The sequence below is a fragment of the Vicia villosa genome, linkage group LG7 (genome assembly GCF_029867415.1).
Source record: "Vicia villosa cultivar HV-30 ecotype Madison, WI linkage group LG7, Vvil1.0, whole genome shotgun sequence".
Lineage (NCBI taxonomy): Eukaryota > Viridiplantae > Streptophyta > Magnoliopsida > Fabales > Fabaceae > Vicia > Vicia villosa.
Window position 1 is genome coordinate 100016970 of NC_081186.1, and position 72089 is coordinate 100089058.

Sequence of the window (72089 nt, forward strand, 5' to 3'; positions counted from 1 at the left end):
CAATTCAAAAATTACTGATGGTTAAAGTAAAAAAACAAAAATAGAATCCTTATTCCACAACACCAAAGCACCTATGCAATAACAAATGTCTGTTACTTTTCTCAAAACTGTTCAAACACCTGAAACGGAAGATGTCCCGGAATAGAGTTACTTTTATATGTATAAAAGTCACATTATGTTTTCGATAAACAGATAATTGAATGATGGAAAAAGCCTTGATTTGAATGGCCTAATTCCCATTTAAAGGCAATATGGACCTCATTCATTAACACCACCAGCTTCCACTAGGAAGGAACAAAAAACTACTACCGGGCAAACCCACATTCGCTAGATATGGTTAGTGTTGCATAAGACCAAAGAAAATAGAAAAAACGTACTGAAGCGCTCAATCTGTACATCAGAAGACACAACATTTGGAGGAAGCAGTCCTCGTAAATCAAGACGATCTCGTTCGGTCATGGAAAAAGCCGTTCCCTAAATTCAAAAAAATCAAAGTAAATATATTACTAAATCAGACTGAAAACTTATAAGATGAAAAATATATCCATGATTTGAAGAATAAGTGACTATAAAGTTGATAGCAAAAGCACGCAATCATCTTCTGCCTGCTACTTAAAAGAAGCTTAGGCAAAATATCAGAACGAAGAAAAGGGATGTGGCACAAAATTTCATGAATACTCATTCTCTAGCATCATCTGAAGTAAGCAGAAGACTATCATAATTTTTTATAGCTGTAGCTTCTAAACAAGAGTTTCTAACTACTAGAAATTGAGAAATATGAAAACATTACTTACAAAGTAACATATCGGCTTAATTATACATCAAAATCTACCATTGACAAGAAAAACGATAAATAAGCTGAAAACATTTCCTAGTCATTGATTTTTTTTAAATGTTAATTCCAATATCTCATGTTTCGAATTCCAATATCTATGGAGAAAATCTTCAAACTGGCATCAAGTTTACTTCCTTTGAAATGAAAGGCTGTGTTGAATAACTATTGTCTTTTTTAGGGCAGGTTATTTCCTTTACTTCTGTTTTAATCTATCAAAACTGATAAATATACAGATTTATTTCCTTAAGCCTTGTTGGCAGATTTACTTCTATAAATAATGTAGTACTATTCTATGCAAGAAGTTGTCATCGTTAATCTATAAAATGTAAATCTCTATATAACAATATAAAAAATATAAAAAACTCAAGTAAAAATATTTGAAATTGTTCTTTTAAGTTTTCTATTAGGGCTTCTATTTCAAGAAACTAATCCACTAACAATCAACCACAGGCTGCTTTGTTGTAGCCATTATAGCAGCTCTTTGTATTACAACTGGTGTCACTACTGCTTAAACCTTCATTGTGCTCAAATCTTCCATAAGCAACCCAGCCAAAAGCTGTGTTGTTGACTATGATTGGCTGATCGCTTCTCTGAACAACAACCCTACTAAAAGGTTCGCCATCCTCAATAATCTCTATAAACCCATGGCTAATGAGCCTCTCATGTGCCCACATGCATGTGTTCCTTTTTTTTACAACAGACCCGGGCAAAATTCTTCTGCCGGTGCATGGCAACATGTCAAGCCTCCATTTAGACTATGGCTTATCCTATTCAATTCATCCTAATCTTCTCTACCTAGATTTGTAAAGGCATTTCTCAGTTAATACCAAACTACCAGTCCTTCCTTACAGAAAGCCCTAGTCTTGCCTAGTGAGCTTGGATGATTGTGACTAACTCAAACTATCCAACACTATGTTAGAGTCAAAAACCACCCATCACTCTACCATTATACAATCCAATGTGCCAAATACCATTCCTCTAACTCCAATTATTCTCCCAGTTTTCCATTTGACATACAATCTTTTTTTTTTGAACTCCTAGAGAGGATGGCCAGCAATTTGAATCGTGGGATGAAGAAGACTCTTATCATGACATGCTTTGGAACTCTATGATAACTTAGATTAGCACGAGTTATGTTTATTTCCTCAGCCCGAAAAACTTGGAACAATCTTCACCAAACTATTCTTTGAAATAAAAGCTTACTAGTACTAACTACTATGAGTTCAACAACAACAACAAAGCCTTATCCCACTAAGTGGGGACCTACTACGAGTTGAAGACAAAAAATCTTCGCTGCCAGATAGTGTTCACATTTGGTTAATTGTAATATAGGATGCTTGATGGCTTATGGGTTGAATTGGAACAGCACCGCAAATCAAATTGGAATTAAATTAACAAAAGCAGTATGCAATACTGCAATAACATATAGTGAAAGTAAGCAACAGCATAAAAGAAAACAACATAGAATCATCAAAGCCTCCTTAACTATATTACAGTAACAGAGTCCCTGAGTGGACATTACAAGCTTATTTGCACAGCATTTGGAATATCCATAACGTTAGATAACCACTTCCGAAGCATTTTACGTTTGTTTGAATTAACTTAAAACAGTTTCTGAAAATCTTAGAACCTAATTCCAATTCAACTTCCATTGAAATAAGCCTTCATTGCAAATTAAAACTATATATATCCAATCATATACAGCTTAATTAAAACTATCCACATAAAAGCATGCATTCAATTCAAGTAACTTCAAATTAGGAACAAGCATGTATTCAAATTCAATTTGAAAATTCGAACAAAATCGAAAACGATGAAATTGTAAGAAACACTGTGAAGTAGAAGGAAAAGGAGTGTATACTTTATTGAACCAAGGATCGTGAAGAATGTCGAGACTTCGTTTATGGACGATAGTTGGACGATGACCTTCCATCGTGGTGAAAGATCGCGAGAGTATACAGTGACCGCCGGTGACGTGGCGTTTGAGGCGTTGAAGTAGCGGAGACGATGACTTTAGATGCTTCCAGAAGATCGCCATTTTCAGCGATCGATGATAGATGCGTCTTTCGATCGGTTATGAGTGTTGATTTTGAAGTTGGGAGTGAGTGGGAATATTCAGTGGCGTTTGTGATGGTGTTGATTTGCGCGGTTTTGAGAGTGGGGTCGTAGTGTTTACTCTGGTTTACGTATGAACTAGTCACAAACCCGTGCATTCGCACGGGTTCTGGTACGGGACGCGCATTTGTTTTAAATTTATATTTTTTAATAGAAAAATGCCTGGTACCCGTAAAAAATAATAATTGAATGTATAGAAAAAAATATGGTATCCGTGAAAAAATAATAATTGAATGTATAAAAAAAAATATGGTACCCGTGAAAAAATAATAATTGAATGTATAGAGAAATGTCTGGTACCCTTAAAAAAATTTAGATCAATAAGATCATTTAATAAAAAAAACTTAGAAATTTAACTAAAATGACATATATTTTTATAAACATGTTTAAATATCTATGAAACATGCATTTTTTTTAATATATGCATCAATTATACGAATTTTAATAATTAATTTATATGTATACTTATAATACAAGTTGGTATCCAACTACATCACTATCATAATTCATCGAGAGTATTGCTTTTTATCCCAGAGAAAATTAGATCAATTTATCTACTCATTTAATAAAAATAATAAATTTATTAGAATAATTGTTTTTATTATGGGGATAAATTTGAAGATAAAGTTTTTTTTCTCCTTTATTGGTATAACATAAAATCTATTTAAGTTAATGATATTTAATATTTTCCCTTGAAGATAAAGTGTTTCTCTCTTAAACAATTTCTCATATATAAAAATATTTTTTTTAATAATATTATAAAACAAATATTATCATTACTGATTATTATCATCAATTATTTACTATTAAAATAAATATGATCATCAACTCAAAACAGTAGAATAAAAAATAATGGAAAAATTTGATTTTAATTAGTTAAAATATTTAAAATTGATCGCATAGAATCAAATAATTAAAACAATTCTTTTGATAGCATATAATTATTATTTTATTAAAATACAATTGTTATTTTCAAAAAATATAATGCAATTTCTCGATGCAAAGTACAACAAAATTAAAATTGGTAATTATTTGATTAATATATATTTTAAGGGATAATTTATTCCATATTAAAAGTGGTAGAATATAGTAGCGACGGTGACATGAAGATTGGTAAATGTGAACAAAATGATATATAATATATTAATGCAAGAAGAAAGCATAGCAACATCATGAGATGTGTGTTGTGTTGTCACGTCACAACAGGAATAAAACCTAGCTATAACCATGTGATCATTACTATTAAAAAATGCATTGATGTCCTCACATCACATTGAAATTTTATTTTTTTTTATCTGTCTTTGATCGATTTCACTTCTTTGTATTATTTCTTTTATTCTCACACCAATTAATTTATTTACACTAAGTAATAAAAATATTATATTTAAAAAATCATCTTGCCTTTTCTTTTTGGTAAACATGAATATACTTATTATTACCATAAATATCAAATATGATATTAAATTAAAATAAATCACACAATAATTATAAAATAATTAAAGTTAAAAATTAATGTTGCATTAAAAATTAACAAACCCGTGCATACGCACGGGTACATTTTTGGGTGGGATATGATTTTGGACGCGCATTTGTTTGCAAACTATCCTAAAAATGTGAAATTGAAAAAAAAATAAAGAATAAAAGTATATTTAATTTGAAATAGTTATACATGTAAAAGATGAAATGTAAACAATAATATCAGAAATAAATTTATTTAAGATAAAAACTATTGTAACTTTTATTAAATAAATCAATCGTTTTAGTTTTTTTTATCAAATAAGATAATTATTATATAAGAGATTATACAATTTTAAAATATATATTGAATCTTTTTTAATAAACTATCTTAATATTTTTCACATATTTGAAAAAGATGATCCATAAATTTCTATGAAAAATATAATAATTTGTATGTTTGCTCAAATTTTGGTGCTGGTACCCGTTTTCTTGACATAACTGATTATTTTAATGGATAATTGCCCGTAGATTATCAAAATTGTTTTACCAAAATTGTTTACAAAATATAATATTAAAAAATATATATTACAATAGAATAGAATTTTTTTGAGTAAATTACATATCATTTATAAAATATACATATAGAGAAAAAAGAATAGATGTGATATAACAATTTATTGAAAAAACTAAACTTTTATGTTAATTTAAGTAATCATAAAAAGATGCAAATAAAAAGTTGCTAAAAATTAAAATGTATAAAAAAACATTTAAAGATCATAACAAATATTTAAGAGAATTAAATATATAAAAAATAAATTAAGTACAACAGAAATATCCAAGATTTGTGCTTTAAGTTAAACCAAAATCATGTTATGACAACTATGAGTCCACATGCTACAACTATGGGTCCACTATTATTTATATTTTATGTATTAAATTGTCATAATTAAAAAATAATAATTTTGTTGAAGATGTAAAATCATGTATTATGTAAAATTATGTATTAATTTATCATAATTAATTTTGTTTGATGTTTATCTTTAATTGGTGTATAATATTCATTACTTTATATTATATAATTAGTGTATTTATTTTTATTAGACCCGTTTGACAAAAATTAAGATAAATATTAAGATGAAATATATTTTTGATACGGCTATTAGTTTAATTAAAATTTTAAATTTATTCTAAAAAATATGATATACGTTGAAATTAAACATGGTTCAAGTAAGTATAATAATTAAAAAATTGAAACATCAAGCAAACTAATTTTATTTAACAAAAGTAAATATATTATATAATAAATATTGAAATATTCAAAAAATATGTTATTTTATATAAAGATCTGTTATTGAAATATATATTTTCTCTATTTCTTTCTAATTATTTTTTTTGATAAATAAAATAACTAAATAAGTATCAATTTTAGAGTTTAGCGTAAGAATATTATTATTTTATAAATATCAGTTTAATTTTTTTTGTTGGAAAGAAAGAAATTAATGTAATTAATTAAATTATAAATAGTGAATGTTATTAAAAAAGATAATTAATGTCATAAAGAATAATAAAAGTTATTAATATTGTAATAACAATTTTATGGTATAAATGGAAGAAAATAATAGTATCGTAAATTTAAATTTTAGTACTATTGATTATAATTTTGTTTATCTTTAATTTATTTTTAATTTGTATTTTCATTTATTATTCAGTTTTTTTAAAATTAATTTTTCATGACCTAATATAAATTGTATATGTATTATATGTATTGTATTTAGGATGTAAGGTGATATGTGTTTTCAAACAAAATAATTATGATGAAAAGTTGAAGAATAGATATTAATTGGTTGGTGTAAAATATTTTTAATCCTTATAATAATATTTTGATGCAAGTTGGAAGGGTTGAACCAACTTTCTATGTCATTCAATTATTGAAAAGTGTATGGCCAAAGGTATGTCAGTGGTCATAATATCACCTAGTATAATTAGATGTGACAGAATTGTGAAATCAGTCATAGTCTTTATACTAAAAGTAACATAAAGAAGTTTGTCAAAAAAAAAAAAAAGTAACATAAAGAATTTTAGTTAAAGTAAAAAATACAAAGGTTGGTGTTGTATAAAGGCTGATTTTAAATACAACTTTCAATATATTAAATTAAATATATTAAAATATTAAAAACATGATATTATAAAGTGAATAATTAACTAATGTTCATTAAAAAAATATAAATATAAATAATATTAAAAAAATTTGTATTCATTTAAATTAAAAATCAAATACACAACTTTTTGGATATCCTATTTGTTTATATGATAGATCAAAATTGATTTTGAATCTATAATTATCAAATTAGATATTAATGTATATTTTCATAAAACATCAAATAAATTTATTAAATTATTAATAATTAAATATAATAGTTTTTTTTTTTGACAAATTAAATATAATAGTTAAATAACTTTTAATTTAAAAATTCAAACATTATACTTCTAAATAAATTATACTTCTAACGAAATTATACTTCTAACTAAGTTAAATCATTTTTAGATTTGTTGTAATGTAGTAAGTGTTTCAATGGTTCAAATGAACCTTGATAATGTCTTTAAAAAAATTAGTTAGATGGGTCTATATGAATAGTAATAGTCATTTGTGACAATACCTTGCTAGTGTGAGCTGCAGTATACTGGGACACGTCTTTGCACTACAACTTGTCTATTTTAATTTTTATATTTTAATTTTAATAATATATTATATTTTATTATATTTTTTATTTATTAAAGAAATAAAAAAAAAGTGAAATCAAAGAAAAATTAATACATTCAATCCAATATATATAGAAAGAAATAACTTTAGAAATGATCAAATAAATGTATTTATATATTTTCACTTTATTTTGGAAATAGAACATCACAAGAAATAACTCAATTCATTGAAAGTAACCAAAAGTCATCCCTCCTAAGATAGTTAACTTTGTTGATTTTGACTACTTGTAGTACCTATTACAGCTATGTTCAAAAGTTGTTAAAAATTTGGTTCAGATGTAAAAAATAACCCCTAATTTACTGTTGTAGGCATTGGAAAACTCTCAAAATATCAACGATGTGACTGATCAATGAGCCTGTCCTTCTCATTCAGAAGGCATAAATTTGTCCTTCCCAAGCCTATATTTTCACATAACCCAATAATAAAAAACCTCTTAAAAAAATTATTCAAAAAATTGTGAGTTTTACTTACTGGTGTACATGAAACAACACCTTAGTTATAATTGTAATACAAAAACTAAAAGTAATGTAAATTACTTAAAGAAGTTAGAAACCATAGATCAAACCTAAAGAACCTGAAAAATAGAGTGAAGTTAAAAACCAAATGGATCTTCTTTGGTATCACATATATGAAAACATCATTGATATTTTTCACATAAAGAATGAAATATTCACAAATTAGTAAACACCATAACTGCAACAATAAAAAAAATCACATCTTTGTCATAGAATTAACACTAAAACATACAACGAAAACCAGAAAAATAATTCAAACCAAAATCCCTTTTGTTGAAGAAAAGTATACTAACCTTATGTTAGTTAACAAAAACATGTCTAAAATTATAGAAAAACATGTAAACAATGTTGTTAACCAAAGAAAAAACATTAAGCCAAACACTGTTTATCATACCATAAAGAAAATATATGTTTAAAAATTAGTTTTAAAATGACTATTCATCTAAACACATAAAATCAAAAAGTATTAACTCAACCCTAAAAATAAAAAGGAAATATTGAAAATGCAAGATTTTAAAACTGAAAGAAGTAAAATACCTTCCAGTGGTTGGGGGGGGCCTTCAACAACAACCGCTTTGGTGTAAAGAACCAAAATCTCAGAGTCATTTATAGATGTTGTTGCTGCACAAAAGAATACAAAAAAAATAGATCTGATGTAGGAGATTATCGCTTGTTTCTATTTGATTTTAAAAAAAAAGAAAACAGGAAGAAAGAGGAAGAAGGAGGAAGAAGTGGAAGGAGGAAGAAGGAAGCAGTGAGTGAAAAAGAAAGAGAGAAAGAAAAGTAAAAGTTTGGAAAAAGTAAAAGCAATAAATATGATTGTTATGTTCAGTGTCAAAAAGCAATGGAAAAATGTGTTGGAAAAATAGAACGCCACGTGGAAGCTTGTGGAACCAGCAGGGCAAATTAGTCTTTTCCAGACCAATTCATTTTCTTATATTGTAGATGAATGGTAGAGTAATTCAGACAGTGTGGCTTTGGAATATTGAGATTTGAACATGTGGAATTGGGCTAACCACTTTTCTTGTAAATCTATAGGTCAAAGGAAATGAAATACCACTGAAAAGGGGTAAATTGTTTATAACTCGAGTGTGATTGATTTTCGACTAGTCAAAATTTATACAAAAATTTAAATTTATCTTAAAATAAAAATAAGAAAAACAAAATTATTCTTATCGACTTTATTATTTTTAAAATAAAAATAAAAATAAAATAGTCTTACCAATTACATCACTGATATATATTTCAATTTTTCATATATAATTTTAAAATAAAGAAATTTATAACATAAATAATTTAAAAAATAATTTATTTTTTCGTGTTTGAATTTATACATTATTTTAATTTTTTTTAATTGTACAAAAAATATAATAATCTGTGTGTTCGCACATATTTTAGTATGATTAGTCGTGCGCTCACGCGATACTTGTGTGTTATTTGTGGGTTCGCACGGGTGCTGATGTGATACGCACGCTTTTGTTTTCAAAATGTAATAAAAATATAAATAAGAAAAACTAAATTGTTTTATCAAAATACTTTATTATTTTTAAAAGAAAGACACAATTTTAAAATAAAAACAAAATTGATTTACCTAAATTGTTTGACATCAATAATATATTAAAATATAATGTAATTTTCATTAAAATAAATTTTTTTTCTTAAAATAAATAATAAAGACAATCAAATAGTTGGTAAAGAACAAGCACGTTATAGAATAACAATCAATAATATATTAATATACAATGTAACTTTCATAAATGAATATGATTTTTTAAGATATTATAAAATATAAAAATAGTAAAAAGTAATATGAAAGAAAATTATTCAAAAAGTTTTAGTTATAGTTCATTTAACTTAATTTTATTAAATTTAATGTTATTAAATTGTAAGAGAGCAATAACAAAAGAAAAGATTGGAGTGGAGTGAGAAGAAAAAAGTGTGGCGGAATGGGAAGATAGAGGCAGAAGTGACAGGTGCTTTTCCAGTCCAGAATGCAGCGGTCTGCATTGCGAATGTAACCAAGTTCAGTTGCGGTTCAATCGAAACTATAATATTCAAAAGGAAGTCCAAATAGTGAACAATAAAGTACAATTTGGCAGAAGTACTTGTTCTAATTAGGGGTGGCAAAGCGGGCGGCCCGCCCCGTTTAGGTCCGCCCCATTTAAGCCCGTCCAAAAACGGGGTGGAGCGGGCCTATTTAAGTGTCCGAGCTCAAAAGTCATGTCCGCCCCGCTTACTAACGAGTTGGCGGGTTGGCAGGCCGACCCACCAATTTTTTTTTATTTTTTTATTTTACCATTTGATTTACCACATAATTTACAAAAGAATTTAACTATTACCAAATAGGTCGATAAAATATTTTTTTAACAACACACAATAGAACTTCAACATGTCTTAAGTTCAAACAGTTCAAAAAATAAAACAAATAAAAATCAATTATAACAAAAAAATAACGAAATAAACTCAACCACAATAAAAAAACGTATCAAAATAAATAATAAAGAATACATATCACTCTAATCCTATTTAAAAACTAACTACTAAAAAACCCAATTAAAAATTTACATAAGACATACAGTGATAACAATTACACCGCATAATACATCACGGTGCATAAAATAGTAGTTCATAAAATATCAACACCTAACTTTCTCACTAATTACTTCATATAAACTTTTATATTAACTGATTCCTTAATAGTTAAATCCAAAATTTGTCACACTTATAGACTCATCAAATCTCTCCTTTTCTTAAAATCAACATCTATTTCTAAAGAAAACATGTGAGCTAATGTATTAACAACTTAATAATTATGCATGTTATACAATTGTTCTTTTATTTCAAACTTTTCCAATCAACGCATGTATCAGAAAGTTATAGAAATGACGTTATAATTATAATTCAATTTGTATGTATAATAATTTAGAATACAATTCAATCAACATAATTCTAAGAGAAGAGTGTTGTTTTTATAGTTAAAGTTGTTTTAATTCTAAATAAAAAATAAATTTTTTTAACGAAAAGTCCGCGGGCGAAACCCGCGCCGCCCCGCTTTTTTAAGCGGGTTAGGCGGGGCGGGCCAACTTAAGGTACCGAGCTGCAAACCTCAGCCCAGCCCGCCCAAAATGGCGGATCAAACGGGCCGACCCGACGGGCTTGGCCCGTTTTGCCACCCCTAGTTCTAATAGGACAAAGTCAAAATTTGGTTACAAAAAGCAAAAGTTAGACTTAAACTAACCCTCAAATTAATAGGTGGATGACTATGAGCAAAGGGCAAATTGGAGATTTCCATGTACATTTGTTTTCTTATATTATAGATATTTAGTGTCGATAAAAAATAATAGTTCACTGATAAACTAGCGGATAGCTTATAGTTTATGGTTGATGGTGGATGACATATAGTTTATAACTTATAGTTGATGGTTGAGACTAATAACAGATAAGTTAATTGAAGTGTTTAATAATAAGAGTAACTTATAAATGTAAAATAACATAAAAGATATTTGATACATAATTATTTTATTTTAAATAAAAATAAATAATAAAGAGTAAAAGTGGGTTTTTGTTAAAAACGTTAAATAATAATGATAGAAAAGAAAGACAGGGGATAAGTTATAAGCTAAAATGCTATTTGAAATAATATTTAGAAAATAACTTATAAACTAGCAAAATAAGCTATAAACTCGTGTTGAGAAGATTGTTATCAAACATGTCTAAATTCTCATATAAGCTTATAAGCTATAAACTAAAAAATATGTCTTACCAAACAGAGTCTTAGCCTTTGTTTGGTAAAAAAAAAATTGTTGATTGATAAGATAGGTTATAGCTTATAGCTTAAGATTGATGGCTGGTGAGTGATATCTTATAGCTTATAGCTGATGGCTGATGACTTAAAACGGATAAGTTAATTGAAGTGTTTAGTAAAATTAGCGGTTCAATTAATTGATTAATTAAATTGATATAAAAGACATTTAACATATAATTATTTTATTTTAAATTAAATTAAATTATAAAGGATATTAGTGGATTTTATTTAAAATAATAAGGGCAAAAAAGAAAAAAATGTCAAGCTATAGGCTATAAACTAAAATGTTAATTGAAATAGCATGTGGAAAATAGGTTATAAGCTCGTGATAAAAACACTGTTACCAAATGGGTCTTTTATTGTCATATGGGCTTATAAGTTATAAGCTAAAAAAAAGTATTGCCAAACAGTCTTAATATGTGTGTATTGGTATATTTACAAAAGACATACAAAGAGGCGACATGGGAGACAGATGATGCAACGTCTCGTCTAGAACGTCTTTATCATAGTAAGTATTTTGGACCGATCACTCATCTACTAGATCTGATGTTCTTTCCATGTCACTTACTTCCCGACTCACTAAAAATAAAGCTTGAGAAGTGCCTCTAGGTCAATTCTAATTTTTTTCATCTCCCAGTATAACATGCCCATCCACCTTAGGTGGCCTGACATCAATTTGACATTAATCCTTTCATCTTACATGTGGCCTAGAGAAAAAGGAAACAATTGTCATAAAAACTCAAAGGTATTAAGGACGATGTTTGAAGGCTCCTTCAACCAAACATTACTTTGGAATAGACGTACACTTAATGACTATCTAATGTGGTCCTTGTTAGAAAGGCATCAGACAAATGAAAAATTTGTATTGGCTATACAAACCTCAACAAGGAATACCCAAAAGACTTGTATATGTTTTCCAACATAGATAAACTAGTAGACAACTTTTCCAGATACAAATTAATATAATTCATATATGTATATCATGAATACAATCTAATTTTCCATACACAAAGGTGATATATACAAGGATGTCTTCATGGTAGAACACGCCAATTATTGATACATTGTGATGAGCTTTGGACCAAAAAAGGCATGTGTGGTATACCAAAGGATAATGGAAAAGATCTTTTAATAAAAAATCAGCAAGATGTTAGAGGTATATACGAATGACATGATTGTCAAATCCAGTGAAGAGCAGCTACACGAAAGCCAACTCACTAGTGTGTTCAATCGTGTCCAACAATATAACATAAGACTTAATTCAAAGAAGTGCACCGTCGGTGTCAAAGTTGGTAAATTCTTGAGATTTTAATTGACTAAGAGAGACATCAAAGCCAAATTTGATAATAGTGACGTGGTTATTATGATGGAGATTCCAAACATAAAATATAGGATAATAAAGTTGAACAAGATGCTCAGCGATCTCAATGGGTTCATTTCGATGTGTGCCCAACACTTGTCTCCAAAGGAGATAAAGTTTGAATGGACTTCAAAATGCGAGCAATTTAGAATGAGATAAAGCATTTACCCTGCTGAAGACCAGCCTCTCCAAACCTATGATTTTGTCCACATCCATGATCAGAGAAACCTTGCTCATCTATGTTATTGTATTTGTCGAGACAGTAAGCACAATCCTTGTCAAATAGGTGGAAAACAATTAGAACCCTATATGTTTCATATCAAAATTACTAGTAGGCTCGAAAACACACTTCTATAAAAGTGATAAATTGCTTTGGTCTTATTAACAACATCGAGGAACCTACAATAGTACTTTTTAGCTCATGCGATAGTGGTCCGAATAAACCAGCTATTGAAGTGGGTCCTTTGGTACTTCTGGTGTCAAGTTTGTTGTTATTGACATCAGTGACACAATTTGGCAATAACAAACAGTTGCAATGTGAAAAGCTCTATCTCAATTTAATTTCAGATTTAAATATTATTTTGTACTTACGTTGTAGTGTTTAAGTATCTTTCATGTAGGTATTATCTATATAGAATCAGCATTGCGGATTAAATGTATGTCTGGTGTTCAATATTTGTCCATCTATGTGAGTTTATTTGCTGACAATTTGGAATTGAAAGGAATGTGAAGAGTAGAGTTAGAAAGATTGTTGTTTTTGAACCAGATAACATGATTTCAGTGGTGTTATGTGGTGATTCTATCTTCACGTTATTTTTTAATAACCAGAATTATATTTAAGCATATTATTAGATTAATTATTTTCCTTTCCCAGATGTGTAGTTTTCTACCAGCTAATGCTACAACTATTGGGTTGATAGAAAGGTATGATTTTCTTGTATTTTGTGTATTTTATGAGATATGAGTTCACCTTTAATGCTCAATTGGTTTTGCATACACAATATTGTTGGTATTTTCTTTTCTTTTGCAGGATATATTTTTGACACATCAACTACCATAATAATGTTAACAAGACTCTACAAATATCTTTGTAGCATCATATCTATATTATGTAGCTTGAGCGTTTAAAAAAAGTTTTGTATGTTATTCTTAGAGACATAAATATCTAACTGTCTCAAACCAACTAAAAATTGAAAATTAAGATATATGATCATAATACTTAGATAATTTGATCTTTATTAGGCTTATGTATATACTGTAGTTTTGGATAGTAATATGCAAACATCATTTGTCATTTAAGTCACCATGTCTCATAAACATTTTAAGGAAATTAAGATAGAACTTAAAGTTGGTATTGCACCAATAGTGCTACCATAAGAAATTAATAGAAAACCTTGTAGGTTGTAATGGTGTGAGAAGCTCCCTGATATAACTTTCCTCTGATCTAGGTAGTTTTATTAATTATGATATAGAAGCAGGAGTGAAAACTATAACATTAACTAATAAGTATTCTTTTTTGCACTAGAGTGTGTCGTATGCACTAGAACCACCGACAATATAGCTGCATTTCTTGAAGCTCGTGCTACTCAAGTTGGAAAAGTTGCAATTCCTTGATGAGATAAGTTTTAGAGTTTATATAGGTTTATTGTTCCTATAGGCCACTCCCTAAAATTATTGGTGCTTATTAACTACATGTAGTTGCATGTTAACTAATTGTGATTTTAATGTATATTAGAGGCTTGGTCAAGAGATGTAATATGTTATTCCCCGAGACTACCCTTTTTTACTCCACTTCCTTTATCCTCCATCCACCCATGCTACCAAGCCAACCGTATATCCCCATTGATGAGGAAAAAGATATTGCAAAACATGTTATTTATCTTAGTGATCTTTTATGAAGATTTACTCAATACAAACTTACATGTTATTTATCATAGTGATCTTTTATGTAGATTCATGGACTGGTCTATCTTTAGTGTTTTGTATCATGTTAATACCAATTTCTCATTTTTGCATTCTTTTGTTTATAGTGTCCCCAAATATGAAGTATATTAGGATCTTTAGTTTAGTGCTTGTCAATTTTCTTTGTGCAACCTGACCCAAGTATGTTACTTTGCTTTTGTTATTTTGAAATAGCTCAAAATGGTAAATTGATTGATCAACTTTCGTTAAATGAATGCTCTTATAGTAAATTACACAAAAGATTAGATTAAGAGAAGTGGGTCGTATTTGCTATATTTGAGTAGAATGTATATCAAATGTAGATGTTACATATTCCATGTTGTGGTCTCGTTGTATGCACTTAAAATTAAAGTTGAACTATAATATAATTTGAAGTGTAATATAGTGTTAAATTTATTTGGTGGACATTTTCTATTTTTGTTTCTTAACAGTTGGTTTTTATCAACATTAACATTCATGCTAGTTATAGGTAACATATTTGCTGACTTACGAAACTTGACTTTAGCGGCAGTCAGGCACACGATATCCATGATTTATTGACTTAGGAAATTTGACTTTAGTGTGGGCCATACCCACGCTATTGTATTTTGTTGACTCTTAAAGTTAGACTTTAGCATGGGTTTTACCCCGCTAAAGATGATTTGTTGACTTTTGAAGTTTAACTTTAGTATGGGCTAAACCCATGTTAATATCTTTTGTCGATTTTTGAAGTTTAACTCTAGCGTCAGCGAGACCCTCGCTAAACATGATTTGGAGACTTTTGAAGTTTGACTTCAGTCTCGGCCTAGCCCATGCTAATAAATTTTTGTTGACTTTTAGAATTTGATTTTTTAGCGTTGGCTTCAGGTAAGTCTCGACCTAGACTCGGTTAGGTCGTAGCTATATTAGACACGACTCCTTTTGACCGAAACTAAATTGTTAACTTCAAGTCATTTAGCCTGCCCTGACACTGACGCTAAACCAGACGTAGTGTCTGTTTTTGGCTTATATCGCTGAAAAATGGCTGACGCTAAATATTATTTCTCTAGTGGTGCGCCATTTTCACTCATTTTTTGAGCTACATCTCCAACAAATACAAATACCTTTTTATCTCAAAACCTTCACAATATTAGAAAACATACACATCCAATATTGATTTGAAAACCCACAAACCACTTATTCTCTCATATTTTCAAAACAGATTTGAATATTTCTTAAACACTTGCAAGTGACTTCTTTCATCTTCTATCTCATTCTTTTTCCATTGTCACATAGATTAGATCTCATGTTTGGAGATTTGTGGTTGCTGAGGAGATTTGATTATTTAATATTTCTTTGAAGATTTGGTTAAGATTTCAAAGGTTTGCAAGGTGTGTAGTGTTGTGGTTTAGTTTGAAAATTTTAGTGGAAAAGAAGGGGGTTTGTCTTTCCAATTTCATCTTAGTAGTGTCGTGTTAAAGCCTACAGACAAGGTGAAAGTTCTTTTCAATCTTTAGACAGACCAACACTTAAGATACCGATAGGATTTAGGAAAGATCATTGTAGAACGAAGACTTTGGAGCAGGTAGTTGGGGTTGGAACATTCAAGATGAGTTTGCATGAAGATTTTGCAAAGAATTTAGTCCAGAAATCGTGTGTTAGGTTGTTCTTTATCGCTTTCTATAATTGCACGCCATTAGGTATTCTCTTGGTAGACATTTATTTGTAAAGCGTAGGCTTTGATGGAAATCAAAACTTTAATTTTGTCTTGTTCAAGATTAAGTTGAAAATTGTGATTGTAGAATCCCCCTCTCTCTCTCTCTCTCTCTCTCTCTCTCTCTCTCTCTCTCTCTCTCTCTCTCTTCTTTTTAATTTCTTAGAAATCACATGTTAGGTTGTTCTTTATCGTTTAGTAAAATTTCATTCCATTAGGTTTTCTTTTGGTAGCGATTTATTATGAAGAGTAGGTTTTGTTGTAATTGGAACTTTGATTTTGTCTTGTAGAAGATTAAGCTGAAAATTGTGATTATATAACCCACATCGTATTGACATTGTACAAATACACATACTATGTATTGTTTTATATATTCAATACCTTGCATTAATTTGTATATTTTGGTTAATTATTTGATTTGATCTTGATTGCTTTGTATACTATTTAAGTCGTTATGTGCAAATTCTAATCTATAAGCATAATTTCTTTATACGCAACACTTTGCTTCTCCCGCGCAAATGATTTTGTTTTTCAAACTCTGATAAAATGTTTTTCAGAACTATTTTCAACTAAGGTTTTAATTGTGAGGTCAATTCACCCCTCTAGACCGTTGCATACTCCATATTCTCATCTAACAAAATCCCTAGCGAATATCATAACAACTAAATTTCAAAAGATATTCAAAAGTAACGTTCTAGCAGGACATGGCACATCATAATCAGTTATCACGGAGAACTAAAGTTCTCAACAAGGTATTGCTAAGGTCAAGCATCATTTCATGTTGGTAAAACATCCTCAGACCAACTAACAAACCAAAGTTCTCAACAAGGTATTGCTAGGAGAACTAAAGAGGAAACTTGAAGGATCTAAGGGTTACTGGGTAAAGGAGCTTCCAGGTGTCCATTGGACATACTAGGCTATTCCTTATTCGATAATCGGGAGACATCTTTAAAGCTCACTTACAACACATAAGCCACCATTCCCATTGAATTAAGAGAACTCAGTTGAAGGACCTTGACATGACTTTGAGGGAAGAAATGAATTTCCTAGATAAGAATGATGATTTGTCGCCTTTGCCGATGCTGATGTCAAACAAGCCACTTTGTCAAGTACAAGCTAAAAATTCAAACCCAATGATTTATAACTCGGTGATCTCATGCTCCAAACAAACGATGTTAAAGGAAGAAACATATGAGAATGGGGACTAACTCGGTGTTGTTGTTGTTTGTGGTCTTAAAATTATGTGTTGTGTTGATGTTGTTTTTATGATGCAGAGATTGACATCGATGAGTTGTATCATCCAACCTAATATAGACCCATTGGACTTTTATGAGAGAGTTGCTTTGGATGGTGTAAGCATGAAAAATAATAGTTCTGCCCTATAATAGGAATGAGATGTTAGTTCCTTAACTAGATTTAATGCAAAGATTGTCAAGCATGGTCATAGAAAAGACAAATGTCATCGAAATACAATTAGAGCATGATCCAAAATATTGTCAACCTTTTTATCTTCAAAAGAGGTGTATTTGGGATCTTGTGTAGGGGGTAATGAGTGATTTGACATATCTATACTACAATTGTGATGCACATAAGTAAATTTTTAATATGTCAATTTATATTTATTGTTCTCAATTACTTTTAATATGAAGACTCACTTTAACATTTGACTTTTGTTTAAACATTTAGGCACATGCATTATCTCGGTATAGAAAAACAAGATGTGTATGGATTCTTGAACTCCTACAATATTTAATGTTCAGAGAATCTATCAAGAGAGATTCAAACTTACATACAAAATCAACTAGTTTAGTCGAATAAAATTTAGGGTTAATGAACTTTTTCGTCCCTTTAAATATTGCAGATTTTGTTTTTAGTCCCTCCAAAATTTTCCTTTAAGAAATCGTCCCTTCAAAATTTTTCTTCCAAACTATTGGTCCCTAACGTCAAATTTCGTAGCTAATCGGTGGCTAAAGTCGTAGCTAATTTCTAGCAAATTTGACGTTAGGGACCAATAGTTTAGACGAAAATTTTTGAAGGGACGATTTCTTAAAGGAAAATTTTGGAGGGACTAAAAACGAAATCTGCAATATTTAGAGGGACCAAAAAGTTCATTAACCCTAAAATTTATTACATAGCATCATTTAAGTTTGGACACCTTGCTCAAGTTGTGATCAATATTTTGACTTTCTTGTTTGTACTTTATTGAATTTCTTGTTTTAAATTTCATCTATTTTATTCACCAAGACTTGGTCTTATTCTCTTTCTTAGTATTAATTTTTTTGCACCAACACTATTCTCCTTTGTCTTGTCAATTTTCTGCACCGCCAATTTTTTTTTAAAAAAATAAAGAAATTTACGGCTATTTTGAACTGTCACAATTTAAAAAAAATTTAAATTTAAGTGTTGTCGTCATATGGGGTGGCGATTTGGTCTCCATTAGGTGTAGTCGCCACTTAGGAATGTAAAATAAGTGAAAAATAATTATTTTTGTAATTAATTTGAAACATTGATTATTTATATATATTTTTTAAAAACTTAGTTATTTTAAAAATAAATTCACATTGTATTCCCCCTTCGGCAATTGCATTGGAATTTCGTTAGAACTTAGAAGAAGAAAATGAATTGAATTTTTTTGCCGCCTTTCTTTTTCTCCGAATCAATACACAAACATGGCCATCTTTGTATATCACTATACATTATATCATATATCCTTGTAAAATTTTAACGTTCAAACAATGACCACTCTCTTAGCTAGTATTTTTAATCAATCTTCCTCTATTTGGGATCCTTTTTTCCCCTTGCGATAAAATTAAATAAAAATGAAGTTTAATTTAAAAATATAAGCAAAATTTATCAATATACTAAATATATAATTTTACTATACAAACTTGCCTAAGGACACTAGCTAGCCTCTATTTTTTAGAAGTTTCACGCAATCAAAGTTTTTACGATAAAAGAATGTTAACTTGTGCATTATGGACACAACTTAAGAATTAATTGAAGAAAAAATATCTTAAAAATTGTATATTGATTTAATAAAAATATACTTATTTTTTTAGTGTTTTTTCAAAACAAAATTTTTATAAATGGGTTTCTTAATTTGTGTTCTTGGGGCACAAGTTAACATTACCCTAAACAATACAAAATATTTATCCAATAATTTAAACAAAACCGAAGATCCAATAATAAATATATAACTGAACTTGATAAATTAATATTTTATAAAAACTACAAGTATATTTAACTTCTTATTTTTATGTTCACAATAAAAATGTTAAACATTTTTAACACAACATATTGGTTTAATGATAGTAAGGTTTAGAGCATAGTATAAAAATATTTTAGCTCAAAAAACTATTAAAAATTGTATAAATATTTTAATCCGATATTGATCCATCGATTATCCAACTTTAACTTCCCTTTACAACCTGGTTGACTCTGATCCGGTCAAAACATGTACACTCTCACATCTTTTTACGTACAAAAGAAATATCTTCAATTTCCCCTTTCAAAAAGTATTACCCATTAATTACAGCTATTAGAGTAGTAAATATAAAATTAGTATAAATAAAAAATTCAAGCTAACGTTTGAAAAAACCGTCCACGCTATATCACCTTCGTTTCTTCTTCTTCCTTCGCGAAACCTGACTTTACTTGTCCAAAAAGGCGTCAATCTTTCTTCCTTCTTCCATTTTTCTTCTCTTCACAAAAATCTAGGGTTTCAAAACTTCTTAGTAACTAGCACCTGAAAATCATCATCCTCGTCTTCTTCTTCTTGTTCGAGATGACGACTATGGAGAGCTTAATCGGATTGGTTAACAGAATCCAGCAAGCTTGTACTAAGCTTGGCGATTATGGCGGTTCTGACAACAACACGTTTTCATCTCTCTGGGAAGCTCTTCCTTCCGTCGCCGTCGTTGGTGGCCAGGTAACGTATAACGTTACTTGAATCTTCTAAACACTGAATTTCATTTCTGATTTTTTGTTTAATTTATTTATTTGTTTGTTTTTGGAAATTATTATAGAGTTCTGGTAAGTCTTCGGTTTTGGAAAGTATCGTTGGACGTGACTTTCTACCTAGAGGATCAGGTTCTTTCTTTTTCTCTTCTTTTTTTCAATTTTGGTTTTTAGATTTTCCTGTTTTTTTTTTTTTTATAATTTTTTTGTGTGGTTTATTGGCTTATGTTAGTTATTCTATTCGGTTGATTTTGGTAGTTTTTTTTTTGTTTTGTTTGTGATTTTGGAGTTGATGTGTGTGTTTGTGAATTGAATTTGAATTTGAATTGCAGGGATTGTGACGAGGCGTCCATTGGTATTGCAGCTTCATAAGATAGAAGATGATGAAAGGGAGTATGCTGAGTTTCTTCACAGACAAGGGAGAAAGATAACCGATTTTGGTAATATTGTAGTCTAGTTACTTACCTTACCTCTTTACCCTGTTTGTTTTCTTCTTTTTATGTTGATGCTTTTTATGAGATAGTTGAGACTTGTATTGTAGACATGGTTTTAAATTGTGGTCGCAGATGCAGTTGTGGATGCTGCGACTGCGGTCATTGTGGCTATTGCGATGTACATTGCGGGCGTTGCGGGGGGAATTTTAGTTGGGAGGTGTTTGAAATATACCGTTAAAAAACACTTGATGTTAATATTTTTCATTACATAAAAAGTAAATTGAATTTTGGGATTATGAAGTTTTGAGTTTTCATGAACATACTTGAAAAAACAACATCGGTGAAATTGTCTGATGTGACTTCTAATGGCGATCAGACGCGCAATTTTAATTCACACTGCAATTGCGGTTTTGCGGCCACAATTGCAGTTGCGGAGTGCAATATAAAACCATGATTGCAAATTCTCTAATTATAGGAATAAATAAGATACTCTTCTTTTTGTTTCCTCTATTAATTGATGGGTTGCTTGTAACTGAAGTTCTCTTCTTTTTGTTTCCTCTATTAATTGATGGGTTGCTTGTAACTGAAGTTGAATGCTTATTGGTTGCTTGTATCTGAAGTTGAATGCTTGTTGGTTGCTAAAACAATTGATTTTGTTTATATAGCTGTATATTATCTTTATCTGTTTTTGTTATGTTTTAGTTGTTGGCATGTGTATTTCGTCTATAACTTTGGTGGCAGATTTTTTGCTTTTCTCTCTTAGATGTAGACTCATTTTCTTTTTTGCTAAATTATAGCATTAATTTTTCAAGTGATTTTTTTTCGTCATTATTCATGGACTAATAGTCAAGCTTACTGGTACATTAATTTGTATGATATTGCTCAATCTTTTTTAGTGTATTTTGTAAATATGAATACTGTTTTTGCAATCATTTTTAAATTCGGTTTTCCTTTTGCAGCTGTAGTACGCCAAGAAATTCAGGACGAAACTGATAGGGTTACGGGAAAGACAAAGCAAATATCTCCTATTCCAATTCATCTTAGCATTTATTCTCCAAAGGGTGCGCTTCAATTGTTGTCTATTTCCAATAAATTTAGTAGAGTTTGCTGTAAACTTGCGGTTGACACTTCCACAGTTTACTTTTGAAATAGAGAAGAGTAGCCTGGAGAGATGAATTTTCCAAAGACTAGAATGACATTAATTGTTAGCGGAACATCCTAAATATATTTTTATAAATAATATGGTTATTCAGCAGCTGTTTGCCAACATTTTAATAGGACAGGAGGATTAACACCTCCTTTAATAGGATCCACGTACTCTAGATGGTTGTATCTACCTCTTGCAATTTACTCTTGAATGTACTTGTGGATGTTTCTTTAGTTTCAAGTGTTTAAGGTTTATAGTATAAATTAAAAAAAGTTTTTTGATTTTGATTTTTAATTTACTTCACATTTTTTCCATTTGATATCTAATTATATATTTATTATTTTACTTTGCATTTGATTAATGTATGGATCTAAGGAGAGTAGTTTTTTAACTGTTATTTGAAGTCTACCTGTCATATTGTGTGTTTCTTAATTCAGTTTCTGTTTTTTTGAGCAGTTGTCAACCTAACTTTGATTGATTTGCCGGGGTTGACTAAAGTTGCCGTAGGTATAATCTGCATTCTACTACTATTTTAAATAGTTTTATTTTGAAATTAATTAATTAAATAAAAAATCTGTTGTACAATATGATAAGCTTCAGTTAAATTGTTCGCAATTACGTCATTTTCAGATGGACAGCCTGAGAGTACTGTTGAAGATATTGAAACTATGGTTCGATCTTATGTTGAGAAGGTAAAATGAAGTTTTTCCATTTTGTCTTAATTTATCCTCATTCTTCTGGTTGAATAATTTGATTGGATGATGCACCAAAATACCATGTTAAGGAAAATTTGATGATATATGGTTCGGGAATGAATGTTTGATGGTAATTTGGTGAAGAACCAATAAGAAAGTAAGCATTGTTACCAGATCGGATAGATGAAAATGGTAAATTGGGTGAGTGGCCATGCAAGACAAGATAGTATTAGGAATGAATTTTGTAAGTTTTGGAGAGAATGTTGGGATAGCATCTGTTAAAGAAATTATGGGAGTCTCATTTTAGATGGTTTTTGTATGTGTGGAGAAGACCCGTAGTTTATAAGCACTGTCAATGAGGGTTTAAGCAGAGAATAGTGTAATAGGTAGAGATTGAGAGTACAGAGAAAATTATAGAAAAATCATTAAGTGGGATTTGGATTTAATGGTCTATCACTATATATGGTTTTCAATAAGACATTATGGCGTTGATGCTCTTTTCATTTATGCTTATTGCATTGGGGATACAATTATAAACTGCCTATTGCCAAATGAAATTCCTTGCTATGTTTCTATTAGTGCGGGTACCATTTTATTACTTAGAGTATGTTTGGATTGATGGAATGGGATAAATTTATGTTCCATAGTTTGTATTTATTAAAAACTGATGGAATGGAGCAGGAACCGGATGGAATGCATTCCATACTTTCCATCATCTTTTGTACCCTCTATTTTGGGCGGAATGAAAAAATTGCTTGATTCCGTCATACAATACCCAAGGCTTTGTTTGGATTGATGGAATTGGATGGAGTGGAGCGTAATGAGATGGAATGAAATGATATTCCATTATTTCGATAGTTAAAAATTGGATGGAGCAGATTGGAGTGGTATGGATTCCATTCCATCCCCTCCGATCTGAGCAGAATGAACAATTTGTTTTGTTCCGTCATAAAATTTCCAAACATAGCCTAAACAATGGAATGACATTTTTATTCCATTCCGCTCCTTTCCATTCCACTCCGCTCCACTCCATTCTACTCCGTTCATTTTACAATATCCAAAACTTAGCGTTAGTTCTTACTAAGACAGATTAACAAGAACCAATAATTTATGCTTTTGGCAGCCTAATTGTATCATACTGGCTATATCTCCAGCCAACCAGGACATAGCAACTTCTGATGCTATCAAACTTGCCAGGGAAGTGGATCCCACAGGTATTTTAATGTTCCATGGATTTATTGCTTCTTACCTACGTCTAAGTAATTATTGTCACTAAAGTCCTTGTGTGTAAACTGTCCAGGTGAAAGGACATTTGGAGTATTGACAAAGCTGGATTTGATGGACAAAGGAACTAATGCATTGGATGTAATCTCTCTTATTCTCTCTCTGGGGTATGATTCCTTGTATAATTATTGTCTTTTCACCTGTTTTTATTTCTTTTAGGTCCTTGAAGGAAGATCTTATCGTCTACAACATCCTTGGGTTGGTATAGTAAATCGATCTCAAGCAGATATCAACAAAAATGTTGATATGATTATTGCCAGACGTAAGGAGGTTGAGTATTTTGAAACCAGTCCTGACTATGGCCACTTAGCCAGTAAAATGGGTTCAGTATACCTTGCAAAACTTCTTTCACAGGTTAGTATTATGAAAAGTTGTTTGCCTTTAATGAAATATGGTATAAATTTAATAAGGTTTGATCATTTTGTAGCACTTGGAGTCAGTTATTAGGGCACGTATACCTAGTATAACATCTTTGGTAAACAAAAGCATTGAAGAACTTGAATCAGAGATGGACCATCTTGGGAGACCAATTGCTGTTGATGCGGGGGTGAGAGGTTTACATTTGTAATTATTTCAGAAAGAGTATAGGCTTTTTAATTTTTATACATTCATCAGAATAATATTTATTATTCTAACTGTATCTTTCTCTTTTAGGCTCAACTATACACCATCCTCGAACTTTGCCGCAAGTTTGAACGGATATTCAAAGAGCACTTAGATGGAGGGTAAATATACATGCTCTACCTTTGCTCTATTATTACATATGTGAATTTATGGGTGGACAGCATCTACTGTTTGTAACTTGATGGTTTTGGCCCATACTTGGGGGGAAAAAAGGCTTTTTTATTCTCAGCTTACTGAGATAGCTTTTGGAACAAAGAAACAGTGATTATTTTTCATAAAAGAAAACTATTGCTTAGAGTACACTTACTTCAAACTTGATATTCAATTCTTTTTACTATAATCATCAGGCATGGATTAACAGTGCTATATTTGTCGAGTTATTCTTTGTTTTAGATGTCTCAGTTCAACAGTGCTATATTTGTTGAGTTATTGTTTGTTTTGTTTTCACTTTTGGTTCTTTTTGAGAGAAAACTACATACTGCTATGCAATAGATTTGGTATACCAACTGTATATTTAAGCAATTTGGAATGATTGTTGTGAAATCAGCTTGTTATCTGATGGACAAGTTCATAGGTCTCTTTGGTTACACAATCTCTTTTTTATTGCACAGGCGGCCAGGAGGAGATAGGATATACAATGTCTTTGATAATCAGCTTCCTGCTGCTTTACGAAAGCTTCCGATTGACAAACATCTTTCTCTTCAGAATGTGAAGAGAGTGGTGTCAGAGGCGGATGGTTACCAGCCACATTTAATTGCCCCAGAGCAAGGTTACCGACGACTAATTGAGGGGGCTCTCAGTTACTTTAGAGGCCCAGCCGAAGCTTCAGTTGATGCAGTAAGCAAGTCTTAGATGTTTTCTTTTTTCTATGTCAAAGCTAAAATGAATGAAAATATTAAGCTGTATCTCTCTGATTTGGATGTAGGTTCACTTTGTCTTAAAAGAACTTGTGAGAAAATCAATAGGTGAAACTGAGGTAAAGTTTGTGGATTCATTTTGTAGCAACCATGTTTGAAATGTACTAGAATATTCAATGAAGCTCAATTTTTTTCTATGAACAGGAATTGAGACGATTCCCTACTCTTCAAGCTGAATTATCTGCAGCTACAAATGAGGCTCTAGAGAGATTTCGTGAAGCGAGTAAGAAGACAACTATTCGGCTTGTGGATATGGAGGCTTCGTATCTTACTGTGGATTTCTTCCGGAAACTTCCTCAAGAAATGGAGAGAGCTGGTAATCCAGCTCAACCTTCTAATCCAGCTCAGCCTACTAATCCAGCTCAACCTACTAATCCATCTAATCGTTCTGGCCCAAACCCAAATGACGATCGATATGGTGAGGGGCATTTTAGAAGGATTGGATCAAATGTGTCATCCTACATAGGTTTAGTGTCAGACACACTCAGGATCACTATTCCAAAGGCTGTGGTATATTGTCAGGTCAGAGAAGCAAAACTATCATTGCTAAGCTATTTCTTCACACAAATTGGGAAAAAAGAGGTACTCTTCACTCTTCGGAACACCAACAATGCAAATGGCTAATTATGAAAACATACACTTATTTACAAATTACCTGTTTTTGTTGTTTTCATTATATCACTGAGATTTTGTCTGCTATTAATGAACTATCACAGTTGTTAGACGAAGATCCTACAGTGATGGAGAGAAGACAACAATGTTTTAAAAGGCTTGAACTATATAAAGCAGCTAGGGATGAGATTGATTCGGTTTCTTGGGTACGATGAGCTTGGTTGCTATTTAACTGTCTTCAGTTTTTGCATTATATGTAGTTTATAGCTATTGACTGTGGGTTGAGTGAACCCAGATATGATTTTATAGTTTGTATTATTTTATTGTTCAGCCATTTTTTATTTTCTAGATTTGTTTGACCATGTTAGTTGATTGTTATTTGTTTATTGTTCCAAGAGTTGATATATTCATCTGCAGCAACATGGACTACGAACATTTTGTCAAAATTGAAATTCACGTTTTTTGAATAATTTCTATATTACAAATTACAATTCTGTGTCTGTATCTGTGTTGTGTAGAGTTGTTTATTTAAATAGGACTCGTGCAACCTTGTGTCATAATTCTACACATGTTAAAGAATTTATACAAAATAGAAATTTTATTCTGAAAAGTAATTTAAAACTTGTAAGAAAGTGTAAAATTTTGAATTTTTTTTTCTTAAGCAACCTTCACTTTTCTTTCTGTTGCAAAACTAGAAGAAAAATAATAAAAATTTAGGAAATGCATTTTCCATTATCATTTGGTAGCATTTGATCTTAGTAGTTTGGAACGAGTAAGAATCTACTCCATTTTTTAAATTCCATTTTTTTCTTATTATTATAATTTTGTGCGTATATTACACGTATTTCTAAGACATGTGACACATTTATTATTTATTTAACTTTATGCACACAAAATTATAGTAATGGACCTCTATTTCTTTTTAGGAAATGGAATGGATTCTTACTTTGTTTGAACATGCTCAATGTATGCCGAAACTCGGAAGAAAAATAATAAAACTTTCTAAAATTGATTAAATAAATTATAGAAAAAAAAGCTAACATGTGCCTCAAGTGCACGAATTAATAAGTTATTTATAGATATATTATTTTGGAACACGTGTATTAAATGTGTTGAAACTTTAAATATGATTTTATTGCATTTAATTATATTTAATTTTTTTTTAATTATATAAAAATGTGAAACATGGTAGATTATATAAAAATGATTGGATACTGAAACATGGTAGATTGACATTCATTTTGATTATATAAAAAATGTCCGACAACTTAGTATGATATATTGACCTAACATGCTTTAGTTTGAAAGGAGAAAGGTAGAGACTCTCACGATATACATATACAGTTGGAGAAATTTCATTTGATGCGGAAGTATCAACTTTTCGGATTTATCTGTCTCTGACATCGCCTTCTCGAATTCATGTGTTCTCTGTTATCCTAAAATTCAAGAAATAGTGAAACATGGTAGATTGACCTAACATACTTCAGTTTGCAAGGAGAAAGGTAGACTCTCGCGACATAGAGTTGAAGAAACTTCATTTGATGCGAAAGTATCAGCTTCTTGGGTTTATTTGTCTCTGACATCGTCTTTATGAATTCATGTGTTCCATGTAATCTTAAAAGTCCATGTTACCCTAGATGTTACATTTTTTAGGAGACCCCTCAGACCTTTCACTACTTCCTTTATATTTAGACCACGTTGTTAGATATAACCATCAAAATGACAAACTCATATAGTCCGGTCCGCAAAACTAAATAAATCAGAGGACTTTAAAATTAGAGTTCATATTTTTTAGATTTTTTAAGCCTAGTCCTAAAAAGTATGCTACTAATTAAGGTTAGTCTTAATCACTATGCTCTAGTATGACATTCTTGAAACGTTTCAAGAAAAACTTCATTCACACCTTGAAAGTAAATTCCTTACTAAAATATTTTCTTCATTGAATCTAACTGCATTAAGCCTATCATCACAATTGCCATTATTTGTCGCACTGTCAAATTCATCAGTCATTTAATCTTTCTCAATGATGTGTTCCTTACCCTTCTCTTGTGTGATAAAGACATTGTTGAGTAGTTCACTTGTGGCATCACCATCAACAATAAGTGTAGCTCTTGGTTGACCTTCACCCACATCTTCATCAAAATAATCCATCATCTCCACCTTACTATCATCAAAATCCTTCATAGATCCATCATTTGATCACTAGAATTATCAACCTCTTCGTCACATTTCTTTTCCTTCATTTTATGTCTAGCCCTATCTATAAATTTGACCTCTCTTGTAAAAGGCTTTAATTAATTTTTTATATGAAAAAATATTTCCAAAAATAATTAGATTAAATGATCAATTAAAGTCGCTACATTAATGAAAATCAAAGGTTAAAATTTGAAATAACCCTTCTACACTTACTCTTGGAGTGAGAATATATATATATATATATATATATATATATATATATATATATATATATATATATATATATATATATATATATATATATATATATATATATATATATATATATATATATATATATATATATATATATATATATATATATATATATATATATAATGTACCAATATATCTATCATATTACTATCATAATTTATATTTATGATTTTTTATTATTGAAAAGATCCTAGTCCCACATTAATTGAACAATAAATTTTTAAAAAGTTATATATAATAACATTCACTTCCTTTACAAGTAAGTTGTAAAGTAAGTTTAGTTGTGATCGGGAGGGGATGAAACCACTTGATGCCAGAACTCTCCGAACCGAACTAAACCGGTGGTATAAAGAAAAAAAAGAAAAAGTAAGTTTAGTAATAATGAATTAAATTCAACGACATTTTATAAATATTTTTTAATATGGTATGAGAACCTAAATTCTTCATTGATTAGACACTAAAATTAATTTTTTTTATAAATAAAGTGGCATTCATACTTTATAAATAATTTGAACTTTAATTCTAATATTTATCATATTAGTTATTAGAGATGAATTTTTTTAAATGACTAAACTTTTTATATTATTATATTTGAACCGTGATCACATAACTATAAAATTACAAATATATTAAACAATATTAGTAATAATAACACATTATTAATATAATATTTATTTTAATTAAAATAATTATTTAAAAAAATATTATTTAATATTACAAACCTTCTTATTAATATTCTATTGAGTATTTTTGTGTTGATGTGATGTTAATTTTTCCATATTCTCAAAGGAAGAGGTTTGTGATAATCAGCCGTAAATAAAGTATAGTTTACAATTATTCTACTTAAAATTTGAATTCAAAATTTTTAAAAAAATTTGTTTTAAAGTGAAATTTACACTAATCATATGCATTAAAATTATTTAATTAAGATTATGATAGACTTAAATTTAAATCTAGATAAAGCAACTATAAAAAGGGAGGAAACAAAGCAACCAAAAAACCGAAAAGAAAAAAAAACAATATTCCCTAAATATTTCAAAAACAAACTATAAAAAGGGAAGGAGGTTTGAAACCCTATGATCCATAATCAATCTTCTTTCTCAAACCCTGTGAATCAAAATCAAGCTTCTTCTTCAACAACAACAACAATGGCTCTTGATCAAGACACCGAAGCAAGTGACAAGAAAATGTTCACGGCAGTCGGCAACGCCATAACACGACTATTTTTGGTGCTTATGGCATTTTTTGTTGTGAAATTCTTTCCAAGTTTTGGTATGACCGATTTCATCGCGAATCACACTTTTCTCATGGGAATGTTACTTATCGTTGCACACTCAATGTTTCTTATCTACATGCTTCACATAACCTTATCCAGTAGTCCTGTGAGTTGTCATGGTATGGTGCGAAATTTGGTGAGTATGGTTATTACAGCTTTTGACTGTGTCTTATTTGGGTTGCTATTATCTACCATCATCGTTGCAGTCGTTATTGGCATAAGTTGGATTGTTACTATCTCTATCATTGTCGTGAAAAGATGGAACGAAATCGTGGCAAAGGAAATCGTGGCAAATTGATTCAAGAAAGAATTTCTTCAAGATTCAAGAATGTGTGGATACACAAGTGTTTCGTTATAGTTTTCTAGGGTTAAGGTTTTTTAGTCACTTTTCTATATAGTTTTCTAGGGTTTAGTTTTTTTTAGTCAGTTTTCTAGGGTTTAGATTTTTAGTCAGTTTTCTATGTTACTTTCTGATAAGAATTTCTTACATTGTGGATACACAAATTGCATTAGGTATTCTGTTTTTGTAATTTCCTTTATCAATGAATATGAATTTTAAGCTTCATTTTCTTCTCTATTCTTTTTCGATGTAAAAATTAGTTCTTATGATGGTTTTAAATTTTACTAGTAATGTAATGTGGAATAATGGATACAGTTAACTCAAACTGTATTAAACTTCTTATATTGTTCGAGAGATAAAGAATTATGTTTATTCCTAAACCCTTGGATAGGTGACAGAACTTTAAAAGAACAATACCCTGATTTATTTGAAATTAGAACCAGAAAAAAGGGACCGATCGTAGAAGTGGGGAAGGATGATGGGATTGGTAGATTGATAGTAGCAGAGGTCTTAATGAAGTGGAGGCTCAAGAACTGAATGAATTGAAGTCAGGCCAACAAGAACTGAGCAGGATAAAAGACTTATTCGACCCGATCAAAGGATTCTCTGTCAAATCGTTTTACCGAATCATACAAACAACTTCTCATTCATTGGATATCTCACAGCAGTTGGCAAAGGGAATGCAGGTTGTGTGGCAATCCTGTGCTCCGACAAAGATTGGCGTTTTTGGATGTCGTGCTGTACATTGTTTTCCCCTCTTAAAGTTAGAATGTGTATTTGCCCTATGATGTTTGGTTTTGGTTGTCTTAGAAGTATACCAGAATCTTTAGAGGAAGAAGCAAGTTGTGTGGCTATTTGAGCAATCTGTGTTTCTAAAATTTTATTATGAAGGCCAAAGAATCAATAGGACTGGCTGCCAGTCCCTGTATCATGAACATATGCTTAGTTATACCAAATGAAACCAGGCAATATAGGCAGCTTTCATAATAACAATTGTAAATATGTTTTCTGATAAAGGGTTCTATTCGACTAACATTTAGCTTATTGTTACGATTCCTAATAATGTAGAGAAGAAAGAAACATCATATACTAAATCTCAGTATTTATAAAAACAAGTGTATAATTGAGTACTTTTGTATTTTGTAATAAATCCAATATATAATTCACATAAGCAATACTATAATTTAATTATTCAGATATCTAGAGGACATTAACTCGTATGTATAAGTTGTCACATTAAGAAACTTTTAAACTACCATTTAAAGAAATAAGGAAAATCATTTCATGTTCTCTAAATTAATAATAAGTATTGGTAAAGGTGAAAGGATAGAGTTGGCACATGGGTTAAGCTCTTCCCAAGAGTATCCATGATTATTTCGGAGCTTCCCTTTTCAATCACAAGTGATCTTAAGGAATAATTTGAGATGTATGATCCATGTGAAGTTGTTTCCAACTTAGTAAAATTCACATCATATATAGATCATCCCAAAATTAAAAATAAGCTTTTAAAAACTTCTATTTTAAAACTATGGGAACTATGGCAAATGGAAAACACTTTATCAATTTTCGTCTAATTTAAACCATTACGGAAAAGTTCGAATATGCGTTAAACCAATGTTATAACTTATATGCGATGATAATGATATTTCAACAAATAGCATGTTTGAATCTAATTATATGATACAATAATGATGTCATGTAGACTTATCTTTTATGAGTACATATTTATATTTATCTAATTTTTCATTATAGGAAAGATCATAATCTCACATTGATTGAACAATGAATTTAAAAAAAAATTATATAAAGTAACACCCTCTTCTTTTGTAAAATCGATTTTGTAATAATGAGCTAAATTTAACTATACTTTTTAATATAGTATCCAGACCTATCGATCGAACTATCAATTATTTACCTTTTATATTCACACACCAAAAATATTAGTGGTGAGGAAATATGTTGAAGATCTTAAAGTTCACATAAATTAAAGATAAAATTTAATTTAATATTAGTGGTGAGGAAATATGTTGAAGATCTTAAAGTTCACATAGATTAAAGATAAAATTTAATTTTTTTTAATATAAAATGACACCCCCTTAATTTATAAATCAAATTTATAGAATGAATTAAACTAATTAAACTTGTCTCTATACAAGTTATAAAAGGTTGTTTTTTCTAAATAATTAAAATTCTTCATACTGTTATACTTGAACCATGACCACATAACAATAAAATTACAAATATATTAAACAATATTATCGATAGAGTTTTCAGTAAGTATCTTCTTCGTGAAACCCTAAGAACCAAAATCAAGCTTCTTCTTCAACAACAACAACAACAACAACAATGGCTCTTAAACAACTCAGCGAATCGCTTGACCTGACATTGTATATCGAAGTCAGCAACAACATAACACGCCTATTTTGGATACATCTCATATTTCTTGCTGTGGAAGTCAGGCCACATTGTGGTATGGCCGATTTCGTTGCGAATCACATTTTTTGCCTGAGATTCTTACTTATCCATATACACTTACTGTCTCTTTTCCCCATGCTTGATACGATCTTACGCAATACTTCTGTTAGTGGTAGATGTATAGTGGAAATTCTTGTCAGTTTGTTTATTGCATCCCTTGTCTGTGTCTCGTGTGCGTTTATGATTTCTACCATCACTGGATTACTTGACGCCGTCTCTTGGATTGTAACGATCTTCATTATTGCTAGGAAAAAATGGAATCATATTGTTAATAGATGAGAGTGATGAAGACTGATGTGGCAAATTGGTTCAAGGAAGAGTTTCTTCATGATTCAACACTTTGTGTGGATACTCATTATAGTTTCTTAGGATTTATTTATTTTTTACTCAGTTTTCTATATATGTTACTCTCTGATAAGAATTTGTGATACACTGCATTACGTATTCGTTTTTGTAATTTCCTTTATCAATGGATATGAGTTTTAAGCTTCAATTTCTTGTCTATTCTTTTTCTTTTTCGATGTAACAATTAGTTATGATTTTAAATTTTGCTAGTAAGTGTATTAATGTTCCTATATTGTTGAGAGATAAAGAATTATGTTTATTGGTAAACCTAAGGAAAAGAGACACATTCACCTCCAATTTTGACTCAATGCAAGAGATTGAAGGAAACGAAACACCAACTTATTTCGAAAATAATGTATTTAGAGACAAATAAACTAATTACCTTAAGATTCAGAGTTTATCCCTAGGCTTGATCACCAGGGAATGGAGCTGGGATTTCCTTATAGAACCAGAAGTGGGTAGGTAGATGGGATTTGAAATTAGTACCCAAAAAAGGGTTCGATCGTAGAAATGGGAGTTTTTTCTGTAGGAAGATGGGATTGGAAGATGGATAGCAGCAGAGATCTCAAGAACTGAATGAATTGAAGTCAGGCCGACAAGAACTGAGCAGGGTAAAAGACTTTGGCTATTCAACCCGATCAAAGGATTCTCTGTCAAATAGTTTTATTGGATTATACAGACAACATCTCATTCATTGGAAACTTCACAACAGGTGGCAGATGGATTGCAGTTCGAGCAAATTCTGACTATGGGATTGAAGGGTAACATGATCTGTGTTGATTTGCCGAGGGTCTGCTATACGGTGTAGGCTATGGTGGAACAATGTTTGCAAATCATTATTACTGCTGCCGGATTCAATTATGCAGGATGCTTTATTTCGTTTCGGAACAAATTTTGGGCGATGCATGATCTGTGTTGGCTTGGTTCTGATCTACTGCGAGTCTTCTATATGGTGTAAGCTTCGGTGGAACAATGTTCACAAATTATCATTACTACTACCAGATCCAATAAGATATCATCATGAACCTGCCTAGGCTTTGTACAAAGATATATAGAGGAGAGAGTAAGAGAATTTGGAAAGGACTATTGCGAATATTAAATCATTATCATGGAATGATCTGAGCATAGAGGACTGGTATAGAATCATCTAATCAGATGCGCAAATATTGACTGCCTTCAAATTCTGATATTGTCTGATTTCCTGTTAATCATCATTGATTGCAATGTCGATTATTACTGATAAGCTGCCGATATTTGATTATACGGTTGCTGGTCTTTTTATACTGATCTTTTTATACAGGAAATGGTTACTTAATTGGAGCTGTGCATCATCAGTTTTATACTACCATATTTCATACTGCAGGATACTTAACTGGTTAGTGTAAACACTTATGAAATCCAAGTTGATAGATAATTCAATTCATATTTCATTTGGCTGGATAGGTGCGGTCTGTTTTTTGTATAAATTCTCTTGGCTGGAAATGCTATACAATACCTGTGCAGAATGTAAATTGGAAGTTGGAACAACACCGTTGATAGCAGATACAAGGGCTAGTAGGATATATTGATGTCAGATTTTATCCATTATTTAATTACCTTGAGATATGCATACTTTGTCATTTATGTGGGCACACCTGTTTGTATCAGTAAGTGGTAAGTGTAGAAGTATGGCTTTTGACCGTAGATCAGAATGAATTTAATTGGTGTATCATCCTTTCCCCAGTATTGTGAGAGTGCAATTCTTTATGGTAAATAGCAGTTCCAACTTCTATGATACTTAATACACTAAATATATCTCAACTAATCATCATTATAGTTTAACTGCAATGCATTATCAATGTAAAAAAATTTACACTATCAATATATCATAACCTCTCAACTCTATTACTTTAAATGAAATTAAAATAAAAGTCAAACATTTTAAACAAATCAATGGTTGTGATTAATTTACGGTGTAAAATTTCTTTACGTTGATATATTTCAATAAAATTCATATAGGTCTCAGATACGGGATGATTTGCGGCAAACATTTCAAACTCAGGATCAATATTAGGTTGAGTTGATGTAGGTTGAGGTTAAAGGTGTTTTTGCGTTGCATGTAGAGATTCATGTGGTTAATATTGAAGTTGTTCTTGTGTTGTATTACCGGATGGTTTCTCATGTAGTAGTTTTCTTTGATTTTACGTTAAACTCAGAAAATTAATATGACATCAATAACTATAAGTATGGCCATAATTAAATACCTTTCTTTTATCAGCTTTAAGGTTAACCATAAAATTAACGTAACTTTTTGCATTATGGCCATGTATACTACATCTTGTGCAACAATAACTTGTTTGTGTTCTTTTCTTATTTTAGTCCTCATCATTTTCTCTCCACCTTAATTTCTTTGACCAGCCATGTCCTCTTTTGTATGTTGAAAGTAACATCTCTTCAATGTCAACTTTTGGCCACATGTCTTGTCCATTAATAGGACTTACATTATAACTATAGCATGTCATATAATATGTAAGTTGTCTTTGTTGCTCCCATCATCAAATTCCTAATCTATGTGCCTCTTCCAAAATTTATTTTGAAATTGACATATAAATGCCTAAGACATAACATATGCTCTATCCTTTCAAACATTTCTTCAAACATAGAGATCAATCCTTTCCAACATTCTTGACAATAGGTGCTGAAATTATAGCTTGCTTTAATAACTTGAATGCTTTCTCACATTTCTAAATGAAGTCATATGGCACATCATGATGCAGCAGTTGGCACATGAGTATGTTATTTTGGAGAAGTTCTTAATTAATCTTCTATAAAATCTTACATGGCCAAGGAAACTTCTTATTTCCTTAATATTGATATGTGGTGGCAACTTCTCTTTAACTTTAACTTTTTCTTAGTTTACCTCCTATCTTCTCTTTAAAATTTTGTGCCTCAAAACATATCTTTATCATACTATGAAATTTTCATAACACTTCTCCTAATTCAAAACAAAATTACTTTCTTCACATCTAATAAGCACCATATCCAAATTGTTTAGGAATTTCTTGAAAGATTCTCCAAAGACAGAAAAATGATTTATGGACACTTCCATTGAGCTCTCAACTAAATTTGAAAATATTGAATTCATTACATAGTCCAAATGACATCCTTCCGAAAGCAAAGGTTCCATAGGGACATATAAAAGTTGTCTTTTCTTGATCTTTAGGTTCAATGGTAATATGGTTATATCCCGAGTAACCATCAAGGAGGAAATAAAATTCTTGACTAGATAGTCTATCAATCATTTTATCAATGAAGAGGAGAGGAAAATGGTCCTTGCGCATGGCTTTGTTAATATTTCCACATTACATGCGTACCCTACATCAAATGTCAATTATTATATGAATTATTTCATTCTTATCAATTTCAATGATTGTCATGCCACCCTTCTTCGAAACACATTGGATAAGACTCACCCACACAATATCAAAAATATGATAAATGATTCCAGCACCTAACCATTTAATGATATCCTTCCTTTCAATCTCCTTCGTGATGGAATTCAATCTCCTTTGACTCTGAATGCTATTCTTGACATTGTCTTACAACAATATTTTATGAATGCAAATAGTAGGGTTGATTCTCTTGATGTCAGATATCTGCTAAGCAATAGCTTTCTTATGTTTTTTCAAAAGTGCCAAGAGTTGACACCTCTGCTTGTAATTCCTTGATTTTTATTAAATTAATTTAATTGTTGTGATTTATATTTGTAAGGGTGGTAATTAAATGATTATGTGGTGTAAGGGTGTGTGATCTTGAGGTAGGGGTGTGGAGAGGTTTTTGTGAACCACATTTTACCAACTAGATATCAATGAACAATCAACAACTTCTTCTTCTTCTGGATACCCCAACGCATACAAAATATTGAATACTACATGTTGCTCATTGACTCTCATAGTCAACTCTCCTCTTTAAACATCTATCAATATCCTTCCAATAGAAAAAAGGGTTTTCCCAACAATATGGGAGTTTCTTCAGCAGCACTGAAATCCATAATGATAAAGTCAGCAGAGAACACAAACTTATCAACCCTTACTAGTACATCTTCAATCTTCCCTTGGGGATAACAAATGCTTCAGTCAGCTAGTTTGAGGGTGATAGTTATTGGTCTGGAAACTCCTACACCCAACTTCTTAAAGATAGATAAAGGATTAAGGTTAATGCTAGCTCTAAGGTCACAAAATTCCCTTCCACATAATGAATCTCCTATGTTACATGGTATAATAAAGCTTTCAGGATCCTTTAACTTAGGAGGGAATTTTCCTTGAGCAAGTTGACTGCACTTTTGAGTGAATGCTATGGTGGCAAATTATCCCACTATCTTCCTCTTTGTAAGAGCATCTTTCTTGAATTTGGAATAGTTTGGGATTTGTTGAATTGGTTCAATCTTTGGTATGTTGATATTAAGATGCTTCCGAATTTCCATGAACTTGCCAAACTAGTGCTCTTCTTTGGCCTTTCGAATCCTTTGAGGAAAAAGGGATGAGGGTCTTTCTTGAACAAATATGGGTAATCTGTCAACCTCTAGATGTCAATTGGTTATTTCTCTAGATTAGATGTCCTGTTAGGAGCTTTTAAAGTGCCTTCCTCTTGCGTTACATGTTCTTCATTAGGCTCCACCACAAGTGTAGCTTCAGTGGGTTCTGACACTTTTCTCTCGAAAGTTTCAGGAGTAATCAAATTCTCTTTTGGTGATTCTTTTGTTGTTGATGTTGACCCATCACATTCTTTTCCACTTCTTAGCTTAATAACCTTGCATGTTTCAATACTCTTGGCCCCAGAGGTAGCTTCTGAGTTTGACTAGAGCTTGGAAGTCTCCCTTAGTCCTTGAATTAAGTGCAGAAGCAATTTTATTGACTTAATGGTTACTTGTCTATTGAATGAAGGACTCCAAAATATTTTCCATCTTATTACTCCCTTGGTTGGCCAGGACATAATTTGGTGCAGAAAAACTAGGTGGAACTTGTGGTGCTTGGGTTACTCGGGGCTTAAGTTGGTTTTGATTGTTACTCCATGAGAAATTTGGATGATTACACCAACCAGAATTGTAAGTGTTTCTGTAAGGGTTATTGTACTTGTTATTGCTCACATAGTTTACAAAAGCGGGATTTATTGAGCAATCTTCAAATAAGTGAGCACCCTTATAATAGACACATGCAACCTCTTATGCGTCAATCACAACCTTGAAAGGTTCAACGGCTGATACATTAGGACTCATCATCATTTTTCATCATATGATGAATATGAGCGTACTTGAGCAGTAAGGGTTGTAGTCTCAGTTACTTCATGAACACTAGTTCGCTTCTTTTAAGTAGAAACAACAGTAGCTCTTGTAATTGGTCATTAGTAGTTATTGATTGTAATACTTTCAATCAACTTGTACTCGTCTTCATATTATTTAGACAAAAAGCCCCCACCTCTAAATGCCTCAAGCATGTTTCTTGATGAAGGAACCAATTTATTGTAGGGTGTTTCTAGTTGAATATAGACCGACATACCTTTGTGGGGACATTGTCTAAGAAACTCTTTAACTCTTTCCCAAGCATTAAATAAGGATTCATCATCTAGTTGTCTAAATGAAGTGATCTCGTTTCTCATCTTAGTATTCTTGATAAGACGAAAGTATTTAGCTAAAAACTTTTCAGCTAAAGCATTCCATGTGGCTATCGAATTCGGGCTCTATGGAGTTCAGCCAGCTCTTGGCTCTATCCCTTAGAGAGTATGGAAAAAGCCTTAACCTGAAGGCGTCATCTTTAATGCCAAGAATTTTAAATTTGCTAGCAACCTCTAAATTTGTCTCAAATGCAAGTATGGATCTTCATTTGCAACGTGTGAGTACTGATCAATGGCTAGCAACATTTGAAACATCATTGGTTTAAACTCAAACTGCACCACAGTGATCTATGGATATACATGAATTCATGGCATTGGGATCAAATATTCTACAATCCTTGATGTTTCTTGTTTGATCGTTAGCAATGTCAATATTGTCATTATTTGTCATAACTTTGTCTTAGTGATTTGATTCCTCTTCTATGTCAAAAAAACAAGAAAAAGAGGAGGGATTCCTTATAAGTGTCAAGTAGCTTGAAATCTCCTAAGCAATCCGAATGTTTTCTAAGATCCAAAATCTCCTCTGTATATTGAATTTAACAACATGCACATGCAACAACTAAGCACCCATCGTGTCACTAGAGGACAAAATATTACAAACCTTTTTTCTAATATTCTATTTAGGATTTTTATGTTGATGTGGTGTTAATTTTTCCATTATTATTTTTTTGACCAACTTTCCAATTATTCTACTTCAAATTTCAAATATTATTTTTTTTCAAATAATTTGTTTTAAATTGAAATTTACTGATCAAGTGAATTTCAATTGTTTAATTAAGATTATGATAGACTTAAATTTAGGTAAAATTAACATTAAAATTCTAATAAAATAAAGAGAGAGTTACTATTATTAAAAACCAAAGTAAATTCAATTCAACTATATAAAAGGGGAAGAGGTTTTAAAAAAAGAAGAAAAATAACAGAAATTCGAAAGAGTTTTCAATAGTATCTTCTTCTTCCTGAAACCCTAATCAAGCTTCTTCTTCCACAACAACAACAATGGATCTTAAACAACACAGCGAAGAGATTGAGCATAAAATGTCCGCGGCAGTCCGCAACACCATACAACGACTATTTGGGCTAGTTATGGTATTTATCCTTGTGGAAATCCCGCCAAATCTTGGCATGACCGATTTCATTGCGGATCACGCTTTTTTCATCAGATTCATATTCATCCTCATACACTCACAGTTTCTTATCACAATTCTGAACGTAGTCTTGTGCAGTCGTTCTGTTAGCGGTAAAAGCATAGTTCAAAATATTGTCAGTATGGCTATTGCATCCCTTGCTTGTATCGCAGGCTCGTTTATTTTATCTACCACCACTGCAGTTGTTAACTGCATCGCTTGGATTGTTACGATCTCTATTATTGTCAACAAAAGATGGAATGACATTGTTAATTAGAATGAAGTTCTTCACGATTCAAGAATTTGTTGATGCACAAGTGTTTCGTTAGAGTTTTCTAGGGTTTATTTTTTTTAACTGAGTTTTCTATGTTACTCTGTAATAAGAATTTCTTACTTTGTGGATACACAAATTGCATTAGGTATTTTTGTTTTTGTAATTTCCTTTATCAATGATATGAATTTTAAGCTTCAATTTCTTCTCTGTTGTTTTTCTTTTTCGATGTAACAATTAGTTCTTATGATGGTTTTAAATTTACTAGTAATGTGATGGTTTTAAATTTCGGGTCTTCTATATGGTGTAAGCCTCGGTGGAGGCGTGGAGCAGTGTTCACAAATTATCATTGCTACTGCCGGATCCAATTATGCAGGATGCTTTATTCCGTTTTGGAAGAATTCGGACGATTTGCGGAAGCAGGTTTGGTTTAAGCTTCCAATTGGTGGCTTCATATTCTGCTTTAAGGCTCCAAATAGGTGATCTCATTGTTCGATTGCTTAACCCAATTATAGGCAACACTGTTTTGGAGAAACATCTATGTCACAAGACAATTTGGAAATTTTTTTATTGGGTCTATGCAGGATTGATTTCGTTATGTATACTGTGTATTATACTCATCACATGCTGTTCTAATGAGTATGATGATGTAATATATAGGTGTTATTATGCAGGATCGGTTTCATTATGTGTATTGTGTAATATATAGGTGTTTACGACAGTTACATCAATGATAGAGCTTTAGCTAACAAACTCACCAGAGGAGGCTTACACTACCCCTACAATAGTCTGAGATATCATTAGTTTTGTCAGAAGGAGTGACAAAGGTCAAAGGTTCACTAACAAATATTTGTGCCTTCAAATTCTGATATTGTCTGATTACCTGTTAACCATCATTGATTGCAATGTCGATTTTTACTGATAAGCTTCTGATACTTGTTAGCAGAATGTTGTGCGTGCGTTATATCCATTATTTAATTACCATGGGATATCCATACTTTGTAATTTATGTGGAACACTTATTTGTATCAGTGAGATTAAGTAAATGTAAGTGTAGGAGTATGGCTTTTGATTATATGGTTGGTGGTCTTTTTAAACTGATCTTTGGCTTTGCCATAGCTATATTGGCATATATGCAGGAAATGGATACTTAATTGGAGCTCTGCATCATAAGTTATTTTATAAACCAATTTTATAGGGAAGAATTAAACTAGTACTTATCATATATTGTCTATAAAAATTATAATTTGGATTGGATGTGAGACATATATACATCAGCCAAAGAAAACAAGCCTCATTGATGAGGAGGTAGGTTTATAAATGAATTAAAAAAATTGGGGTACAGACACTGGTTCGATTCCCGCTTGTGCAATTTATGAGAGAGCAATGATGATAAACACAGTGGTGTTAGGTAACATCACTCATCCTGATACTTTGGATGAAAAAGATGCCTTTGAGCTCTCTCTTTTATATTTACTTTTTTTTTTTAAGCCAAGGGGGAAAATCCCACCACAAAATATATTCAAAAAAAAGAAGAGAGAAGGTACAGAGCAAGAACAAATAGGGGGGACCAAACCAAAACCCCTTAATGAGAAATTCTATAATTAGGAAGACCAATAGAGTTTTTAGCAAATTCCATTAGAATCTCCCTATGAACAACATCCCACCAAACAAAATCTTGAATATGTAAACCTATGCTAGCAAGTCTATCAGCACAATGGTTTCCTTCCCTATATCTGTGAGTGATCAAAAAATTAATGGATCTAGTATGGTGTAGAACATTCTCCCATCTATTACGAATATTCCAAGGGACAATATCGGGCTTAGAAAAAGCGAGAACCACCAGAGTAGAATCAGTTTCCAGCCATAAATTTGTCCAATTATTCTGCCTAGCAATCTCGATAGCCAAAATGGCGCCAGATAATTCAGCCCAGAGAGCATTACCTGAACCTAAGAATTTAGAGAAGCTGCCATGATGCTTTCCTGTATGATCTCTAAAGATGCCACCGCAAGCCGCCCGTTGAGGCACCCCTGAAGCCGCACCATCAGTGTTACATTTTAACCAATTGAGAACAGGAGGATGCCACAAGAATTCCTTAACAATAAAAGCTTTCGGAGGGTTAACTTTAATATTGAAACTTTTGAGGAATTGAAAGTCCAAGACCGAGTTTGATCCAACCTTCTGAGTAGTGTTTCCTGCGTACTCAGCATCCCTCTTGATCTCTTTGAAAAGCGAAGACCAAGTGATGCTCGTGTCCTCAAACCGACTAACGTTACGAGCTTTCCAAATCTTAGAAATAACACTGACCACAGCAGCCAGCAACACAACCTTACTTTGAGCAGAGTGAAGCTTGTTGTAGGCTGACCAAATATCCGGGACAGCCGAGAAATTATGCGCCAAAGACGACGAAAGAAAATTCCAGAATTTAGCAGCAAAAGTGCAAGAGAAGAAAAGATGATTAACAGTTTCACCAAAAGAACCGCAAAGATTGCAAACCGAAGGTAGATGGAACCCCCGAATGGACATGCTGTCGTCTGTCGGAAGTTTATTGTGGAGTAGCCTCCAGAAAAGTAAAGATGAAGAAGCTGGAATTAGCGCATTCCAGATGAGCTTTCCCCAATCGACATTGTTAGATATGCGGGACTCTTTTATATTTACTTATGTGAACTTCACTCACAGATATATTTTATTTTGTTTTCCCATCATGCTAATTTTAATTATTTTGCGTTCATGTTAAAACATTATGTGAACTTTACTCAGAGGTATATTTTGTTTTGTTTTCCCATCATGCTAATTTTAATTATTTTGCGTCCATGTTAAAACATTATGTGAACTTTACTCAGAGGTATATTTTGTTTTGTTTTTCCATCATGCTAATTTTAATTATTTTGCGTCCATGTTAAAACATTACGAGAATTTTGCAATTTTTTTAAGATAAGTAAATATTTTGTCTTACTTATTTTATTTTGAAAAGTCAAGGAAAATAAATATATTGAAAGTTTGTTCTAGTAATTTTCAACAATGTCAATGGGGAACGGCCGAGACTTGGATAATGGAAAGAGACGATGATTTGACATTGGCTGAAACGATCATAATGAGCAAAACTTTAGAAATGGCAATCCAATAACAAGTGTTGAAGATGAATGCGGACGAAATAAATGGACCCTCATATTTGCTGAGGACATACAATCACGTCCTACATACATCACATCTCTCACCATTGAATCTAATCGAATTGCAACTCACATCAAGCGTCAAATCACACACAACGATTTATATTATATAAAGACCGGATCACGTCATTTCAAGTATTCAATTTATTCTCACTCTCAAAGTACTTTTCACTTAATCACGACTTGGGCGTTGGAGAGGTAACCTTGAAGATCCACCCCCTCACCACCGCAACGGAAGCCCAACCCACCACAGCGAAGGTCTGATCTAACGTGTCTGAGCTCCATTTTATCCCTCCATCACTCATCTCTAATTCTCAAAGGTGAATTTTTCTAAATAATTAAGATTCATTATATTATTATTGTTGAATCATGATCACATAACAATAAAATAAAATTACAAGTATATTAATTATACTATATTACTAATAATAACGCAGCAGTAAAGTCTAATTATCATGGATATAATATTTATTTTAATTAAAATAAATTTAATTATTTACAAAACATTAATTAATATTCCAAACGTTCTTATTAATATTCGAATAAGTATTTTTGTGTTGATGTGTGCTATTTTTCCATTCCTAAAGGGGTTCGTGATAATCAGCCGAAAATAAAGCATAGTTTAAATTATTAACTAATAAAATTTAAAAATAAAACAAATTCAATTCAAGTATAAAAAGGGGAGTCGGTTTAAAAGAGAGGAAGAATCGGAGAGAAGCTACACATAAATTTGAAAGAGTTTTGAATAGCGAGCCCTCTCTTGTAACTTCTTTCTCAAACCCTAAGAATCAAAATCAAGCTTCTTCTTCAACAACAACAATGGCTCTTGAACAACAAAGCAATGGGAGTGACATCAAAATCTTTATGGCAGTCGCCGACACCATAACACAACTAAGTTTGGTATATCTGGCATTTTTTGCTGTGGAGAACATATCAAATCTTGGTATGACTGACTTCGTTGCGAATCACACTTTTCTCATGAGAATGTTCCTTATCCTTGTACACTCAATGTTTCTTATCTCCATGTTTAACACAATCATATACCGTCTTCCTGTTAGTGGTCATCGTATCGTGCAAATCGTGGTGCTTATGGTTCTTGCATCTGTTGCTGATGTCTTATCTGCGTTTGTATTATCTACTACCGTGGTTGCAATCATTAATGGCATAAGTTGGATTATTACTATATCCATTATTGTTAAGAAAAGATGGAATGACATTGTTAATAGATGAGAGTGATAAAGATTACTTACTGATCCTAGAAAGAGTTTCTTCAAGATTCAAGAATTTGTGGATACAAAGTGTTTCTTTATAGTTTCCTAGAGTTTAGTTTTTTTCCTGAGTTTTCTATGTTACTATGTGGTAAGAATTTCTTACTTTGTGGATACACAAATTGCATTAGGTGTTCTCTTTTTGTAATTTCCTTCATCACTGGATATGAATTTGAAGTTTCAATTTCTTCTCTATTATTTTTCTTTTTGGTTGTAACAATTAGTTCTTTTGATGTTTTCAATTTTACTAGTAATGTGATTGTGTGATAATGGAAACAATTAACTCAGAATGTTTAAATAATACTAGTACGTGATAATGGATATGAGTTGTTTTTAAAAATTGTTGATTATTGTTGTTTTATAAAATAACATTAGGTTTTAAAAAATAAAAAATATAAAGTAATGTATTATCTTACCATGATTTATCTTATTTAGTAGGATAATAACGTCATTAGAATTTCAAAAATAATGTAATGTTGACATGCAAAGCAACTTTTAATAGTTGAAACTTTTTTATCTTCATGGCCAATTTTAACTCAACAGGAATTTTTTACCAAAGTGTAGCAAATTTTGCACTCCATTAGAATTAGAAAGTATAAGATCTCTGTGTAAGGTGACGATGGTGCATGCTTCACAAAGCTGGTGAATTAGTCCTCACTGAATAAATTACTCAAACATTTCACTAAAAAATAATAATCACAACAACAAAATTCATTATTAGTTATAAATGAATGTGTCCACAAGGTACAACAATACAATACAATATAGAGGCATAAGCCTCGAGTATAAAATTGATTTTTCTATATCTAGCATCAAAATGTGAGGCAAAAGAACCAGCAGCCAACACTAATGTGACCTGAAAAAGCAACAACAAGACAAATAATAAATTATCATCATCAACAAAAACAAATAGTCAATGTATGAAATAAGTAACTAAACATTTGTAAAATCACACAAAAAAAATGTAAATTCCATTCACCATATAAAACAGATACAATAGTTAAAAACAAACATGTTAATTAACTGATGAGAATGCATATAAACGTTTTGCTCTCATGGAATCAACACACCAATTCAGTATGTTGCATAAGGTGACCGACATGCAGTGTCAGTTTTGTGTCGAAGTAACAACTTTCTGTATAGACCTAGATGTAAGATAGCTTGTAAAGAAATTATAGGCACACAATAATCAACCCAATAATATACCAAAGTGATAGTTGGAACTTGGATGATTCAAGACCTTAGTGATAGTTGGAACTTGGATGATTCAAGACGCAAGAGTAACCACCGATTGTGTGCCTTTCTTTACTTATCAATTCCATCAGAATATTCTTTACTAACCAAGATATCTGAAGTTATTAGTATTACACAAGATGCAGGAAGATGTCATCTTGTCCAGACAAAGTGACTACATATTTGACAAAAAAGCACACCTCAAAAAGAATCAACGCCTTACCTTCAAAAGTATATCTAATCTAATAATATTCTTAACTTTTCAAGGCTAACCAAGATAACAAAGGTTCTTAACGCATCCTCTTGTCCGGACAGAGTGCCAAGACAGAGACAAGAAAGGCACACCCCAAAAAAGAATTGATGTCTTGCTTTTAAATGTATATCTAGTCTAAATCTAATAATATTTTATAATGATATAAACTTCCCTTGAAGAATTGCGCCCTAATCATAATTCTCTTGCAGTAGTACTTCACAAAGATCTGTGTTTTTCCTATCAGCTACTCAATATGATTTTTTGTCCCACTAGTTATACGATTATAAAGGTTCCAGAACAAAATACAGCAAAAAGCATCAATGCATGAATAAACTAATAAATGGGATCTATTGCCATTCATGATGCAAACTTTTACCTCTTAAAAATCCAGCATGAAATCAAGGGTGATATACTCAATCAGCCTGCAAATACCATAGATAAACATCAATTCCAGGAATATATTGCAATTTGAATGGCAGACTAAATTTAATATTTCACTTTAATAAATAATTTCTCTTCCATATTTCAAGGTGAAAAGCCACAAAGTGAAAAGCCACAAATTCTTGCACTTCTGAAATCATTTTCAAAATTCCGTAGTTTCCTTAGTAGTAGTTCAATCAGAAAAGTAGATCATACTAGAGGATTATCGGGTTTGCCACTCGTGATGGTTCCATTAATTATTTTAATTAAATGTTTCTTTTCTCAAAAGCCCAGGTTGTGAGCCAGCTATTTGAAAGTTCTAATGAAATTGCTATAGCTGTATCTCTATTTAAATTTAAATACCACCTAGTCTATCTTTAACCAAAAACATTTTCCTTTGAACATTCTTATCTATCTTTTTTTAATCTTATTTAATTATTCAAAAAAAATGTGAAACATACCTACAATCCACATTGCATTATTAAAAAAAAAAAATCTAAGAAAGTAAAATTAAATGTTTATAAGTGAGAATAATCATCACCTTACAAACTGACTTTTGTAAGGTTGAGTTAGGTTAAATTAAATCACAATTTTAAAATAATATTAAAGCCTCCTTCAAGATTTGATGGGACACATACTATCAGATTTCCACTATCGGGTTCTCTACTATATACATCCACGCACTAAATTCAATAGTGTTGGGCGCGAGGGGAGTTTTTTAGAAGTACGGAATATTCTCATCTTACAAGTCGGTTTTATAAGTCTGAATTAGGTCAAATTACAAAATCTAGGAATATTGAACATTTATATGCTCACAACAAAATTAAAATATTAATAATGTGCATCAAATTAAATTTCTTTAGAAATCCATGCAAGGCATGGGCTTCTTTATAGTTTAGTTTACACGCATCATATTGCAATATCAAGACAAAATACATTTGAATATTAACAACGATAACAATGATTTCCAGATTTTCTCTTTGATAGAAAATGGAACTTGTACATATAAAATTTGGACATAATGCGAACATAGTGATTTACCTTCTCATTTTTTGGACCAAAAATTGCTTTGACTGAATCAAATACCTCTTCCACAGGCCTTGCAGCATCAATCTAAACAGAGAATATTCTAAGTCCTTTAGTATTCGAGAAAAACAAAAAACTCGTCAAAACATAGTAAAAGCACAGCTATCAATTACCTTGCGGACTTTTCCCTTAGCATCATAATAATTAATAACAGGGAGACTAGACTCCAAGAAAACCTTGAATCGCTTCCTTATTGTTTCAATGTTGTCATCTTCTCTACCCTTTATAATCGACATTGACATCCAGTATTAAGCACTGAAAAGCATAAAAAAATGCATATATATTTTTAGTTATGTATATTGTATAACCTGGTTCCTACTAAGAAGTCGTCTCTCCATCTCTTCCTCAGGACAATCAAAGTATAGGACAAATGTTGGCTCTATTCCTGTCTGCAAATCCATAATGCATTTTGGAAATTAAAAGTTAGTACATGTATCTGCTTGGGAGACAACTAAAAGTGAAAAGGTTCTATTTGACAGCAATAGCAATTACCACTTTCTCAAAGGCTGCACGGTTTTCCTCATTGCGAGGAAAACCATCAATAAGAAATTTGTCATTGCCATTTTCCTGCATTGCTCGTTGCAGAAGCTTAATTGTTACCTCAGATGGAACAATCTTTCCTTCTTTAATCATATTCTGGATCATTGTGCTGTTAAAAATCAGAAATAAATGGGTAAATGCTAAAAGACACAGACAGCTTAAACTTAAAGAAGACGGTAGACCAACAATAACCTAGTATATGCCATTGTTCAGATGATGATGTTGGAAAGAAAGACACATCACAATAACCTAGTATATGCAAATAATTTACTGAATAAAACTAGAAAATACATCACAATAACCTAGTATATGCAAATAATCTACTGAATAAAACTAGAAAATATGAGAAAGAAAATATCCTGTCCCATAATGAAAGAAGAAGAAAGTCTCAAAGGGAAGGCCATATTCATTTTCTAGTGCAATATTAAAATCTTTTTTTCAATTGTATTCTCTAATTAATATTGTGTGCACCACTCGCAAGTTATTACTTATTAGGGGATGTTTGTTTCAAAGATTCATAAAATGATTTCCAAGAATAAATTACCCAAGATAAAGGATTTCGAGGAATAAGTTACCCAAGAATAAAAATATGGAAATTTAATCCCGAGTATTTTTCTAAAAAGTGTTTGGCATATAATTTGATGTTCCTAAAAAATGGATAGTTATACAACAGCAACCAAATCTTATCCCACTAAGTGTAGTTGGCAACATGGTGTAAATGTAAAATAGGTAAAATTACTATTTTCTTTCTTTCATACGTCCCGTGAACTTAGAATTTGAGTTGGGCCTAACTCATCCCAACAAAATCGACTTGTGAGGTGTGGATTGCCCCCACTTATAAACACCACACATGCCATATCTCTAAGCGACGTGGGACTAAATCCACCCCTTCACACTCAACACAATGAAGAGGTGGGAGGTTGCAATAAAGACAAACAAAATGCCGCAATTTAAGCGGGCTAGGGGCTGACCGCAAATTTCCATCACACGCCCTCACTTTTGAGCCTCATTGAGCCCGAAGCATGGGCGATGCAAGAAGCGGGAAGGCCAACGCATATCTAGGATAGACTTTGATACCATCATAGAATTTGGATTAAGCTTAACTCAACTTTACAAAACTGGTTTGTAAAGTTAGGGGTGACACTCTATATAAAGTCTTTGTAGGCTCTATCGTTAACCAGTGTGTGTGTAAGAATTTTCATCATTGGCTATGGGCTCATTCACTAAGAATTCATTATGAAGTGATAAAAAAATAAATTTATCTCTTACACGGGGATAAACAAAATCATAAAGTTTGAAATCTATTTATTAGAAAATGTTTATAGTTTAGCATCCACAAGGTAGAAACCACGACCCCTACCCTACCGTCCCTCCTAAAACATTTGTAATACAAGATTACCATCATGGCCTAATCTATATGTCATATTGCCATACGCAAGCTTTTATTTACAAAAAATCACAAAAGATTGATCCTTGGAATTTATGAAAATATCAAACATTTGCAAGAGAACACACACACGCATGTATATAAAATAAGTACAATTAGAGACTACTACAGATTTTGAATCACAACGACCACAATTTTGAGTTACATTTTCGAGACAAAAAATATATAATTTCACTCTTTGTGCTACCCTATTTCTCATGGGATTTATGGGTATTTTGTTTTCTTTCCAAATGACAGTAAGTGAAATTATATATATCACCACCTATTAAACTAGCCATTTACTATTTCTAGTGGAGTAAAAAGGACTAATAAGAGTCAACAAAACAGGACTATGAATCTATTACTATGGAGCATAATTTGTACCCATTTTCAGAGCCAGATTTTATTTCCGCACGCAGAAGATCACCAGCACTGAGATGAGTAAACCCAAAATGTTCAACAAGGTTTGCACATTGGGTACCCTTTCCACTGCCTGGGCCACCTGTACCATTATCGTTATTAGATCAATAATCAACTTCGATTAGAAAAAGTGATCCAACAATTTCAATAATGAACACAACAAAAACAAATGGATAAATAAATAAATAAATTGGCTTTTCAAAGGGCAAAAGAACAATAAAAAATGATGTTAAACAATAAACGACACACCATAAGTTAAGTTGGTAATAGCTAGTAATTGGTGAAAAAATCCCCACTCATTTCAACTATGGGTGCATTTGGAAGAGTGTCTTTACAAGTTATTTAGGTGTAGCTTAAGGCAGTGACAATTGTGTGTGTTTCGAAAGGCTTATCAGATGCCCAGATGTTGTTTTAAGCTTATTTCAATAAGCTCCCCATAAGAGCTTATAGAAATAGCTAAAGCAGAACTGAATCTCATTCTATCTTCAATCCCAAAAATAGTTTAAACATAATTTATTATTAAATATAAGTGCTTAATTTGGTTGGTTATCCAAACATATTTATATTAGAACCACCGTGAAAATACCATGACTACTTTATTCTAATAGAAGGAATTGTTAGAACATGAATGTAGAATTAAAAAAGTTCAGCAGCGCGCTCTACTTTCTTTCCCGTAATGAAAGTTCAGGAAGTAAAAAAAAAGTGTTTCAATGATAAAAAATATTATGTACTTCCATATTCATTGGTCAAATATCTTGTCTACAAGGTAACCCTTTATCTATAGCAAAACTCAACAATTAACTATAATTCACGTTTTAGATACCAAATTGCTTGTTATGGGCAATGAAGAAAGTATGTATGTTCAACAGAAATAGATAAAATGGATAGGATTTTACAAAATATTATACAGAGGGAAGATGACTTTGGAGATTCGTAGACTTGAATGCAAATAACCGTTGCTTACCTAGCACAAACACAACTGTAGGGTTTTTATTTAGGAGGCTTCCAAGATTATCCTACAAACAAATGAATGATTTAAATCAGTTGACATTAACACTGCATCAGAATTAATACCTCTTGTATCCTACAATCAAATAAAGGGTTAAAAAACACTTGAAATCGATACTACTGCATTAAAAATGACACTATTAAAATTCTACAATCGAACAATCGATTGAAAAGATAGTTGAAATCAATGCTGCATTACAATTTACACAATCTCACCAATAGGAATCCAAACCATATAATTTATATTTTTTTAGTAAATATTTTGTTGGCCGTGACTCCGGCATATCCTACAGTCTAATGTACAGCACATTCTATGAAGGAAAAGACATTTTAAAAGTTTGAATCTCCAAATTCTATACAGTTGTATAATAGCACAATAAATAACTAGTGAAATCAGATTTTCAAAATGGAAAAAAGAGCAAAACCAAGTCCATATGTGACATAATGAATACCTTGATTGCAGCTTCAAGAACTGTCCCCATGAGTAGTATCAACTAAACTGTCTTTATCTGCAAGTAGAAAAATACATAGAAGTATTATAACTGAGTCCAACAGAAGTTCATTTGCAGAGAAGAATCAAATATGTCAATCCGCGTATCTATTCCATTCCATCACACACCACTGATTGAAATACGGATAGGATAAAATGACATATGGTAAAACAATCATTTCACCAATATGCCAAACCACGCACTTCACGGGGGACACAATAAAAAAATAGAACAATCAAACTTCAACAACAACAATCAAGACTTATCCAATAAGTGAGATTGGCTGCATGAATCAACTTTCGCCATAATGATCTATCCAAGACCATGCTTCTGTCCAAATATTTAATCTCAAGATCTTTCAAAATAACTACTCAAAAAAGGAAAATGCATTCAGTCGTATACATTCATCTACGTATCATATTAAAATCTACATACAACCGCTTATATATACACTTGCTTTCAACAAATTCGGCTTATTAAAAAATGACATTCATCAATCAACAGATCATGCAATCAAAAGATCATGCAGGCACTCGAACTCTCGTACAATTTTCCGTTAAAACATTCTCCGTTAAAACTTTCACCGAATCTCACTCATAGCAATACCATTAACCAAATCATGAATCAAAACTTCAGATCTAAATCCAGAACAATATCACAAACACTAAAACCAGAACAATCTCAACAAAATTCATAAACTAAAATCAAAACTAGAATAACACCATCATTTCATCAATCAGGTACCATAAAAATGAAAAACAAAACAAAATCTTAAAGCATACTGTAAGATCACGAGTGAAATCCCTAATCAATGTCAAAAATTCACCTAAATTTCTTATTCTTCTCACGCGGTAAAATCAAACACGCGAATTTCAAAACGAAAATCAAACAATGCGCGCGGAATAGAGAAAAATGAAATGAAAGCACGGATCGAAGATAAGTTCGGTGAGATCTAATCGAAATTGAAAGGGAAAGCGTAAAAATGGAAGAAAAATTTGAGATGCGTTCGTTACCTCTGCACGAAAGAGGAAAAAAAAATAGTGAATCTGAAAATTGTTGGGATGGAAAGTATGGTTACCTTCCTTTATGGTATTTATAGCGATGTGAGAATGTTAGTTTATTAGTCGGTAGGGGTAAAATTGGAAAGTTAACTTCATGGAGTGAGGGAAGGCGAGGGAGGTGGTTGCGTGATTGTAACGGCTACAATGAACGTTTTTCACGGCTTTGATTGTGAGGATTCTTCAACAAAAAGGGAGGAAGGTGCGAAGATTCTTGTGTAAGTGTCATTGCCAACCATCATGTTCTTCTGGTAAAAAAAATAATCTGATCCCTTTATCCAATTTTTAAGTAAGAGTAAGTATGTTGATTAATAAAAAGGTTAGTGAGTGCCTTTTGGTAAAAGCGAAGCTAGAGTATAGTTTAATTATGATAAAGGGCTTTTTGGCAAGGAAAAAACTTGAATAGATTTAGAGTAATAATCTAATTTTCTTAATTTTACTATAATCTAAAATGTATAATAGAGACATTTGTAAGTAGAGGTATGCTATTTGTTAACTAGTTTCTTACACCAAATAAATTTACACCACATGTATTCAATGAATTTAGTGTTGCACAATTACCAAAATGGAATTAAAAATTAGTAAAAAATTGATTAGTATATATTTTTTGAATAAAGTACGGTGTAGATGTATAAGTTAGTGGGGTGATGTAGATTGTGATATATTCATCATTTCTCGGTAATTCATATGCACTAGCGATTAAGTAATTGGATAAATCACCGAATAATATACAAGAAAAAAGTTTTTTTTTTGCCTTAAAAATAATTTTTAGATAGATTAGTAGTAAACTCTTGCACTTTTTTTTAATGTTTTCAAAACTCTATCATCTACCTGCACTTATAGAAGATTGAATGTTTGTCTTTGTTCAGAGATAGATTTCAAATTTTGAATTTTTAGTATTCTTTTGATGGGATCTAATTTGTAGATGGTGGATCTAGTAGCTTGAGATATTTGTTACAAAACTCACTTCATTCTAAATAGCTTATGTAATAAAGCTCTAATAAGGCTTAAGGGTAAGATTAGGATTCTTACCAAAAAAATCAAAGTTTCAATGATTTTGTCTTCCTATTATCATCCAAATAAATTTCTCCCCTTATAGGAATTGAACAATAAAACATGTTTATTTCTTCCTTTGTGTAGCTTAAAGAGCAATTGTCGATATCATCATCTACATCATAATTTGTCTTTTCTATCTTTGGTACCTAAATCTTTTTTGGTCCTTTGATGTTACTGGAATACATATTATGAGCAAACATATTTCTCTTTTTACTTTCACAATGATCTTTATAAAAGTATAAAGGAGGATGTATGTTAGAATCCTATTTGTACATATTTTATTCATAGATTTTGTGGTATTTCTTAACTCTTTCGCCAAGTTTTGATTCCTTTTAGTGTAATATTATGTAAATAAATATTTTGTTTAGATTGTACATAAGTTAAGTTTTATGACTTTTCTTTTATCTTTATATAGGTATTGATTATTTTGGCAAGCTTGGATTGAAAGGCTTTGATGAAATGAGCTTGGAAGGAGGTTTGGAGACTAAAAGAAGAATATTTATATCAGAAAGTCCGCTAAGCGGACCACAAGCGCGCTTATGCTCCAAAGATTCATAACCTCGCTTCAAGCGGGGCATGGCAGAGGTGAATCCTTATTTTGGGTCCGGTTAGCGGAGGCATTCCGCTAAGCGGGAGTTGAAGACAAAACATATATTTTGTGTTGTCAGCTTAGCGGACCTACTTTTAAGCCACATGTGTTTAGGCACTTAAAATTATATTTTCGAGGGGTTTTCCACCAACTTTTCATAACACACTTTTAGACTACAAGTTAGGGCAAAGAATAAGAGAGGAGAAAAAACTTTTTCAAGTGTATTTTCAAGATTTCAAAGCATCTTTCTTCATCTTTATTTGAGTTTGATGCTACCAAATCTTGTTTTGTTGCTTGTTGTTGAAGCTTCCATGGCTATGGAGAGCTAAACATCTTCTTGTGTCAAGATTAGAGGTAGTTACTTTGTAAATATGTATTTCTTTTAATCTTTTGTGTATGAACTTGGTTAATGATTAATATATGGTGAATATCTTGTTATTCATGTTCTATTTGTTGTTTTGGATCACTATTCATCTATCAATAAACAAAAGATTTGTGAGTTGATAATCACTTGTATCAAGTTTTAAAGATTATCATGTTGATTGTTGGCATGAGAGATCATTTAACAGTTAATATGACAATATTCACGATATTGCTTTAGAGATAAACGGTATCGAGAGGATATGTGGTTGTATTATTAGAGTACATGTGAAGCAAACTAATGAACGTTAATCTTGGCACGGTTTTCTCAAATTGTTTTCAAACCATATTTTATTGTCTTTATTTACTTTTTCATGCTCTTTACATCTAAGGTTATCAAACTATTAATCAACCTTAGATAGACTTGTCCAAGCTTTATGAGATGAGAAAGAGTTTTGAATTAGATCATATTATCTCTCTCTATGATTTTTTATTTCTTCCAACAGGTTTTATTTTTCAATTCAACTAAAGAGATTGTGTCTTTGTAGGTAGAGATAATATGCTCTAATTTACTCGTTTCTTTTGTTAACTTCTTACAAATGCGAAATATACCTTGATAGGAAAAGTGGAGGTTACCTCATCGCCTCAATGATTTGTCGTGAGACAAAGGTTTGCTTCTTCTTTATCTAAAGATTCCATATCATTGTTATTTTAGGATATGTATGCTCTCTTTTGAGGTTTCTTTAACTTTCTTTGATTTTGGTTTCTTCCAGGGTTTTAAGGACAGTTTGGTCTGATGTGCCTTTTCACTCCGCTTTGATGACATGTAAGAATGAACGAGGAACTTTTTTCACTTTTCTTATGAAGCATTGAGGTTTCTTTTTTATGCTTTAGAAATTCTTTGAATTTACGAAACATGAATCCCATGAATTCATTACTTTTACTTTGACAATCGTCATCTTTTTGCTCCATCTTGTGCTCCTCCAATTTTTCAAAAAGAGTGTTTGCGTCCATAGTCGTTGTAGCGTTAGATTCAGAAATCATAGTGACTTTGGGTTGCCGGCTACGATTTAGGTATATAAGAATTTGTACAACTAGTTTGTCATTTGAAAATATTTTTCTCATAGTTATTATATGACTAGCGATATGGGTAAATCGTGTTTGCATTTAATTTATACTCTCTTTTGGTTTCATTTTGAAGAGTTCATACTTGTGGGTTAATGTACCCAACCTTGCCCTATTTACCTTAATATGTCCTTCATGGGTAATCTGGAGGATTTTCCATATTTCTTTTTTAGTTTTGCAGTGAGAAAATCGTAAAAACTAATCAAGACCGATAGGGGTAGTGATGATTGCTTTCGCCTTCAAATTGTATTGCATATTTTTTTTATCATCTTTGGTCCAGTCTTTTTCAGGTTTATTTTCTACAACACCATAAACTTTGCATGTAAAAACAAATGGACATTCATTCACAACCTTCTAAATACCACGATCCATACCTTATATGGAAAACTTCATTTTCTTTTTCCACAAACTATACCATTCTCCATTCAATAATGGAGGTTTGTTTAGTGAATAGCTTGAACTCATTTTCCTCCTAAGACGATTAGTCCTTAACAAGAGTTAGATTATGATGCCACTTGTTGGAGAAGTGACTTCAAGCATAAGAAGGGGGTGAATTATGGATTTAAATTTTGTGATTACTTTTATACTTCTCTCGATTGAGACTATTTTAGTAGTTTAGTATGAGTTAATTGCAACGGTAAAAGTAAATAACAGAAATAAAATAGGATTGGAGAGATTGCACCAGAGGTTTATATAGGTTTGGTTGAACGTTAACTTAGTCCTGTCTCCAAGAGGTCTTCTTGAAGGTTATGCTCACATACCATTATACAAGTTGACAATGCATCCTCTTTGTCCACGAGTTGGCTATCTCATACCACTTTGAATAAGTCTATACGACTTAAATTCAAATTGAGATAAAGGATGGATGCCTAATTCTTGGCCCCCTCGAAGTACTAGTAAAAAGTATTAACCAACTCATATTTGCAGGCAAACAAATCGTCCTCCAGCTTCTTCTTCGAGAGGAGGGCAACTTCAAGAGACTCTTTCAAGGTGTTCTTCAATAAGGAGAGCCTTTTGGTATATTCCAGTATTTTTTTGAGGGCTTCCTTGACCTTCTCCTCCAATTGCTTCAACCCATATCGCCCTTAGTCATAATTTTTAGTGATTCCTACTCTTGAGTTAATGCTTCCTTTGCAGAAGTTAGATTAACCTACAAGTCGTGCCACAAATATATCTGTTTGGGCACCATCATTAAGGAGCCCTCAATCCATCATAAAACCTCTTAATTGGTGGTTTTCCACCATGTTGGGAAACTTCTGAGTTCCCAAACGACTAATAGCTTATTAGTTATTAGGAAAGTCTTCATGGAAGGGGATTTGGGTAATAACATAATTTCTTACGTCAAACATGTCACTCCACAATGAGAACAAAATTGTTTTGGGTGGGTCAACTCTAATTAGAGACTCCCGTGTTGCTCGCCCTCTTCATCTTCTTCAAGGTTAATAATGACTTTATCCTTTTGACTAAGATCCAAAAAAGAACTCCCAGCATGCCCCTATGTCCTCATGGTTTTAAATGGACAAGGATCAATAATGGCACTTCCTTTAGCGCCTCTTTTAGTGTCTTTGGTGACAAGACCGCCCATATGACTTTTTGGGTTTCCAGTTCACTATATTTTACGTCCCACTTTCTTCTTGGCCATATGAGTTTTCCTCTCGGCAACCGGGATGGATGACATATTTTCTGCAAAATAAAAAAGAAAAATGTAATAAGTATGAGGTCAATAAAAAATTCAAAAAATTGGGAATAATTACAGTTATAAATTTAAGCAAGTATTCATTGATATTGTTATCACCCCCGTAGCTAACTCTATCATTTTCCTATAGCTCACGACAAAGAACTCATTCAAGAAATTAATCATTTCTCTTTCGATAATGATAAGATAATCAAATTCAAGTCCAATGATAGCCACTAGCTCTTTAGTCCAAGGCAGAGGAAAGAGAGGGGTGTCATCCTTACGTGTTGTGACCATAAAGGCACCATATCGCTCTCTCACTCTCACAAACCTATCCTTCCAATTCTTGTTGTGTTTGTAATATGCTATGAACATTGTCCTTCCCGATTAAGCGCCAAGAGTCACCCAACCTCCTCTCGGTCTAGTCTTGATATCTTAAATGGAAATGAAAATCCCTTTGGTAGAGTTGCTGTCCAATTTCTAGAAAATAATCTTTAATATCCTAATAAAGGCCTAGTCGTTCGGTGCCATTAAGAGTGAGAATATGCCAAACGAGCCTAGAAGGGCCTATAGCCTGACCTATTTAAGGCCATACCATACTAGGTATATTTAATAAAAAAATTAGGCTTAAGTTTTTTTTAAAAGCATGTTTAATTAAATTGGCTAGACTTAGGCTATTAAAAATGAATTTTCTTTTTCCATTGTTGATGTGTGAATCACACCTTTGAAACCCGAAAAATGCCCTAAAAAAATTCAAAGATGCATCTCCAAACGCACCATCAACCATTTTTGCCAAAATTTGGTTTGCAAAGATCTTGATGACATACCGGCAGATTACGAGACTCCTCTGATACTGGAGGAGTCTCTTAATATGCTAGTATGTTATGAAGATCTTTGTGGACGATGTTGATAGGAGCAACCACGAAGGGAGATCTCGAAATGATCTGCTCAAATCCAAACTGACGCATGCATCACTTTGACAAATACTTGTTCATCAAATTACTCATACATGCCATCCATCCAGAGTAATTTGAAAAAGGGTTGAAGGGAATAATGTCCTAGTGAGTAGCGCATGGTGTCCAACCGATATACTGAGTCCTGCCAATATACACACGAAATATCCGTACAACATCATTCCCTCTACACGGACAATACAAGCAAACACGTGGATATTTATACTAGTAAAAATATTACTGTTATACTAAATAAATAATTGATATTACTATTCTATCTTTGACAAATTATACATATTCAATAATTTCATTACTATTTTAAGTTGACAATAGATAAATATTTTTAATAACAATAATAATATTGATTTTTTTAATTATTATAACATGAACTACGTAAAACAAAAATACAAAAAGATAGGCTAATCTGCTACTGGAGAAAAAATAAAAATAAAAACCCATTTTAGTTTTTTCTTTCTGAAAATTTATTATTAAAATATTCAACAACAATATTTACATCTAATTGTCGATAGTGAATTTTTCTGCGACTCAGATCAGATCCCGTCAGAGAACAAGGAACACTCTGCAGCTCAGAACTCAGATCATTACCGGTAACTCCTTCCTATCTTCAAATTCCCCTTTCAAATCAAATTCTCATTGCAATTTCATTTTCATTGATTTCTAAAATCGATTACCAAATAATCGCTTTTATAGGGATTCCACGCACGAAAATTCAAACGTTGAAGCCAAAAAGCAATGCTAAAGGGGAAACTATCGTTTTTCGGAGGTGGAGATTCTCGTTCGGTGGATGACAATTCGGCAAAGAATGAAGAGATTCTTCCTGCATTGAAGCTTGAAACTGATAAACAAGTTTATAGACCTGGTGATCCAGTTATTATCACTATTCAGATCTCGAATCCTTCAAATGCGTACTCTTTTTTGATGGAAAGACTCAGTTTTGAAATCAGAGGCATTGAGAAATTGGATACTCAATGGTTTGTTACTCAGAAGGCTTTACCTGGTTCAAGGCAAAGAAGAGGTTCGTTACCAATTGCTTTAACAATAGTACTTGTATAGTTGCATTGCACTTAATGTCTTTTGGACTATTAGTCACTTTTGGTGTTTTTTTAAATTTAATTTTTAAGTTTTATCATACGAAACACTGACGCCGGAAACACGATACACGACACTCATACATGCACACCTTTTTTCAAAAGTGTCATGCTATAGTGGTTTTAACTTTTAACACTTGAGTTTAATTTTGATATATGCGTATGATTAAGTTCAATTGTTTTAATGATCGGACGATTACAATTGATTGACCATGCCATAAATATTTATGTTGGCAGTGTAGATGAATTAAATTCTGAACACTTTGATGAGAATTTTTTGTTTTAATATTATTGTTGTTGAATTTTTCATTTTTGTTTCAGGTGAACATGTTTTTGTAGATTCCTCAACACCAATCCTAGTAGCAAACCAGATTATTAATGCCGGTGCAAGCAAATCATGTATGCCAAGTTCTACACTAAATGATTTATGTTTGAAAATAAAAGACAGCAAGACAACATGAAATATTTGCTAGTTGCCAATTTACTGTTTTTTTTTTTATAACTCACGAGATTGTATTTGGATGTTAATTGCAGATGTTGTGAGAACAATGCTGCCTAGCATAATTCCACCATCGTACAAGGGTTCAAACATTCGCTATTTGTACTATGTTAGAAGTGCAATAACTGGAGGGTGGCTAATTCTGGAAAACGGGCAATCTCGCTCAGAGCCAACGAAAGATGTTACTGATTTGGTTGGTTTTGCAATGACTTATTACAACTGTATTGGAATGTATTTTGTATCGTGTTATTTTCATGCTGAATTTTCTGGAGATTTTATATGAAAACCATCATGTGCATTTACCTCAGCTTAGACTTTTACTATGCCGAGTTGGTTCATATGTTAATGACATAGTAATATAGTCTCATTGCTTCTATTACTATGTGGTCTATATTTTTCTTTTAAATAATAGAAGGAATCCTTAGTTGTAGCATTTTTCCCCTTCTTGATTGCACGGTGGTTTGACCTATGTAGCTAACCTTACTTAGTTGAATAAAGCTTGATTGTTATTGTTGTTGTTTGATTGCTCGGTGGTATAATTTGTAGTCTTTGTTTTTTATGTTCAGTAAAGGTTACATTAATAATAGTTGTTATTTTTGGTCCTAGTCTCATGATAAGTTTTAATATGCGTATTTTCCGACTTATAACGTTTAACTTTTAATTCTGCAGGAAGTTCGTATTCCATTACAAATATGGGTAAACCAGAAAAGCAACGGCTTTCCAAAGGATGATGGTTAGTTTGGTTGCTGACTTTCATTTTTGTTTTAGTTCTTCTGTAAACCTATTAAAACAGAGTCTGACTTGACTCTAGAGACTTACTTATTTTTTCTACATTAGTCCCATCAAGATGGACACGTGAAAACCTAAGGAGGCATTATTTAAAACCATTATAATTGTAAATGTTTTCTGTATCTTGTTTTCACACACGATGGTATTCCTGTATTGGCATTATTTCAAATTCAACCTTGCAGTTTACAATACTGGAAAAAATATATCTTTAGGAGATATGGGACTTGACAAACTTTGTTGGTGCCCAATATCATTGGATAATTTATTCATTGTTTATAAAAATCTGCAGATAATCAGATATCAATAATAAGTTTGCTGTTCTTTTCCACCTATACATTTTTTACGTGATGTGGCTTCAAAAAGTGTTAAGCATCTTACCCTGCATTTGTAAGTGATATATCCATGTGTTTATGTTTTCAGATATTGTTCCCTTAACTACTGTACAACTGGATATATTTTGGAAAGAAATGGATGGAGATGCTGATTGGGTATGCTACTGGTGATATTTTTTATTCGGTAAACTAAACTTATCTGTGGTTTAGCCTAACTTTGTATGCCACCTATTGTTTTAAGAACGTCTTCTATTTGTTTTCATTATAAAACTTTTAGTTCCTTTTATCCGGTAAACTAAGCTTTGCATTTGGAGTGGCTTATTTCATTTTGTTCCACTTGTTTTTTGATATTGTTATTGTTTTCCCTTTTTTGTTTGATTTGATCTCATCCTTAATGATACTCCATTTCCTCCTTTTAATTCTAAATCTCTTTCCTATTTTCCCTATTCTAAGAAAGAATTCAGTTCTGGTTGTTGATTTAACTGTACCGTACTATTTTTCAAAATTTTTTTTGGAACTTGTGTTTATCCATAACTTCTGGTTGCAGTTTTGCCCATCGTTTGACATATTCTTTTATTCAAAGTAGCTTCTACTTACTGCACGCTGTGCATTTTCTTTGACTATGGATGTCAATTATAATAATTTCTTTACAGGTTAGAGCAAATGATATTGATGATGGTGTTGATGAGGATTATGACAGCTCAAGGGATGATATATCATCTGTTTCTTCATATAACCCCACGAAAGAAAATATGTACAGAGGCTATGGAAGTTCTCTATCATTGCGATCTTCCTCTGCAAGATCATTGAACAGGGATGCTTTGGAAGGTCACCGAACAAGTTTATCTTCAAATATAGCACTTCCCCGGTTGTCTGTTGCTGAAGTATTATCTGATTCTGGTGCTGGTAAGTTAAACTATGCATATAATATATCTGTGTTTATTTATGAAACAACTCTTTTTCTTGTAGGAACTTGGTTCTGAAACTGTATCAATTCCAAGTTAGTTCATTGGTGTCTGTTTGGTAGTAGTCATCTTTTGCTTTTAATCCAAAATCATACTTTGCCAATTAATAATTCATTTAGCAAACAGATGCCCTATCAACTCAGAAGTCATTTGCCATGGAGCAACAGAAGTTCGGGAAGCAATTTTCTGCAGAAGATGACGCAGGAGTCTCCTCTTCACCGGAAGCTGGAGGTGTTGAATCTTTATCATGTAAGTTGATGCATATTATTCATTTTTAAAATGTATTTGTCTGTTTTGGATACAAATCAACTTTGTTCTTCGTTTATTTTTAGATTGTGCATTAGTTAATTTTGTACAGACATTTTCTGCAGCAGAAGGCTTCATCAGAGGAAGGTCTTATAACATCAGACTTGATGATCAAATTTTGCTTAAATTTTCCCCAAAAAATTCCGACTCAACTTATTACTTCAGCGACATGGTAAATATATTAATGCATAATTGGATAATGCGCACAAATTAAGAAATCAATAAAATGACAACTTTATGGATACAGATAGGTGGGACTCTAACTTTCTTTCACGAGGAAGGAGCTAGGAGATGCCTTGAGGTGACTGCACTTTCATTAATAGTGAAGATTTAAACTAATAGTTGGCAAATAGTTAATTTTCATTGATTGATGATGAACTGGAGTTTATTTTTATAATTACAATTTTCCAGATCTCAGTAACATTGGAAACTTCAGAAACTATAAATAGACGCTTCGTCCATCCTTCTAGAAGGAACTCCCCAACAATCACAAAGGTAGTTACTTCTGGTCCCTTTAGCTCCCACTGCTCATGCTGCTTTTGAATTTATTGATTGACTACATCTAAAACCAACATTTCATGGCATCCATTTGGATTGAAGTCTGTTTGTCAAGAGTTCTCCGAAAGTTTTCATTGTCCTTCCACTACCTCTGTTAATCAAACTGTTCCATTCTTTTATCACAAGTATGCTTGAAACATTTCTACATTTCCTCTTATACTTGTTTATATATCAATCATTGTTTCTAAATAATCGCACTAAGCTACTTACTTACCATTTGCTTTAGTCATAAAAGCCCACTGTTACCATACTGCGTTATTCAGTTTTAATAATGAAGTTGCAGTTTATTGGTGCCTTTTGATTGAGCTATATGCAGGGACTATTCAAAGGCCAATCTCTTGTTAACTTATCTGAAAGATCTGTTCATTTAGTAGTGTCTTGTGTCGTGTTTTGTCTGCCTATGTCCAAACTTTCTTTATGCAATATTCAAAAGGCAATGAGATCATTATCTAAGTTATGAAAACTTGTGAATGCATATATTTCTACATAATATTGGCTTCTGATTCAGAAAAATATGATCTCAATTGTGTTTTTAGGTTCAGAGTGACCATCACGAGGTTGTTGCAGATTTGCTCCAGACAAGTTTCCTTTTTTCTGTCCCCATGGATGGTCCAATGACCTTCTCCACTCCACATGTATCTGTACAATGGGTTCTCCGCTTCGAGTTTTATACAACTCCAAAATTTGTGGATTGGACAAAGTATGATTTTCACTCTTGACCTCTTCCTCATACTCCAAATGAAGAAATTGTGTTTAGAATACTCTTATTAGAAATTTTCATTTAAATTTAAATGGCTTCTGAACCACAGGTACGAGCATCCCCTTCTGATTGAAAGAAGAGAAAAAACCGAGTGGGTTCTTCCAATTACTGTACATGCTCCACCACCAAGAACTCCTACTTCTGGCTCAAGAAGTGAGAGACTTTTCTCTCTGGATCCAATGTGGGTACACACTTGAAGGTATTATACATATTTGATTACACGGAACTGGTTGGCATCAATTGATAAATGCATTCGAGCCCACTTAGTGGCAAAATACTTGATTGCTGTTGGTTTACGCTGAATTAGCTCCTCCCCTTACCAACTTTATATGGTAATTAGCTTTGATATCAGAGTAGAGATATAATGGATCCATGGTCCTTGAATTTGAAGCCCTCCTTGGCTGTTATATCTGTCCCTAGTTCAAGATTCTGTTTTATGTGTTGTTAAAGAATATGTGTAACTCCGAGAATCGTTGCACTTATGTGTAAATGTTATGATTCTTACTCTTAGAATTTGGGTTTTGGCCTAACTCAACCCCAAAAGGTTGCTCAAGATGTAAGAAATACATCAACCCCCCCCTCCTCACGCTTAAAATTAGATGTCTAGAGCGTGGACCAATGTGGGCGGAACAATAGAGATCTCAACATAAATAACATATCTATGAATATATGATAGACTGTAATGTAATCTTAGAATTTGTTCTTCTGGCATAACTCAACTCCAAAAGCTAGTTCAAGAGTTGAGGATTGTCCAACTTCAAGCCTTATAAGGAATACTTCGGCCGTTTTTCTAGTTACGTGGAATCTCAAGTCTCAACAATTTCCAATACGGACAATGTGTACATGTGCATATAAATATTAGTAGAAAACCCAAAACTGGAATGGATATTTCTGGCTACCATTCTATTCTATAGCAGATCATTGCAATTGTCTTCTTATTGCCCTATTCCAACTTCCAAGTACCCAACATACATTAAACACCATCCTATGAGTGTGTACCTTAATTTTATTATTTGGTTATCACTTGATCACCAAAATGATTATTATTTACTAACTTGTTTTAATATTTGATTTGTTTTTTGCAGCTCAAATAAACCAAAGCTAAAACGAATGCAGTCCAACCATCTTAGCTGTCTTAGCACACCTTAAACTTCATCCTTCATGTACAAAACTCTTGCATAATAGCAGCTAGCTAAATGTCTAGAATGATTCTTTTGTAGCATACCAGAATTAAGACCATTTGTTGACTCTGGCAATTTCTATATAGGTCTTAGCATTTCTTCATGTTTTCTGTTTTTCTTATTTGCCTTTGTTACTGGGGTGATTTATATCCCCATTGTTCATGTGGGTTCTTGATCTTGTTCCTATATTTTGCAACGTCAAGTTTTTTTTGTAGATTTTATGAATGTTTGTTTTTGTTGTTAAATCTTCAATTAAAGGTTGAAGTGTATTTAGCTGGTGTCTTAAAATTGGTGGTTGAAGTGTATTTAGCTGGTGTCTTAAAATTGGTGGTCGACAGTTTGGATGAACACTGCACACACTGTTGTTGATAGGCCTTGTTAGGATGACACTTTACTGGGCTTTAAGCATGATAAGTTCAAAACATGGAGTTTATGAAAAAAAAGAAGGAATTGTTTATCCCACCCTAAATGGTGGAAAACACTCTATGGAAATTATAAAATGTTCATTTGATTTCAAAAATGTATTTTTGAACGCACCATGAGTCTAACAAAATTACGTCACACTTGAGTCTTATCCCATAGGGAGGTGAAGAAAGAAATTCTCTAAATTTTAGTAAAAAATATGGGATAAGACTCAAGTGTGACGTAATTTTGTTAGACTCATGGTGCGTTCAAAAATACATTTATATTAATGTGGAACTGGCTGCTGCTGTCTCCACTTTTTCTCTGTCCAAATTTATTGTTAAATAATATAACTTTATTGTAAATGTGTGCGTCAAATGGTCAGGAACATAGTTGTTACACATATTTATTGGCTTTTCAATCCTCTCAAATGGTCAGTAACTGCATCTACTAATCACATTTTTCAATACTTCCTGGCTTTCCAATCCTTTCAAATGGTCAGCATCTACTAATCACACTTTCCAATACTTCTTGTCTTTTTTCGAAAGTATACTTCCGAAACCTCCAAAAATGGGTGTTTTCGAAGATGCATATCCGAAAACACCTTTTTTTTGGCGTTTTCGGAAGTGCATTTCCGAAATAAAGGGGTATTTTGGGGTTTTCAGCGGAGGTGACCAAAAAGACTAGGAGGTGGATAAAGAAATTTCCAAAATTTATTCTATAGAGATGTATCTCCCATATTTTTACTAAAATTTATTCTATAGAGATGTATCTAAAATTTATTCTATAGAGATGTATCTCAGGAACTATTCCATGTACATCCACCGCATTTCTCATTGAAATGTCTTCTTTTTTGCATAAGTTGATCTCGAGATGCATCTCTGTATTCACATTAGACAAAATTCGAATATGCATTTCTGTATTCACACAAATAAACAGCAATTTTTTATGTTGTTTTAAAGATGCATCGATGAAATTGACGATATATTATAGCTATACTATCACATTCAAATTTATATAAAGTAAACCATATCCTTTTGAAATAATATAAAAATCACATATAAGTTAATAAATTCGGAGTACACAATGAAGTCAAAATAAAATACAATCGATAATAGTGCTCATAATTCAAATACTATTTACTATAGTGTATGACAGGCTGAGTCCCTTGTCCTACTCTGCCTCTTGTACTGCAGTGCCTCCAATGTCTCTACCATGATGGCATCTAGAACGTCATTCGCCTTAGAGCTACTACCTTAAGATTTTTGGTGAGTATGTGGTGTGTCTCTCATAAAGTGTGTTGCTCCTAAATAAAAGGCCCCAAAGTATAAAAATGTTCTATCGTGTTGACCTTTTGAAATCGCCCCAATAAGCTCAATTGTAAAAGGATCCTACCATCATTTGGGAATCCAAATCAAATTCGTCACAGTTAAACACTCACAAGCTAATTGCCAACCCAAATCAGTCAACATGATTATCCTTTATTAGATCAAGAACAAATTAGAAGAAGCAAAGAGATTATAGCCATAACAACTATACAAGGTATTTTTTCAATTTTTTTACTTTCCGAAACTTTAATGATCTCTTTACCTCAAACTCTTTTCCTCAAGCTTCTATAAGATACAACTCACGAGTAATGCACAGGGAAATGAATGAAGAAAACCTAGTACTAAATTAGGTGGTAGCACTTATTAGGATTTGAAAATTTTCCCCAATTAAGAAGGACCTTACAGGATACATGAAAAATTATGCCATGGTGCCTACAAGTTGGAAGAAATGAATGGCGACCCTATCCCTGAAACATGGAATTCAATGAACCAAGGGTATTATTATAGTTAATTTCTAATTTTTTAGTCTAAAGTCGAGTTGTAACCCAATTAGTGTTTTTCTTGTTTTAAATATTTAAAGTGTCAATAAAGTAATAAGGGGACACTAATTTTCTTTATAAGTGAACGATTTTTAACAAAGTGTCATATTTACAAAATTTATCTCATCTTCGCTCTCCCTTGCAAAAATCACACGTCTTATGATACACAATATAATTGCACCTTTTAGTTAATCATTGCATCAAATATGATATCATTGTGCCCTCATGTATATCGTTCCACCCTTCGGACTATTATTGCACCCTCTAGGATATCATTGCACCCTTCAAAGTATCATTGCACCTTCCATAGTATCATATGTCCTCGAGAGTATCATTATTTCAAAAATGATGTCATCAACTCACGAACAAATATTCCAAACTCCCAGGCGACCATAAATACAAAGTATACAAACAACCCTTAATAACACCAATTTTAAACCACATATCCCTTACAAACCTCATATTTGGGGGCCATGTCTTGGACAAGTGAATTTAAACATAAGATGAGGAGGGCTGACTTGTGTTGGTTTGAAAAACGGTGTCCAAATAAAATAACTTAACAAAAGGCGTACAAGTAGAAATCCCCTCCCAAACAACTGAAAATCAGCATGAAAAAACAACAATGAAGAAAAAACCAAGAAACAAAAACCTCATCCCTAGATGGACACAAGTTAGATCTCATGCCACACAAACCACCATCAACAAAACAAAGAACTTCAAAAAAAGCACCATTACCACTCCTATTCTGGAATCAGGTCATTGACTCTCAAGTTACTATTGATTTAAATAAAGGATATGGTTCTCATGCCAAGCTGAAAAAGAAAATGAGTCTGTCACTGATCTACCAAGATACCATTTTCAGATTAGAAAAACACTTTTATTTTCTTTCGCATTCTTCATGTTTGTTAATAAGCTGATAAAAATAATATCATTCTAGACATTCAAAAAATTCCAAATAACAAAATATCAAATCATAGCTATTACACCATTTACATAAAATAAGGGATCATTAGGGTTAAAAAGAGATTAAGTTTATTTTTGTAATGAGTTTGGAGTAGGGGTGTTCATGGTTCATGAACTGAATTGAACCAAACCACATTTATGGTTCAATTCAGTTTTCAATAACCATTTTAATAAAAATACAATTAATTGATAAAATGGTTTCAATTCAATTTAAAACTGGTTTAGAACCAGTTTGTATTTATAAACTAGTTTATAATCAATTTACAATTATAAACCAATTTTATATTTTGAACTCTTTTAAAACCATTTTTTTTTTAATTTCAAAAAATTAAATTATTTTTTAAAATTAAAAATTCAGAAAAATATTTTTTTATTGAAAAAAAAATTATATTTTTTATTTTTCTAAAATCTTTTATATACTATGAAAGTTTTTTTTTCTCACTGTGCATTTTAATTTTATATCAAATATGTATATTATAATTAAAACTGAAAAAATAATAAAAAGAAATATATGTCTAAATATTAATGTGACGTCTAAACAATTTTTTCCGTGTTTACTTTTCTTATAATTTATTTTATATTTCTTCAGTATTCATGTAAAGAGGGTGTAATTCAATAGAAAGATAATTTAACTACAGTAAAAAAAGAAAATGTAAATATATCAAAAGCTACATCGCTTATCTAGACCACAAAGTACTTTTCTGAAAGTCTTGAAACAAAATCCATAATTAAAGACCGCTAAAACAAAATTGGGTTAAATAAGTTTTTGGTCCCTATAAATATTGCAATTTCATTTTTAGTCCCTTCTGAGTTTTGGCAACGGTTTTAGCTAGTTTTTGCAACGGTTTTTTTGTAAAAATCGTTGCCTAAAGGTAGGGAGGGACTAAAAACGAAACTGCAATATTTACAGGGACCAAAAACTTATTTAACCCAACAAAATTTAACTGACAGCATTCTTCACATGCAATTTATTTATGAAAGAAATTCAAAATTGAAAAACAAAATTAAGAAACATTAAAAAGAGTGATCAATTAAATTATTACGTCAAAATTTTTGTTTTCATTGAATATCAAAACTTTATTTACAGGAAAAATACTATATTCAGAATAAATTTAATTTATTAAAAAAAACAAACTTTTTTATTTTAATTTTTTTTTCAGAACAACAAAAGTTTTAGAAAAAAATTATTTCAAATTTTTTTATTTTTTAAAAAATTAATTTTTTTCAAAAATAAAATATTTTTAATAATATTTTTTAAAACAATTAGTTAAACGGTTTAAACTAGTTTTTCATTTAAGTTTGGTTAATTGAATTGGTTATAATATGTGGTTCAGTTTATTATCCATTTAAATGGTTTAAGTTTTTTATGGTTCAATGCAATTCAGTTTAAGCATATGGTCCAATTAACCATATTTTTGCACACCCCTAATTTGGAGTACCCTTTTCTTCAATTAATATCATTTTACTTATAAAATAAATTTTAATTAGATATGCTTCATTACATATCATTCATGGTACAATATTTTTTCAACCTCAAAAAGTCATCGCCTAAGTAGACCTCCTCGGCAGTTAACAATGGCGAGCACTGCAAGAACAATGCCCCATGAGATCAAAACAATAACACTAGTTAACCATGAAACAAAGCTCACTTCTATAGCTGATATTAAAGTTGCTATTACAAGTGTGTAGAAGATGGCTCTGTTAACAGGATGGTTTATAGTAACCCATAGAATATATATTTGAAACATGGAAACCATAGTGATGGGGAGCACCATTACATCCCACCCTAGACCACTAAAATTGCCTGATGATAACTTTAGGGATGGAAAGAGCAATAATACAATGAATAATGCAATTGAGCTTGAGACTACTTCCTTAATCTTTTCGACACTCGAATCAGATTCTTTCGTCGCAATGACTTGATCTGTCGTGCTTTTTTTACTATCATTATTTTGATCTGCTTTGCTATTAAAAAAAATTATTATAATGTAAGTATATACATTTGTAAATATTATAATTTTATTTAAGAAAAAAAATCGAATATAATAATACCTTGGGTTAATTGAAACAGATGATTTAGATTCTTCGATCACAATCACAATCACTTGATTTTCCATTCTCTTTTCTCTATCAACATAACATGCACGTATGAATATACAAACTTTTAATATATAGATTTCTCGAATTGCAGAGATATTAAAAGCGAAAGAGAATAACATTAAAGGGATGTATAGTACCTTAGATTAACTGGATCAAAGGACTTAGATTCTTCATTATAACTTGATTTTCCATATTTCTTTTTTGGTTAGAGAGATCTCAAAACTTAAGTAAACTTAATTAGAGTGAAAATGGGAGAAGTTTGTTATTATTGATTAACATTTTACACGAGTTATGACTTGGACAATTGTGCTATTTTTACTAAAACTCGGATCAGTTAACAATAATATTATTTGCTTATTTTAAAATCATAAATTACCAAACATGTCTTATATTTTTTTTACTTGGCCATGGACACTTTTGCTATTCATAACCATAAGGGTCTTGCCATTTTGTCAGGGAAATTGTTACTAAATAAAATTTTACTATTTTAAAGACAATTTTTTTACAATATAATGTTTTGAATATATTTGTTTTGTAGAAACATTAGATTGAACAGATATTTGTCGATTACTTAAAAGATTTTCTCTCTTTAAAATATATTAATTAAAATTCAGATTTCATTTTGTTGCATGTCTAATATATTTTAGAAGAAATATTGAAAAAAAAAATATTAATAAAAATTAATTAAAAGAGACTGATCGTTTCTCGGAGACCGATTCGAGTATCGAGTTCTAATAGTTATGTGTTTAAAAGGGTCAACTTTTATGGTTATTATGCAAAAAGTAAAAGTTGATTTTCTAAATAATTATCATGAAGGATCTAAGACAATGATTCATGCATATGAAAATTTACTCATACAAGTTCCATTCAAATTATAACAATAAATTTGATACTAGAAAATAGTAGAGATTTGTAATAATCTCCATTTTTGTTAGTGCATTATCATTTTCTAAACTAACGAATTATAACGAATTATAACAAGAAGTTTGTTCGTAGAAAATAATGGAGATTTGTAATAATCCCACTAGTTTTCACATAAACACTAACAATTCGACACACTTATGACATTTTCACATAAACATGGAGACTAGTTTTCACATAAACACGAACAACTTGACACACCTATGACATTTTCACATAAACATGGGCACTTCGACACGCCTAACTACAAGGGCATATATATATATATATATATATATATATATATATATATATATATATATATATATATATATATATATATATATATATATTTGATAGGTTTAAATTACTGGAATTACTAGAAATTAATCCAGCTAGACTTTTATTGAATTACAAACACATTCAGCATTGTTCATGCTCATAACTTACATTCAGGACCTCTAATAATTTCAAAATAATCACTTAGCAATATGTACTAGTTAAACATATTTTGTATTATATATATCATACACACGCCACAAAGGCTAGTACAAATACAATGTCTTAATTGTAGCAACCCACTTTCACAATAGCTTTATCTTGCTAATAACACCATAACCTTGTTGATCAACATATAACTTAAATATATATACTCATTTAATATATGATACTTAATAACTTATAATTCAAGCAAGAGGATGATTAATCTTCAATGGCCTAAATCCATGCTTAAGACTTGCTTGCCACACTTTCTCAATACTAAACATGGCTTCTCCACATTCATGAACATCCCAACCTTCTAAGGCGTGCAATATTCCGGCAATACGCCACGCGCTCATCACTCTTCTTGGTAGCCAATTCTGTTGCATATTCAAAACATCGAAATTCTTAGATAAATCTTCAAAACCTCGGTTCAAAACATCGCAATATATACTAACCTCGCAGGAGTGGACATTGGCTAAAGAAGGTGGAGTTATCATGGCTGGTGTGCTAAGATAGAAGCAATCTTTTCGGAGTTTCTTTGGAGGGAATTGAGAAATTGGTATGAACAATGCTCCTTTTGGTGCCTTTTTTTGTTCTACCTCATCACATTGGTCTCCAACTAGCCATATCTGTAAATTCAAAATAAACCAAAA

The 72089-nt window shown here is 31.6% G+C and overlaps 5 protein-coding genes, 1 long non-coding RNA gene and 1 other non-coding gene across 8 annotated transcripts in view; 3 read left to right on the forward strand and 4 right to left on the reverse strand.

Annotated features, from left to right (window-relative positions):
- Positions 1 to 3041, reverse strand: part of LOC131616139 (NAD-dependent malic enzyme 62 kDa isoform, mitochondrial) — a 15359-nt gene extending 12318 nt beyond the window's left edge. Inside the window, exons 1-2 of the mRNA XM_058887392.1 lie at positions 2697 to 3041; positions 378 to 474 (exon numbers count right to left, since the gene is read on the reverse strand). Of these exons, the coding sequence (XP_058743375.1) occupies positions 378 to 474; positions 2697 to 2873 (274 nt within the window). The 5' untranslated portion in view covers positions 2874 to 3041. The remainder of the gene's footprint in view (positions 1 to 377; positions 475 to 2696) is intronic.
- A 4221-nt stretch (positions 3042 to 7262) lies between these two features.
- On the reverse strand, positions 7263 to 8614 carry LOC131616140 (uncharacterized). The gene is made up of 2 exons (XR_009288012.1): positions 8222 to 8614; positions 7263 to 7743 (listed from the first exon to the last, which is right to left on the reverse strand). It is a non-coding gene; the product is annotated as an uncharacterized LOC131616140 (long non-coding RNA).
- Positions 8615 to 20052: 11438 nt separating this feature from the next.
- Positions 20053 to 26573, forward strand: LOC131616141 (phragmoplastin DRP1E-like). Its single transcript, XM_058887393.1, has 15 exons — positions 20053 to 20411; positions 20509 to 20572; positions 20773 to 20880; positions 21834 to 21935; positions 22478 to 22528; positions 22652 to 22713; positions 23840 to 23930; positions 24017 to 24081; positions 24160 to 24354; positions 24428 to 24547; positions 24655 to 24725; positions 25236 to 25461; positions 25550 to 25600; positions 25686 to 26123; positions 26258 to 26573. Exons 1-15 carry the CDS (start codon positions 20268 to 20270, stop codon positions 26366 to 26368), a joined length of 1899 nt encoding a protein of 632 aa, XP_058743376.1. The 5' UTR covers positions 20053 to 20267; the 3' UTR covers positions 26369 to 26573.
- Positions 26574 to 38570: 11997 nt separating this feature from the next.
- Positions 38571 to 38677, forward strand: LOC131621166 (small nucleolar RNA R71). The gene has a single exon (XR_009289494.1). It is a non-coding gene; the product is annotated as a small nucleolar RNA R71 (small nucleolar RNA).
- Positions 38678 to 45222: 6545 nt separating this feature from the next.
- Positions 45223 to 52728, reverse strand: LOC131616142 (UMP-CMP kinase 3). 2 transcript variants are annotated; one of them, XM_058887395.1, is made up of 10 exons: positions 52485 to 52728; positions 51368 to 51424; positions 50872 to 50923; positions 49872 to 49989; positions 48014 to 48170; positions 47830 to 47910; positions 47635 to 47742; positions 47477 to 47548; positions 46392 to 46437; positions 45223 to 45385 (listed from the first exon to the last, which is right to left on the reverse strand). In XM_058887395.1, the coding sequence occupies exons 2-9, from the start codon at positions 51395 to 51397 to the stop codon at positions 46429 to 46431; spliced, it is 627 nt and encodes a 208-aa protein (XP_058743378.1). In that variant the 5' UTR covers positions 51398 to 51424; positions 52485 to 52728; the 3' UTR covers positions 45223 to 45385; positions 46392 to 46428. The 2 variants fall into 2 exon arrangements, with proteins under 2 accessions (XP_058743378.1, XP_058743377.1); XM_058887394.1 differs by having other exon boundaries at positions 52420 to 52728.
- A 5950-nt stretch (positions 52729 to 58678) lies between these two features.
- On the forward strand, positions 58679 to 64946 carry LOC131616143 (uncharacterized). Its single transcript, XM_058887396.1, has 14 exons — positions 58679 to 58830; positions 58934 to 59258; positions 59653 to 59730; positions 59866 to 60023; positions 60500 to 60563; positions 61040 to 61107; positions 61605 to 61857; positions 62043 to 62165; positions 62288 to 62394; positions 62470 to 62523; positions 62634 to 62717; positions 63317 to 63480; positions 63590 to 63739; positions 64626 to 64946. Exons 2-13 carry the CDS (start codon positions 58976 to 58978, stop codon positions 63735 to 63737), a joined length of 1584 nt encoding a protein of 527 aa, XP_058743379.1. The 5' UTR covers positions 58679 to 58830; positions 58934 to 58975; the 3' UTR covers positions 63738 to 63739; positions 64626 to 64946.
- A 6501-nt stretch (positions 64947 to 71447) lies between these two features.
- The window catches only part of LOC131616144 (very-long-chain aldehyde decarbonylase CER1-like), a 5372-nt gene continuing 4730 nt past the window's right edge, over positions 71448 to 72089 (reverse strand). Inside the window, exons 9-10 of the mRNA XM_058887397.1 lie at positions 71892 to 72065; positions 71448 to 71813 (exon numbers count right to left, since the gene is read on the reverse strand). Of these exons, the coding sequence (XP_058743380.1) occupies positions 71640 to 71813; positions 71892 to 72065 (348 nt within the window). The 3' untranslated portion in view covers positions 71448 to 71639. The remainder of the gene's footprint in view (positions 71814 to 71891; positions 72066 to 72089) is intronic.

Bases quoted from the DNA above. Each gene is read 5' to 3' on its own strand.
- LOC131616141 (XM_058887393.1), top strand. From the start codon at position 20,268: ATGACGACTATGGAGAGCTTAATCGGATTGGTTAACAGAATCCAGCAA. The intron at 22,714-23,839 runs GTAAAATGAAGT...TGCTTTTGGCAG, and splicing joins TTCGATCTTATGTTGAGAAG to CCTAATTGTATCATACTGGC. The intron at 24,548-24,654 runs GTGAGAGGTTTA...TTTCTCTTTTAG, and splicing joins CAATTGCTGTTGATGCGGGG to GCTCAACTATACACCATCCT.
- LOC131616142 (XM_058887395.1), bottom strand. From the start codon at position 51,397: ATGGGGACAGTTCTTGAAGCTGCAATCAAG. The intron at 50,924-51,367 runs GTATTCATTATG...ATTTGTTTGTAG, and splicing joins TTCTTGAAGCTGCAATCAAG to GATAATCTTGGAAGCCTCCT. The intron at 49,990-50,871 runs GTAAGCAACGGT...ATAATGGTACAG, and splicing joins TACAGTTGTGTTTGTGCTAG to GTGGCCCAGGCAGTGGAAAG.
- LOC131616143 (XM_058887396.1), top strand. From the start codon at position 58,976: ATGCTAAAGGGGAAACTATCGTTTTTCGGAGGTGGAGATTCTCGTTCG. The intron at 60,024-60,499 runs GTTGGTTTTGCA...TTAATTCTGCAG, and splicing joins CGAAAGATGTTACTGATTTG to GAAGTTCGTATTCCATTACA. The intron at 61,858-62,042 runs GTAAGTTAAACT...TTTAGCAAACAG, and splicing joins ATTATCTGATTCTGGTGCTG to ATGCCCTATCAACTCAGAAG.